The 72,089-nt window shown below is 38.2% G+C and overlaps 3 protein-coding genes and 1 long non-coding RNA gene across 4 annotated transcripts; 2 read left to right on the forward strand and 2 right to left on the reverse strand.

Annotated features, from left to right (window-relative positions):
• Positions 1 to 6,304: 6,304 nt before the first annotated feature.
• LOC139190799 (uncharacterized) lies at positions 6,305 to 7,115 on the reverse strand. The gene is made up of 3 exons (XM_070811276.1): positions 6,758 to 7,115; positions 6,597 to 6,694; positions 6,305 to 6,406 (listed from the first exon to the last, which is right to left on the reverse strand). Exons 1-3 carry the CDS (start codon positions 7,113 to 7,115, stop codon positions 6,305 to 6,307), a joined length of 558 nt encoding a protein of 185 aa, XP_070667377.1.
• A 21,614-nt stretch (positions 7,116 to 28,729) lies between these two features.
• LOC103452977 (monothiol glutaredoxin-S2) lies at positions 28,730 to 29,405 on the reverse strand. The gene has a single exon (XM_008392500.4). It carries the CDS (start codon positions 29,268 to 29,270, stop codon positions 28,962 to 28,964), a length of 309 nt encoding a protein of 102 aa, XP_008390722.1. The 5' UTR covers positions 29,271 to 29,405; the 3' UTR covers positions 28,730 to 28,961.
• Positions 29,406 to 39,255: 9,850 nt separating this feature from the next.
• On the forward strand, positions 39,256 to 40,043 carry LOC103452979 (monothiol glutaredoxin-S10). The gene has a single exon (XM_008392501.4). It carries the CDS (start codon positions 39,515 to 39,517, stop codon positions 39,821 to 39,823), a length of 309 nt encoding a protein of 102 aa, XP_008390723.1. The 5' UTR covers positions 39,256 to 39,514; the 3' UTR covers positions 39,824 to 40,043.
• Positions 40,044 to 47,916: 7,873 nt separating this feature from the next.
• LOC139190695 (uncharacterized) lies at positions 47,917 to 55,661 on the forward strand. The gene is made up of 3 exons (XR_011575040.1): positions 47,917 to 48,241; positions 49,229 to 49,303; positions 54,996 to 55,661. It is a non-coding gene; the product is annotated as an uncharacterized lncRNA (long non-coding RNA).
• The last annotated feature ends 16,428 nt before the right edge of the window (positions 55,662 to 72,089 follow it).

Here is a 72,089-nt window from a genome sequence, read left to right on the forward strand (position 1 = left end):
CAATCTGTTGATGCACAAAACTGGAGGTCTTGGAACAACGTAAATCCGACCGTGAATCTGCAAGAAATGTAAATAACACAAGATGTATCGTGGTTCACCCCAAGGTTTGGGCTATGTCCACATTGATATTGTATTTATCTGAGAGGTGAGGGAGAGAATGTGAGAGCCTCTGTAATGAGAGTGAGGCTTTGAGAGGGGTGAGAGGGCCTAAGAATTAGCCTCCCCTAATTGTGAAGGTGAGGGGTCCTTTTATAGAATAATGACTCCTCACTTATTACATATTTGCCCCTTCCTTTATCACATAATTACATTTAAGTCATCCGAGTATTTATATGAGGTCTAAATACAGAGGCCCTAAGTATGGTATAAACAGTAGTCCCCAAGTCTTCAGTCAAGAGAGTCTTTTGGCTGGAGACTTGAAATTCAGTCCATGTGCGGGCCGAAGTAACTAGATGTTGTCTTAAACTGATGCTCGATATGAGGCAGTGCTCAATTAGAAGTAGCACACGCTGCAAGGCTGCTCGGCTCGTGGCTTATGTTGCCTTGGTAAGCTTGGCTTTGTGGTGTTTAAAGGTGATGGAGTCCATTTTATAGAATAAAGGCTCACTCCTCAATACATGAATAATGAGCTAGAGTTGATGCTCTCTAATGATAGTAAGGGAGTCCCTTTTATAGAATAAGGGCTCGTTCCTCAATACATAAATGATTGGTTAGGAGTGATGCTCGCGGCGAGTCGATTGCTCAACTAACAGCAATGCTGTCTAATGAATGTGAGGGAGTCCCTTTTATAAAATAAGGGCTCGTTCCTCAGTACATGAATAATGGGTTAGGAGTGATACTCGTGGCGAGGCGGTTGCTCAGCTGGCGGCGATGCTCTCTAACGAAGGTGAAAAAGTCCCTTTTATAAAATAAGGGATCGCTCATGAATACATAAGTGATGGGCTAAGTCCCCCAAGTATTTTTCATGAGTGCTCTCTAATGAAAGTGAGGGAGTCCCTTTTATAAAATAAGGGCTCGCTCCTCAGTACATAGATAATGGGCTAAGTCCCCCAAGTATTTTCATGAGGCCTAGTTAAGGCTCAATATATGGTAGATAATGTAGTCCCCCAAGTCTTCGGTCAATAGAATCTATTGGCTGGAGACTTCAAATTGAATCCATGTATAGGCCGAAGTGGCGGTTGTTCGGATGCGGTATTTGTATACCCTGCACTGAAGCTTTGTAGGTGAAGCTTTGAAGCTAGAGCTCTATAAATGAAACTTTCGAAGCTGGAGCTTTTGCAAATGAAGCTTTCGAAGCTGGAGCTTTTGTAAATGAAGCTTTCGAAGTTAGAGCTCTGTAAATGAAGCTTTTGAAGTTAGAGCTCTGTAAATGAAGCTTTTGAAACTGATTGGCATGAGTGATGCTCAATAATGTTTATGTTGATTGACATGAGTGATGCTCATGGATGTTGTCATGAGTGATGCTAATGAATGTTAACATGAGTGATACTCATGAATGTTGACATGAATGATGGTCATGAATGTTTATGTATGATTGTCATGAGTGATGCTCATGAATGTTTATGTATGAATGACATGAGTAATGCTCATGTATAATTTGGAGTACTGGGCGTACTTTTGATCACCTGGTTGGTGGCATGAAGGAGAGTATGGGTTGTACATTTCATCACCTGGTTGGTGGCATGAATAACTAGTTGCCAAATGATATTAGAGTACGGGTTGTACATTTCATCACCTGGTTGGTGGTAATAGCGGCAGGTTGCCGAATAATTTTGGAGTAATGGGCATACTTTTGATCACCTGGTTGGTGGTAATAACGGCAGGTTGCCGAATAATTTTAGAGTACTGGATGTACTTTTGGTCACCTGGTTGGTGATAATAGAGGCAGGTTGCTGAATAATTGAGGAGTACTGAGCGTACTTTTGATGACCTGGTTGGTGCTATTTTGGGCTTATGGGCCTTTGCCCTCCACACAACATTCCAGCCCATTTATTTTGAGCTTTGCCGTTTTTTTTACCCTCTGATGAGGGGTTTATACAGATGTCTCCAAGAGGTAAGAAAAATAAATTACATCATTTAAAGTAAGGAAAGTAAATCACATCATTCTGGTGAGGTGTTTATTCCTTACTTTTGCAGTGTCCCCATGTGCCTCCCTTTTGCTTTCTGGTTTTGCTTTCTATTTTTCTTTCTGCTTTTCTTGATCTCCCCGCTCCAATAGAACTCATTGGTGGCAGCTTTCACCTCCCTCTTTTGCCTTTTATCGATCCCTTTTTCCACCGCACCTTTCTCTTTTACTTTTGCTTTCTGCTTTAATTATTCTGTTTTTTGCTTTTGTTTCCTTTTCTTTTCATATAGTCTGTGCCTTGCTTTAACATAAGTGCAGGTGTCTTGCTTTAACATAAGTGCAGGTGCCTTGCTTTAACATAAGTGCAGCTGCCTTGCTTTAACATAAAGTCTGACCAGAAATAGTCCTAGAGATACCTGCAATAGCATCCTGCAAAGGACTGAGAGTTTGCTGGACGGGCGATAAACCGACTTTATGCCCAAATACATCCACTTCTTGCGGGAGATCAATGCTTGACTTAATCTCTGGAGGCTGAAAGTTGCCTTCCTTGAATTCAATCTGGATTCTTGAAGGACTTCTAACTTCAAAACTTCAAAAAAGGTGTACTACCTGTTGCTAGAAGCGGCAACAGTTAGGAAGATGCAGTGTACAGCAAAACCCAGTTGCCATAAAAAAGGCCCAAATTCTCCGTCGGAGTCGGGTTCGGATTTGCCGCCTCAAACTGACTTATGAACTTCATAACCTAGATGCCACATTATTGTCTATTCCAGTGCCACTCCAGGTGGGGCTTATTCCGAACACTGATGCCGGAGAGCCTGGAGTTGTGATGCCGGTGCCGATGGTTGGTGTGCCCGTGGTTGGAGTTGTGCCCGCGTTGATAGGATTAAAAGCACACCACAAAGTAGCACACAAATGTCCTATTTATTTTCCTTATTAAAACTAAGATTTGTCAATTGTAGCATATGAAAATAAGGGTCTTTCCCGTAGAAGATTGATCTAACTACTTAAAATGTCACAAAAACTGGTTGTTGTCCCTACTGACCAGCCACCGAAAAATAATTATTAGACCGACTTACACTTATCTACATTCTACGAAATTTTATATGAAGATACTAGACACACAGAGCTACAATCCTACAAATTTTTGGGATTTTTGGAGTTGATTTTCTATTTAAAGTAAATTGAACAAAAACAGGACAGAAACAAATTTTAAGTAGTTCACAAATTAAGAAAAACGAGTTAGGGGAATTGCTATCCACCACCAAATAATCATGCAAACATGTTATGTTTCATTCAAATTCCTTTTATTTCTGAATAAAGATGCTCAAGTTGGCTCAATGTTAGAACTCAACCTATTACTCTTTCTTACGTAGTATGTTAAGAGAATGGTGTTTTCAACTTAACTTGGTCCCTAGCATGCAATCTAGAATGGCGTGTTCATAGATTTAACAAGTAGAAATCATTAAGAATGAAAAGAGTTTGAGTCATCACAAGGCATCGTAAGTACTGTCGTTGTCTTACTTATCCTAGAAATTGGTTCACATGTTAATCGCAATTAACAAGTAGTACTCTAGAACATATGTAGGTCCTCATTCGACAAGGGCAGGGACACACATATTCATAACATTAGAATCCTAGATATGCTTACTAAGTATGCATCCATAGAAAACAAATAAAGAATTCATCAATGAGACAAGTGGTGAACCAATTTTCATCCATTCATAGAAGTAATTCAAACGAAATGTCATAACAAACTTGCAATCATATTCGGGGCTTCAAAACAGCCCCTAACTTCTAAAAATTTAGTTACACATAGTTCTCAAATTAAACCAAAAGAAATACATGAGTTTGAGAAGATAAAATCGAAAGAAGAGAATGCCAAGATTTCCTCCTTCCTTTCCTTCCTTTCTCAACGCAGCAGCCTTGCCTTTTTTTTCTTCCTTTCCTTCTTTTTTTTTTCTATCTTTTTTTCCTCAAAAAAAACTCCTCTTTTGCCGCTGCAACCTCAGCCTTTATTCCCATGCTTGCTGCCCCATTTCTGCTCCATAACTCACCCCACTAACAGCCATTTAGCAATGACAATAAGTGAAAGGAAATGGTAAAACAAGTGTAACTCTTTGGGTAGCCTTTATGCCAATTACTCCCACTTAATCCTCATCTTTATTTTCATTTCCTCTGATATTGAATAGGTATCAGCTGGCTTGTTCTTGACTGCATCAGTTTTGGCTGCTAGATTTATTGGGTTTATTGCTTTCATTGCAGTTACAAACTGCTCAATCTCTTGTGAACCTTTCAGTGTTAAAATGGCCATAACTTCTTCTACAAAAATGATATTAACAATCCGCGAAATGCTCCAGAAATTAGACATCCGTAGCTTTCCAAGCATATAAGGCTCATTCTCTAATTCATTTTGATCTGTTCACAACCTGCTTCCAAAGTCAGATGACCTGCACATGCAGTTTTGACGAATTTGTTACTTAATATCCAACTTGTGCTATTTTTCTTTTCTTTGCTTGACAAATTCTAGAAAACACAAAAACAAAGTAAATAGCTCAAAAATATAAGGAACTAACTAAGAAGAGACAAGTGAATATGATGTAAAATATATATAAATATGAGCTTATCAAATACCCCCACACTTAGCTTTTGCTAGTCCTCGAGCAAAACAAAGAAAACATGAAAAATATTAGCTTCCCCCTATGTGACCCTCATAGAATTTCATTCAAGAAAACAAATCATCGAGAACCTTAGCTAGCACCAAACAAGCTAATCGAAGCTCATCTTCCTTATTCAAATGTTAGCAGTAACCTTTTAATCATCCTTAAGTGTAGTGTGTGTAATAACCATGCTAATGCAATTTCAATTTTTTTTTTTTTTAAAAACACCACATGCAAACTAGTGACCTTCTCATGGGATATACACTCAATCACACATATGTTTAGTTTAACATGTTTCGCTCAAAGAATCAAATGTGAAAGATCTACCATAAGCTTGCATAAAGATCTCATCTCCACAATCATAATTGCAAAACTTAAATCAAGAGGACTTTTATTGGAAGTAATGAGGCTTAGGAAGAGGGTTATAGAAATGAAAGGATAGGTAAACACAAGTTCCAAGGTACATTACAAGCAATTCCCTTGTTGAGATTTATAAGAACTCAAGCTCTCTAGCCACTCTACTAATATGTCAACCACACCCCTAAATTGAAACTAAAAAAAAACTTTTTATTTGCTTTGTATACAATTATTTTTTCTTTCTTTTTCTTCTTTTTTTTTGTTTTTTTTTTGTTTTTTTGTTTTGGAACTAATTTTGCACATAACTAAATACAAACATGAAATACCCCCACACTTATTCTTTTTCCAAACTCCTTCAAAGTACTTCACAAACATTTCTCATAAAACAATCTCACATTGCTCACTAGCTAGCTTGGAAAGGGTAAGGAAAAATGTTTAAGGTATAAGGGTAGACATATCTGGTGATAAGAAATAAAAGGCTCAACATATAAGGCTCAAATTGGCAATCTAATGATATCATTTTTCTTTAGGAAATATGCTTATTTGGGCCATGGTGATAAACCTAATGCCTCTATCCTTTTTAAGTTCATGCAATCAAATGACAAACATTTCGAAAAATCGTTACGCAAGTTCTAGAGATGTAAGTCACATAAGTTCATCACACATGAAAGAATATGAGTGTATGAAAAATGCACACACTTTCAATAGGCTCAAAAACTCACATAGGTTGTATATGGTCACTATATTCACATGCGAAGTTTTAAGTCATACTTTAGTTTCACATCAACAAGGCTATGTGCATTTGATTTTTCAAATATGATTAAACATGTACAAGGCTAACAAGAGAATAAGGAATTTCACACAGCACATGCTTACTAAATTCTTGATCCCTGTAGTTCAAATTCAATCTAATTATATCATTGGGTCGGGAAACTAACAAAAATCTAATTCAAAGCGATAAAGAAAATAAGACAATATTTTTTGGATTTTCACATTTTTTGAATTTTTATTTTTGGTTTATTTTTTAGAGTAAACAAAACCAATTAAGAAAACAAAAAGCAACAACAAGGAAACAAATCAAACCAATTCTTAGTCAAAGGGATGAACATTTTCAATTTGGTCATTTTTTTTATCCTTACCCCCAAACCTAAACTGGACATTGTTCTCAATGTCAGAAAATGAAAATAAAAATAAAAATAAAATAAATAATAATAAACAAAATAAATCATTTGGACTGAAAACTTCCCCAATTTGCAGTAAAATCAAGCAGTGACCCCCAAACTCCAATTCTGCAATCAACTCCAATGGTGGGCACGATCAAATTTTCCTACAAAGAAAAGAAATAATTCAGTTTAGCATGCAAGAAAATTCAGAAAACAAACGGAAAATTGAAAATGAAATAAAAAGACAATAAATAGAAATATTGGGTTGCCTTCCAATAAGCGCTTGCTTTTACATCCGCAGCCGGACGGTACCAAGAGTAATCATCCAAGGGGAGATGGTTCTTGGAGGGGTACAACTTCCACATCATGCTCCGCAAAAGACTCATAATATGGCTTGAGTCTATGGCCATTCACTTTGAACATGTTTCCGGTCTTTGCACTTTGGATTTCCACTGCACCATGAGAAAAAATATTAGTTATAACAAATGGACCAACCCATCGAGAACGAAGTTTACCTAGAAATAACCAAAGGCGAGAATTAAATAGAAGAACTTTTTGTCCAATGGAAAAGCTCTTCCTTGATATCATCTTGTCATGAAATGCCTTTGATTTCTCCTTGTATATTCGACTAGACTCGTATGCATCATTCCAGATTTCATCTAACTCATTCAATTGAAGCTTTCTATGCTGTCCGGCAACACTCATGTCCATGTTGTAGGCTTTGATTGCCCAATAAGCTTTGTGTTCTAACTCTACTGGAAGACGGCATGGTTTCCCATAAACTAACCGAAGTGGGGACATTCCAATAGGAGTCTTATAAGCAGTCCTATAAGCCCACAATGCATCGTTTAAGCGCATGCTCAAATCCTTCATACTAGGACTCACGGTTTAATACTTTTGCTTGACCACTAGTTTGCAGATGATAAGGTGTAGACACCTTATGTGTGACATTGTACTTCCTAAGCAACGCTTCAAATGTTCGATTGCAAAAGTGACTCCCTCCATCGCTGATGATTGCTCTAGGTGTTCCAAATCTTGCAAAGATGTTAGTCTTAATAAAATCTAAAACAACTTTTGAATCATTAGTTTTGGTGGCTTTCGCTTCCACCCATTTAGAAACATAATCCACAACCAATAAAATGTAAAGAAAACCATTTGAAGATGGAAAAGGTCCCATGAAATCAATGCCCCACACATCAAAGATCTCAACAACCAAAATAGGGGTTTGTGGCATTTGATTTCTTGGGCCCAAGTTACCTGTTTGTTGACAACGATCACATGTTGCACAAAACTCATACGCATCCTTAAACAAATTAGGCCAATAAAAACCACTCTCTAACACCTTAAGAGTTGTCCTCTTTGCTCCAAAATGGCCGCCACATGCATAAGAATGACAAAAAGTAAGAATAAATTTAAACTCAGATTCGGGGACACACCTTCTAATCAATTGATCAGGGCAATATTTCCACAAATATGGATCATCCCACTCATAGTATTTGGCGATTTTGACAAGCTTATCTTTCTGAGCACATGTAAAATCATCCGGAATCTTTTTGATGACCTTGTAATTGATAATATTTGCATACCAAGGGTCAGTAATCTTTAATGAAAACAATTGCTCATCCGGATAACTCTCACGTAAAGGGATGAGATCTTCCTCTGTGTTTGAATGCACAAGTCGGCTAAGATGATCCGCTACAACATTCTCACTCCCTTTCTTATCCTTGATCTCCAAGTCAAACTCTTGAAGCAGAAGTATCCATCGAATGAGTCGCGGTTTTGCATCTTTTTTTTGTGAGTAGATACTTCAAAGCTGCATGGTCAGAAAATACAATAACTTTAGTCCCAATCAGATAAGATCTAAATTTTTCTAAAGCAAATACAACAGCTAGAAGCTCATTCTCTGTTGTTCAATTGTGCATCATTGAGTGTTCGAGATGCATAATAGGTGACATGTGGCACTTTGTTGACACGCTGCCCTAGAACTGCACCAACAGCATAGTCTGAAGCATTGCACATCAACTCAAAAGGTAAACTCCAATCTGGTGGCATGATCACAGGAGCCGTGGATAACAACTCCTTAAGCTTGTTGAATGCTACCACACACTCTTCATTCATATCAAATGTTACATCCTTTTAAAGCAAACGACACAAGGGTTTAGAAATCATTGAAAAATCCTTCATAAACCTACGGTAGAAACCTGCATATCCAAGAAAAGAACGAACCTCCCTGACAGTAGTAGGGATGGGTAAAGAACTAACAAGTTCTACTTTAGATTTATCAACTTCAATTCCATTTTCAGATACGATATGCCCTAGAACTAATCCATGTGAAACCATGAAATGACATTTTTCCCAATTTAAGACTAGATTAGTTTCTTGGCAACGTTTTAAAACTAGAGACAAATTATGTAAACATGTATCAAAAGAATCACCATAAACTGAAAAATCATCCATGAACACTTCAATTATTTTCTCAATCATATCAAAAAAGATACTTACCATACACCTTTGAAATGTGGCGGGAGCGTTGCAAAGTCCAAACGGTATCATCCGGTATGCAAATATGCCAAATGGACATGTGAAAGTCGTCTTTTCTTGATCCTCCGGAGCAACTGCAATTTGATTATATCCAGAATAGTCATCAAGAAAGCAATAATGAGAATGACCAGTTAACCTTTCTAACATTTGATCAATGAATGGGACTGGAAAGTGATCCTTACGTGTGGTGTTATTTATCTTCCGATAATCTGTACAGACTCTCCAACTATTTTTCACACGTGTAGGCACTAGCTCACTACCTTCATTCTTAACAATTGTGACTCCGGATCGCTTCGGAACTACTTGAACGGGGCTCACCCACTTGCTGTCCGAGATAGGATATGTGATACCAACATCAAGAAGTTTGATAACCTCTTTCTTGACAACCTCCATCATAAGTGGGTTCAAATGACGTTGAGCTTCCCTTGTTGGTTTTGCACCTTGCTCCAACAGAATTCTATGCATACATGTAGCTAGATTTATACCTTTGATATTTGCAATACTCCAAGCTATGGCAGTTTTGTGATCCTTCAGTACCCAAATCAGTTTCTCCCTCTCTTCTGCTGTGAGTTGTGATGATATGATAATCGGTAATGTTTCATCCTCTCCCAAAAATGCATACTTCAAATGTTCAGGAATCGGTTTAAGCTCCAATTTAGGTGCCTGAATCATAGAATGAAGAGTTTTCTCATTATAAGTAGGAAGAGAAATAAAATAGGAAGAACACTTACCATGAATTGGTGAAAGAGACTCAAGAACGGCCACTGTTTGGATTAATTCTTCTTCAATGTGCTCAGAATAATTAAGCTTTTCATGTGTAATGCTATGCACTAATGCCTTCTCTAAATTATCTTGTCCCACTCCTTCATTAAAGCAATCCTGCACAAAATAGTCAAACACATCAATAGAAAAACAAGATTCAAAATCACTAGGGTACCTCATAGCATTGAAGATTTTGAACTTGACTCTTTCCCCATCAATTTCCATGGTTAAGGTACCATCGTAGACATCAATCTTCGTACGTGCCGTTCTAAGGAATGGTCTTCCCAATATAAGAGGAAGTGCAGTAGGCATAGGGTCATGTTCCATCTCAAGAACAAAAAAGTCAGCGGGAAAAATGAGCTTATTTACTTGCACAAGTATATCCTCCAATAGGCCTTTGGGATATCTATTTGAACGATCTGCCAACTGGATTACTACCTTTGTTTCCTTCAAGTCTCCAAGGTTCAATGATTCATACACTGAATATGGCATCAAATTGATGGATGCACCCAAATCACACAATGCTCTCCCAAACTCTTTCCCTCCAATTACACATGGAATGGTAAAGCTACCGGCATCTTTCAACTTCGGTGGTAGCTTCCTCTGCAAAACAGCTGACACTTCCTCGCTTAATGCCATAGTTTCTTGATCATTGAATCTCCTCTTGTTCGTACAAAGCTCTTTAAGGAACTTTGCATACTTGGGCACTTGTTTTATGGCATCTAAAAAAGGTAAGTTCACTTGGACTTTCCGGAAAGTATCCAAGATTTCCTTATCAGTTTGTTCTTTCTTAGACTTCATAAACCTACGAGGAAAAGGAACAGGGACACATGAGTTAAATGAATTTTGAACTTCTTTACTTACCTTATCAGAATCTTTTGTGTTCAATTTTGTAGCTTTAAGAGATTTTTCAGTTTATGTTGAAGCCTCATCTTGCTCAAGATTCTTGGTTTGTAGCTCCCCTTGCTCATTTGTGTCTTTTCTAGTCCTTTTGCATCCTCGGCTGCTCAAAAACTTCATTTCCACTCCTTAAAGTCACAACATTCATCTGCTCCGCATTTGGATTCACCACGGTTTGGCTAGGCAACCTTTCCGGTTGGTGTTGTTGCCTCATCAAACTTGCTAACTAACTCATTTGGCGCTCAAGGTTTTCAATTGCTTTATCTGTTTTCTGTTGATGAGATTGAGTAGAGTTAGCTAAAGAAGCAATTAAATCCTGAAGAGACTTACTTGGAGCCTGTTGTTGTTGAGGCTGAAATGGTGTTTGCGGTCTTGCTTGAAAGAAGCAAGGTGGACGGTTATAGTTGTTGGGAACAGATTGTTGTCCGTTGTCTTGATTGTTCCACTTTAAGTGTGGATGATCGCACCATCCCGCGTTATAGTTGTTGGAGTATGGATCATACTTTTTCCTTTGTTGCCCCTGAAACCCTCATAACGCATTAGCTTGCTCAAGACTACCTTGATCCATTAATGAAGGGCACATGTCCGTGGCATGTCCCATCATTGAACATACACCGCACACCTGTTTTAGAGCCACCATAACCTGTTGCACAAGATTAGTCAAGTTAGCTAATTGTAATTAAATACTAGTGTTTGTACCATACTTGACCAATCCCAAAACTACTGAGCACCGGTCAACGTTATACCGTCAAGAACCCAAAAGAGTTTCCCTACAACCAGGAGGCTAATCACAGCGCGACACATGTTGACATCAGAAGCCAATCATAGCGCGACACATGTCAACATCAGAAGCTAATCACAACACGACACGCGTCAATGTCAGAATGAAACTAGAAACTCTTTTCTATAAATAGAGATCATACTCTCACAATATTTCTTAATGTCATTTGTACTACATCATTCACTAGTACTCACTAAAGGAGAGCTTGAACTTATGTACTTATGTAACCCTTCACAATTAATGAGAACTCTTCTACTCCGTGGACGTAGCCAATCTGGGTGAACCACGTACATCTTGTATTTGCTTCTCTGTCCCTATCCATTTACTTACTTATCCACATTAGTGACCAGAGCAATCTAGCGAAGGTCACAAACTTAACACTTTCTGTTGTACCAAAGTCCTCACTGATTTTGTGCATCAATATTTGGCGCCGTTTGTGGGAACCACACTTATTCCCACTTTCTTCAGCTTTGTCAAGCTGGGTTCCACTATTCGTACACTCTCTTTTGACCAAGCATCCCTCTCCAACATGGGGAGCGAAGGAAGCCACAACACACAGAATGACACCCCTCTTGCACCTAGTGCGAAACAACAAAAGAAGGAAGGAAAGAGGGTTGCTCTTCAAGCTAAAGTCGATGAGCTAGAAGCTCAAAACAACAAAATGGCAATGAAGAATGAGGTCCTCCAGAAGCAATATGAGAAGCATTTTGAGACGCTCCACGAAACTATGCATACTCAAACATGCGAGCTTGTTGCCCCTATGGACATCAACCATCATCTGGGTACCCCGCAACACGGAGGGTCATCTTTCTTCGACATGGGTATCCCTGATGAGGAGCGAGCTAATCATCAAAACATTGATCAACATGATATTTCTCTCAACCCAGCTGCTTCGACCTGAAGCAGGAAAAGTGGAGGAAGACACCTCCTTGCATAAGGGTTGGAAGGATCGAAAGTCGTTTATCGTGACTGCCGAGACTTCCTAAAGCAACGTCGAGAAAATCCCCTCCACATATGCTCGAAGATCAATGACCCAAGGGTTTCTGAAAGACTCGGTCCCCTCCCACGACCCAGGCCAGCTGCCAATCTAGGGAAGGAACGACATGTCCTAGAGGAACATGAAGGTACAGGGGACTCTGAGGTATTCCGACAGACTCACCCTAGAAGTCAATACGGCGAGTCCAAGGAAAAATCACACGCCCTTGCTCAAACTTTCCTACTTCAAAGAGGCGATGGAGACTTACGAAAGAAAATCCTAGTGGTACATGACTCCACTCAAGACCCCCCTTGTCTTACAGCTCCATGATGAAGTAAACAAGTTGAAGACCGAACGTCAGGCCGAGATACTTGACTGGAACCAACCCAGGCCTGGCCCTTTCACAAGAAGGATCCTTAACACCCCCCTTCAAGCGAAGACAAAACAAAAGCTTAGTTTACAACTCTATACTGGAAGGAATGATCCAATTGAACACCTTAACCTCTTTGAGTCCACCATGGTATATCGGATGCACACCGACGAAGAAGGATGTCTTCTCTTCCCCTCCACCCTCTCTGGCAGAGCTCTAAACTAGTATTACCATCTTCCATCTGAGACAGTAGACTCATTTGAGGAACTGAGGAAACTGTTTATCTTTCAACACATCTTTTAGACCAATCGCTTGCATTCTGCAGATGACTTGTACATTATTCGCCAGAAGCCAGACGAGTCATTACAAGAGTATACTAGTCGTTTCAGCCATGAGTATTCTCGCTGCGCTAAGGTAGATGACAAGACCGCCCTCAAGGCCTTCACGGCAGGGCTACGTGATCGTTTCTTCAAGTACATGATAAATGCCAACACTTGGAAGACTTACTCTAAGGTGATGGCACAGGCTTACAACCATGCATCCGCCGAGGTAAGGACATATCAAGGGAAACCCCCCACAACCACCCCTTATTAGCAAGTAGGGAGTGGAAGCTAGATCCAACCAAATGAGAAGACCTCGACCTTCCAAACGGCAGCGGTGCCTCCCCCTACCTTACTTAATACTTCGCCAAGTCAACAAACATATCAATCTCAGGGCAAAAGGAAAGATTTCCATCCTCACTAGTCTCATTTTAGTAAAAATAGTAACGGACACTACCGTGATAACCAAGGGTATCGCCATGATAATCCAGACCCCAGGCAGTCAACACAGTGGGTCAAGCACGTGTCAAGACAGCCCCTACCCCGAGGTATGAGGTATACACACCTTTGAACGCCACATGTGTGACCATTTACCTCAGCATAGCATACTTGATACTAAAGCCAAAGCCGAGGCACCCGAATTACAAGCCCATGAAGAACACGGACACGTTTTGTTGCTACCACGAGCATAACAGCCATGACGGCGAGAAGTGTATCACCCTTCATGATCATATTGAAGCTTTGGCACGTGAAGGAAAAATTGATCAATTCCTTCTTCACCCTCCAAGGGGTAACCGTAACCAACGCCAGGTAAATGTGATATACTCCATAAGTGGTGGCACACCCATATCTAAATCTTCCAACAAGGCCATGAAAAATAGTGAACGAGTTTTAAGATCTGGCCACCAAGTGTTTCATGTGGAAGACATCAGGGGAGGTAAGTATCAAAAGCCTAACTGGGATCCAATATGTTTCTACCCTAAGGAAGAAAGATGTATCATCTACCCTCACAACGACCCACTGATCATGGAAGCTCACATAGCCAACTTTGAAGTACGACGAATCTTGGTAGACACGGGGGCTTCGATCAATATCATGTTTGCTAAAGCTTTTAGGGCACTTAATGTAGCTGAACACTTGCTCGACCGCTCGATTTCCCCTCTGATAAGCTTATCCGGTGATATCGTGCAACCTTTGGGAAGCATACACTTACCTTTCATCATTGGTACACGCCCTTACACAGCTACCATTACCACTAACTTCTTGGTGGTTGATTGCCCAACGGCATACAATGTCATCTTCGGACGCACAGGCATCAATGATCTCAAGGCCATGGTATCCACACATATGTTGTTGATGAAATTTCCAACCCTCTATGGCAATGGTTACATCAGAGGAGATCAACTTAGTGCACGATCATGTTACAACACTTCGGTCAAGCAACAGCACTTGCATGTGCCCAAGGAAACCCTTTCTATACATGACCAAGTCATAATGACCAGCCCAGACGAAGCCAACTTGGATATTCACGGTGGCAACAGTCAACCTGACGATCCTCGAGATGACTCTTTCACCCAGCAAGCACAACCCGCTGAAGAGTTGAAGAAGGTCTCTATCTCAAAAGATTATCCGGATCGTATGGTAAAGATTGGTACCACCTTGTCACCACCGATTCAGTTAGCATTGATCTCTTTTTTGCAAGAGAACACTGAGGTCTTCGTTTGGTCATACGAGGACATGTCAGGCATCTCTACCGATATAATCTGTCATCGCTTAAGTATTGACCCCAAGACTAAGCCAATGAGACAGAAGCGAATATCTTATGATGCTGAACGGTATGAGGCAATGAAGGCAGAAGTTGAAAAACTCAAAAGCATAGGTTTCGTCCGCGAAGTCAATTATCTAACGTGGGTAGCAAATGTTGTCCTTGTTAAGAAGAATCCAACCAAGGAAAGTCTCATGCTCCAAAAGGTCTTGTGGAGAAAGAGAGCAATCAGTCAGCATTTGGAATTAAGCTTCCAGTCAAAAACTGACTGCCTAGAACCCCTTGCCTGATTACTTACCTGGCATTGCTCTCGAGTACTCGTCTTCAACATCTTATACTTCCAGAAAAGATACCACATCTGCCTGAGGAACAGATAGGGCAAGTAAGAAGGATACAAGGAAGCATGTAGAGACAAGCGCAACATAACATATGCCGATTCATCTATTACTTCGTCAATAGCAAAAGTATCTCATATCATCAAGGTCGAACGCACTCTTGATTTGATAGACTTGTTTTGACCCTCAAATTCTTAAGTTAGCCTTATACTCTGGAGGAAACCAGAAAACCCTCCAGCCAAGTTCAAGAATAAGCCTATGGAAAGTTACTTCTCAAAAGCAAAAGTATCTCATATCATCTCTTCTCCATTTGCTTCTCCTTATCCTTGTTGCTGTTTACGACACAATGAGAATGAGAACAATCAACCGGAAGCTGAAGCCGAACCTCCGATCCAGGTTGCTTGCTTGGAAGTCTGATTGCTTACCTTGTCTGTTACCTCTTTCGGCAAATCTCCTAGCTCGGCGACTTGGGGGACTCCTACTATAGGGTTTTGTATCGCACTTGACCAAGCCCGAAACTACAAGTAAGCTTCAAGTGAAATTGATAAATTACCTTGTGCATCTTCATCGGTTAAAGATACCACCCATGGATGGAGGAAAAGTACTTCCAGAGAAGATGCCACATCTATGTATGAGACAGATAAGGCAAGTGAAAATGATACCACACTTCGGTACTTAGAAGTTTCGTGATTACTCAATGGCTTGGATCTTCAAAGTCCCTAACCAATGAGCTTTCCTTACTCGGGAACTTAGGGGAGCACTGTTTGTACCATACTTGACCAATCCCGAAACTACTGAGCACCGGTCAACATTATACCATCAAGGATCCATAAGAGTTTCCCTACAACCAGGAGGCTAATCACAGCGTGACACGTGTCGACATCAGAAGCCAATCATAGCCCGACACATGTCAACATCAGAAGCCAATCACAACACGACACGTGTCAATGTCAGAATGAAACTAGAAACTATCTTCTATAAATAGAGATCATTCTCTCACAATATTTCCTAATGTCATTTGTACTACATCATTCACTAGTACTCACTAAATGAGAGCTTGAACCTTTGTACTTGTGTAACCCTTCACAATTAATGAGAACTCCTCTACTCCGTGGACATAGCCAATCTGGGTGAACCACGTACATCTTGTGTTTGCTTCCCTGTCCCTATCCATTTACTTACTTATCCACACTAGTGACCAGAGCAATCTAGCGAAGGTCACAAACTTAACACTTTCTATTGTACCAAAGTCCTCACTGATTTTGTGTATCAACAACTAGAATTAGCACTTACCTCATTAACTTTCTTAAGAGGTAGCTCATCTCTCCCTCCAAATTGTCGTGTATTGCCAGCTATGTTCTTTAATAATGCCTTAGAATTTGTTGGTGTCTTGTCCATGAATGCTCCTCCACTTGCTGCATCAAGCATTACACGATCAGTACCACACAATCTTTCATAAAAATACTGTATGAAAAGATGCTCTAAAATTTGATGATTAGGACAAGATGCAACCAAATGTGTGAATCGCTCATAGTAATCTCCAAAGGGTTCTCCATGTTGTTGTCGGATTGCACATATGTCTTTCCTTATGCTTGCAGCTTTTGTGGCCGGAAAATATTGCTCTAAGAATGCTTGCTTCACCTGGTTCCATGTGTTCATTGATCCCGGAGGTAAAATGTAAAGCCACTCCTTTGCCTTGGCTTATAATGTAAATGGGAATGCCCTCAACTTGACTTACTCTTCATCAACATTTGCTGGTCCCATTCCCGAGCATACCACGTGAAACTCCATGAGATGCTTGTTGGCATCCTCTGTTGAGAAGCCATGGAACTTAGGCAAGTAGTGAATCATGCCGGACTTGAGCTCAAATCCTCCGTCTGCATTTGGATAGGTGATGCACAATGGTTGTTGATCTGTATTCAGCGTTACCAACTCCCTCAAAGTACGGTTATCAGCCATGCCTTCTTGTGGTTCTTCCTCCTCTTCCGAACTCAAATGTAGTGGAGAAAATGGTGGTAAGGACACCAATGCACATTTCTGCTTGATTTTTCTCTGAAGCTTTCGAAGTGTTCGTTCAAGCTTAGGATCGTACGAAGCTAGATCAATGCTCTTGGACCTTCAAGTATGCATATACTACGAAGAGTACCTGAAATAAAAACAAAAACAAAAACACTAATGAGACAAGAAAAGAAAACAACAGAGAAATAAGTAATTAGAAATAACAATCCCCGACAACGGCGCCAAAAATTTGATAGGATTAAAAGCACACCACAAAGTAGCACACAAATGTCCTATTTATTTTCCTTATTAACACTAAGATTTATCAATTGTAGCATATGAAAATAAGGGTCTTTCCTACAGAAGATTGATTTATCTAACTACTTAAAATGTCACAAAAAATGGTTGCTGTCCCTACTGACCAGCCACCGAAAAATAATTATTAGACCGACTTACACTTATCTAAATTCTACGAAAGTTTATGTGAAGATACTAGACACACAGAGCTACACTCCTACAAATTTTTGGGATTTTTGGAGTTGAATTTATATTTAAATTAAATTGAACAAAAACAGGACAGAAACAACTTTTTAGTAGTTCACAAATTAAGAAAAACGAGTTAGGGGAATTGCTATCCACCACCAAATAATCATGCAAACATGTTATGTTTCATTCAAATTCCTTTTATTTCCGGATGAAGATGCTCAAGTTGGCTCAATGTTAGAACTTAACCTATTACTCTTTCTTACGTAGTATGTTAAGAGAATGGCATTTTCAACTTAACTTAGTCCCTAGCATGCAATCTAGAATGGCGTGTTCATAGATTTAACAAGTAGAAATCATTAAGAACGAAAAGAGTTTGAGTAATCATAAGGCATCGTAAGACCTGGCATTGTCTTACTTATCCTAGAAATTGGTTCACATGTTAATCGCAATTAACAAGTACTACTCTAGAACAAATGTAGGTCCTCATTCGACAAGGGCAGGCATACACATATTCATAGCATTAGAATCCTAGATATGCTTACTAAGTATGCATCCATAGAAAACAAATAAAGAATTCATCAATGAGACAAGTAGTGAACCAATTTTCATCCATTCATAAAAGTAATTCAAATGAAATGTCATAACAAACTTGCAATCATATTCGAGGCTTCAAAACAGCCCCTAACTTCTAAAAATTTAGTTACACATAGTTCTCAAATTAAACCAAAAGAAAGACATGAGTTTGAGAAGATAAAACCGAAAGAAGAGAATGTCAAGATTTCCTCCTTCCTTTCCTTCCTTTCTCAACACAGCAACCTTGCCTTTTTTTTCTTCCTTTCCTTCTTTTTTTTTCTCTTTTTTTTTCCTCAAAAAAAAAACTCCTCTTTTGCCGCTGCAACCTCAGCCTTTATGCCCATGCTTGCTGCCCCATTTCTGCTCCATAACTCACCCCACTAACAGCCATTTAGTGATAACAATAAGTGAGAGGAAATGGTAAAACAATTGTAACTCTTTGGGTAGCCTTTATGCCAATTACTCCCACTTAATCCTCATCTTTATTTTCATTTCCTCTGATATTTGAATAGGTATCAGCTGGCTTGTTCTTGACTGCATCAGTTTTGGATGCTAGATTTATTGGGTTTATTGCTTTCATTGTAGTTACAAACTGCCCAGTCACTTGTGAACCTTTCAGTGTTAAAATGGCCATAATGTCTTCTAAAAAAATGATATTAACAATCTGCGAAATGCTCCAAAAAATAGACATCCGTAGCTTTCCAAGCATATAAGGCTCATTCTCTAATTCATTTTAATTTGTTCACAACTTGCTTCCAAAGTCAGCTGACCTGCACAGGCAGTTTTGACGAATTTGTTACTTAATATCCAACTTGTGCTATTTTTCTTTTCTTTGCTTGACAAATCCTAGAAAACACAAAAACAAAGTAAATAGCTCAAAAATATAAGGAACTAACTAAGAAAAGACAAGTGAATATGATGTAAAATATATATAAATATGAGCTTATCACATGGTTCGGGTGGTGGGTGTGCTGTTGGTGGGTGTACCCGTTGGCGTGCCTGTGGTTGGCGTGTAGTTCCTGCTTGACTGGAACTTGCAGGATAAACACAAGTCGAACTTGCAGTACTAGGAGTAATTTGACTCCTAGGAGTAATTTGACTCTGAGTAGCAACACCTGCAAAATCACAACTCTGCACAGTTTGACCTTTCCTCTGGAATAACTGTTGAGAGCATAGCTGCAGTGATCTTTGACGGTGTTGGGCTAGTAACACGCACCATTTTGGTTGATTGGACTGCAGTTAGCTCTAGCTCCACAGGCATAGTCCAGTGCCTTCTGAAGTGTTGCATCACCGACTTCATCTTTGCATACGCAATAAGTAGCACTCGAGTGGCCAGTGAGGGCTAATAAGGTCACAATATACAGTAAAACAGCCATGATTGATGCAGGATTGTAGAGAGAGCTGGTTGAACAACAGAAGAAATAGAGAGGGTGGGGGAAGAGAGACAGTGTGTCTTTTGGTTTTGCAGATCCACGGTGGACGGTGGTGAGGTTGTCACGGTGGTAAGATGAAAAATTAAGAGAGAACCGACACAGCTTTTCGTGTCAATTCCCACAGACGGCGCTAAATGTTGATGCACAAAATTGGAAGTCTTGGAACAACGTAAATCCGACCGTGAATCTGCAAGAAATGTAAATAACACAAGATGTATCATGGTTCACCCCAAGGTTTGGGCTACGTCCACACTGATATTGTATTTATCTAAGAGGTGAGGGAGAGAATGTGAAAGCCTCTGTAATGAGAGTGAGGCTTTGAGAGGGTGAGAGGGCCTAGGAATTGGCCTTCCCCAATTGTGAGGGTAAGGGGTCCTTTTATAGAATAAGGACTCCTCACTTATTACATATTTTCCCCTTCCTTTATCACATAATTACATTTAAGTCCCCCGAGTATTTATACGAGGTCTAAATACGGAGGCCCTAAGTATGATATAAACACAATCCATTCAAATTCTCAGTTGATCACTAACCAAGCCTCATAATGGCACACAACAGAACATCTAACGATGGCATAATGCTTGAAGAAAGTCCAAGAGAAGCTCGATACACTTCCCATTTACACCCTTACGCAGGTTCCATAAGTAGTTCGAAGTCTCAAGAAGATAGCCAAACAAGACCTCGCACGCTGAGGAATGTTTCAGTTATCCAATAGTCCAGCTTTCCTCAGTTACACTCACGACAACGACTTCCATGCTCTCTAGTGTGAAAGGGTAAACCAATCCCCCAACAACCATCTGGGTAAGCTCTAGAGTGCGAAAGGATAAGGTAATTGCTCTTCAGTGTAAGAGGGTAAAGTAATTTCCCGACACTCATCTAGGTATGCTCTCTAGTGCGAAAGGATAAGGTAATTTCTCTTCAGTGTGAGAGGGTAAACTAATTTCCCGACACTCATCTAGGTATGCTCTCCAGTGCGAGAGGATAAACTAAGTGATCTCTAATGCGATAGGGTAAACTAATTCCCCAACACCAATTTGGGTCTACTTTCTAGTGCGAGAGGATAAACTAATTTCCCGACGTCCATATAGGTCTGCTCTCTAGTGCGAGAGGATAAACCAATTGCTCTTCAATGTGATAAGGCAACACAGCTCAAAAGATTGAATACTCGAAGACTAGCTAAGCAGCAAATGGTCAGTGGGCAATAACCACTTCGCGTTCAATAGTTCGCTCATCCGACACTTCATCTTCAGCAGCTTCATCATTGATTGCTTTATCTACGGTAGCTGAGAAATCAAACTCAAGCAGTTTCCTCATTCTTGGTAAGCAGCCTAGACGTGACAGCCCAAACCGTGGCCCATGCCACACCATTTCCTCGGTCCATGCCTAGCCAGCTCTTGGCTTCAGTCAAGCTGAGCAGCACAAGCTATGGCCCCTGCCACACCAGTTTCTCGGCCTATGCCAAGCTGAATTCTGGCCCCTATCAACTGACGTGTCACACCACCTTTACGGCTGCCCTATGGCAGCACCACTCAAGAAGAAGATAAAGAAAATTAAATTTTTCTTACATTGGTGTGGTGCGTAAAAGACAAAGAAATCAACGGAAGACGATTCTTTGCATAAGCAAGCAAAGAAGAATGCAAAGGGAAGGGGAACAAATATCTTCTAGCTTTCTCTCTTTCTTGTAGGGATAAATAATTGCCCTTCGAAGTTGATTTAATCCCATACTTAAGGTAGGATTAAATAGGCTTTGGAGGCAATATAGTTCCATTTCCTAAAAGAATCTAATTCCAAGTCCAAGTGGGAATCTGTGTCAAAGTTGGAGATCTCACACCTGTTGCCCTTTCCTACAAGTAGCCCAATAGGTGTGGGGACATTTGTGGAGCCAAAAATAATCCAAAAAATTATGGAGGTGACACGTGGATTTTTAGGTAAAAAAAATAAAATTACCCTCGAGGCACACCGGGATTCCCATGCGCAAGCAACAGATAATAACGGCTCAATCAATGAAGAGTCAAAGGTGATCAAAATGGTATTTATTCAAAACCCTCTCATCACTCCTCATCAAATCCCTACTCAAAAGGTAACTCCTAATTTTCCTATTCTAATTGGGATTAATTACCAAATTATATTTAAAAAAAAACCACCATAAGTGGCCGGTCCCTATTTCTCCAAACAGGGCCGGCCACACCCCTATATATAGCCCTATTTTTCTCTAAAAAAACTAAGTTCATTCTCTCCCCAAAAATTCCTAAACACTTTTTTCTCTCAAATCCTAACTTTGACATCAGAGATTCTTCTGCCAAAGCCCCCCCTCCCATCCATCGCGGGTGTGTGTTGCTTTTGGCCTTAATCTTAGGTGTTATTATTTTGCAAGTGCATTTTCGTCAAAGGAAAATATGGTGAAAATTTGCATCCACAGCAATCATCATATATCTCAGCATTTGTACCACTAAACACCATAAAGTAGCCATGTTCCATCATCTGCCCTATATTGAGCAAAATTTCTTTCAATCCTGGAACCAACATTACCTCCTTGATATATCTCATCCCCATCTTGGTTTCAATTACCAAGTTTCCCTTGCCTGTGACATCAATAAGCTGACCAATGGCCATTTTAACTTTAGTAGTCATTGTTCTATCAATGTCAACCAACAAATCCTCCCTTACAGTCATGTGATTGCTACATCCACTATCTACATACCATATGTCTTCACATTTCTTCAAAATGGCATTCTTGGAGGCATAAAACATTGTAAGGGTGTCATTGACTTGATTAACAAAGTTTACATATTGATTAGCCTTTTTCCTTCTTGCCATGACAATCTTCTACAACATGCCCCAACTTATTGCAGTTATGGAATCTAGGCTTATCCTTGAACCAACACTATCCAAAATGCAACTTATCACAATGTATACAAGGATTCTTAGCTCCCTCAGTGGTACCTACAGCTTTACCAACTTGATTTGTAGGTCTATTATCCTTTTTATTTCCTTTTGACTTCTAATTTTTCTGTGGCTTGAACCTTGATTCCCATTATACTTATTTTGTTTTGGAGCAACATTAAAACTAGCAAATGCCTTCTCAGTTTCAGTTTCAGCATGCCTATCAATCCTTTGTTGATACTTCTTTAGGATAGCAACAACATCTTGAGCATCAACAATCTCTATATCCTTAGTGTTTTCTATCATAGAGGCAATATTAGCATAAGATCTAGGTAGTCTTATCAGCAACTTTTGAACAATTCTTTTATTACTAATATCTTCACCATAACTCTTTATTTGACTAATTAAATCAAACAGTCTAACTAGATAAGCAGAGAAAGCTTCATTTTCAACCATTCTAGTATACTCAAAATCTCAGCGTGAACCTTGAAGTTTCACAGCTCTTACCTATTTGTCTCCCACAAATTCTTGCTTCAAGACATTCCAAGCAGAGTTTGCAGTCTCTTAGATGGCGATTCTAAGGAAGATCTGATCGGAAACTGCCCTTGGATGATTCCAAGTGCCTTTGTATCTTTGATGATGTTCTCCTTCAACAGCTTGCTCTCTGTTTCGATGAGTTCTTCCTCCTTCTTCGCAAGAGTAGCAAAGCCATTCTCGACTATATCCCAGAGTTCATGAGACTGGAATATCGTCTTCATTCAAATCTGCCAAAAATCGAAGTTGTCTCCATTGAACAATGGTGCTCAAAGATCAACACCACTTGATCTAGCCATATGAGACTCGATATCAAGGTCACTAAGATTTCTTCTTTGAATTTCCTTCAGCAACAAAGCTCGACGATCAATTTGAGTTCTTTCCTGTCGGAGTCACAGATTCACTCTTCGTTGCAGATGATGCAACCTAGCTTTGATACCATGTTAGAATATGGATTATAGGTTTTGTGATGTGATTCAATGGAGTTTGTATTAATTTCTAGAAGAAGGAAGAATGAAAGTTGCAGAGAGCATTCACAGTGATGAGTGCAAAACTGATTTCATTGCTTCCATTATTCTCTCTACAATGCAATTGGATATTATCGTTGCAACTGAACCATTATCTCTCCTCTAATAGAAAGAAATGATCTCAGCCCTCCATGTCATCTATCCTATGAGATAGTTACATATGGCACACAATATCACTTACTCTAACTTATTCTAGAGCATCCATTTGGAATATGATCCAAAGGCTCTGATTAAAACAAGCAAAATGGCTAAACTTATTTTTGCTAATACATTTACACACTAACATGTCCCCAAAGATCGACAACAACATCCAATTCTCAAAGCTCCTTCTCATTGAATTACTAACCTTCGACACAACAAATGTGTACTAGTGATCAAGCTCATCGGAATTACTCCTTACCCGCACATCACATTCACCCTGAAAAATGTAAACAAGCTTTAGTGTACTGAGGATTCAGTATCCCGAAAACCTAAACGCAAAAACAAAGCTAAAAAAAGGCTTACATTGGAGTTGTTATTTTGTTTCGGTTGTCTTCTAGGCTTCTAGTTCCCTGAGCAGAATTTGAAAGTTGGACTTTCAATTTGAAAACATGGTATCACACGTCTCTGTCTAGCGACTAGATCCTCTCTACCTTCGCTGCTAAGCTTTCTTGCAATTCTTCATCTCTAAGCTTCATCTTTCTTGAAGCTTTTTGCACCTGTAAACCTTAATTTCTTCTACAAATTTCAATGGCGACTTCGGCTTCTCCCTTTTCTAACTCTAGTTCTCACATTCATCCTCATCTGATCATTGATTCAAGCCCTAATTTCTCTAGCATCTCTCAAACTGCTTCAATTATGATTCAGAACATTGGATCTTTGGTGCCGATCAAGCTGACCACGATGAATTACTTGATCTGGAATGCCTTTGCTCTAATTTTTTGTCACTACAACCTTACTAGCATCACTGATGCCTCAGTTACTCCACCGCTTCAATTTCTCACTGATGCAAATGGAAATCGCACTCTGAATCTAGCCTATGTTACCTAGTTTAAGAATGATCAGAACATTCTCATATGGATCAACTCCATACTTTCTGATTCGTTGATTCGTTGATCCATTATATTATTAGAGTCAATTCTTTCAAAGAAATGTGGGCTAAATTGGAATCGAGACTTGTGACTGCCTCTCAATCGCATATTCATGAGTTTCAATCTCATATTCGAAGCCTAACTAAGGGAGATTCCTCTGCTGCATAATTCCTTTAACAAATTGAAAAGATCAATAATGCTTTTGGAACTCCTTCACACAAATGTTTGGGGGCCATCATCTGTTTCTTTTGTACATCACCATAAGTACTATGTCATCTTTGTAAATGATTTTACAAAATATTATTGGTTCCTTCCTATGCAACACAAATTTGATATCTTCAGTACTTTTGTAAAATTCAAAGATCATGTTGAGAATATGCTATGTACCAAAATTATCACCATAACTACTGCAATTTATCTGATCAATAAAATGCATAATACATCCAAGGCTTCTCCATGAGAATTGTTGTTCAACATATCACCTTCTTATTAGACTCTAAAAATATTTTTCTGCAGTTGTTTTCCTTGGTTGCAACCCTATTCTCAATCCAAGTTGGATCCTAAAAGTAAACAGTGTGTTTTTCTGGGTTACAGTCCTAATCACAAGGGTTACAAATGTCTAGATCTCAGCTCACACAAGATATATGTTTCCAAACATGTTATCTTTGATGAATCAAGCTTTCCTTTTCACAAGCAAGTTCCTACATCAAGTTCAGCATCAACATCATCCAATGTCTCTCTGAGTCATTCTATTCTATCTCAATTGACATTTTCTACAAGCAAATTCACACATGTTCATGTATCATCAAGTGTCTTCACTCAAGGGAATACTCAAGTCTCTCCATATGAGCATATTCAAGTATCTCCAGCCCTTCTAACCAGTGGATATCCACCACCTCAAAATCCTACCATCAACATTCATCCAGTGCAAACCATATCAAAATCTGGTATCTACAAGCCTAAAACTTTAACTACAACCAAGCACCATTTACCTTTTCACCTATCCCATGATTATGTTCCCACTACTTATCTTCAAGCCTCCAAATATCCATACTGGGTTAAAGCTATGCAACATGAGTTCCTTTTACTGAAACAAACTGGCACCTGGTCTTTGGTTCCCAAATCTCATTTTACAAATATAGTAGGCTACAAGTGGGTCTTCAGGATCAAGAGGAAACCTGGTGGTACTATTGACAAGTACAAGGCACGTCTAATTACCAAAGGTTTTCACCATTAAGAAGGTTTAGATTACACTGAGACATTTAGTTCAGTTGCTAAACCTATCACAATTCAAATTCTTCTCACTTTGGCAGCATAATATGATTGGTTTCTCAATCAACTAGATGTAAGCAATGCATTTTTGCATGGTAATCTCACTGAACATGTGTTTATGCAATAGCCACCTGGCTTTAAAGATCCTATTCATCCTACTCATATCTGTTATCTCCATAAGTCACTCTATGGCCTAAAACAAGCTCCCAAAGTTTGGTATGAGAAACTTCATAGAGCCTTGACATCTCTGGGTTCACTGGTTCTTAATATGATCATTATTTATTTGTCAAAACAAATCCAATGGTGTTTATCTTGGTTTATGTTGATGACATCATTGTCACTGGACCATCACCTCCAACTTGCAAACAAGTAATAGCTCAGCTCGGTTCTATGTTTCCCATCAAGGATTTAGGTGCTTTACATTACTTTCTTGGTATTGAGGTTAAAAGATTATCCAAGGGCATTTACATTTCTCAAACTAAATACATACTGGATCTGTTAAAGAAAGCACAAATGGATGGAGCAAAACCTTATGTCACTCCTCTGAGTACTTCTAAATTGGACCACACATCTCCCTTATTGGAGAATCCTACATAATATAGATCTCTAGTAAAAGCTCTTCAATACTTAACCTAGACAAGACCCGATCATTCCTTTGTTGTGAATCTTGTTTATCAATTCATGCATAGTCCTCGGCAATCTCACTATCAAGCAGTGAAAAGAATCTTCAAGTATCTTAAGGGCTCTATTGATATGGGATTGTGGTTTTCAAAAAGTTCATCCACTTCATCAATTACAGCATTCTTCGATGCTGATTGGGCAAGCTGCTCAATTGACAGAAAGTCCACTGGAGGTTTCTGCATCTTTCTAGGCTCATCCATTATTAGTTGGAAAGCCAAAAAGAAACCCACTAATGCTCATTCATCCACTGAGGCTGAGTATCAATCACTTGCCAACACAGCTGCATAAATCACTTGGATCTGTAAATTGTTAGTTGATATTGGCTACAAAACTCATTCTATTCCTCAACTCAGGTGTGACAAAGTTTCAGCTATCTCTTTGGCCAATAATCTGTTGTTTCATGCAGCACATTGAGATTGACTACCACAACATTCGAGAAAAGGTTTTGGCTAAAGAAATCTATGTTCATTATGTTTGCACACAGGATCAGCTAGCAGATATTTGTACTAAAGCTCTCTCTAAGGATAGATTTCAACTTCTACGATCCAAACTCTCACTTAGCAGTCCTCGGCTTAGTTTGAGGGGGGGGATATTGAGGGTAATTGTGTAAATGATTAAGTTGGATTATACTTAGAGTTAGTTGGATATTTGTTTGTTTGTTGAGGCGTGTAGTTTGTTAGTTAAAGAGTAATTGGTAGTGGCATGTGTAAATGAGTTGTATATATACAACAATCTTGTAATCTTATCATTCATTGAATGAAAAGATATTCTTACCAAACAGTCATGTTGTGCATATTTCGTCTTGTTTTTCTTTGAAAAATGAAAATCACAGGAAGTATTTAAAGATTGTTGTCACTGTAGAAAAACTTAAAATTAAATTACGAAATTATGCATATTTTTTCTGCTCGTGTGCATGTCCTGGGGGTTGTCGTGGGACTTGCAAACGTCAGCTCGTCAGCTCAAAAGATCAAATCTCTGTTTTACCTCCACGTTTCGATTCGTAGTGTGCTACATCTGTGGTTTGATCAAATATATAATCTCTCAAATTTTTATATTGAGGTATTTGTTGGTTTACTCTGAACTTGTATAGAACTGCTTATTTTCTTTTGAACTTTAATTTTAGTCAATTACTTTCCTGAACTTTTATAATTGGTTAATTTCCTCCCTTAGCTTTAACTTTAGCCAATTATCCCCTTAGACTTTTATAAATAGCCAATTTTCCCTTAGTGACGTGCCCACCTAAGAGAGTGGCACGATAGAAACTGACGCTTGGGGCCCATCACAATGGTCGATTGGGCTTCCAACGGTTACTTCAACGGTCACTAGTAGCATGGCCACATCGCGGACATCCATTTCAAACTCTCACTTTAATCCTATGGTTCTTACTATTTTCCATCATAATAATTTTTAAAAATCCAGAAAAAAATTAGAAAAAATGAGAAAATCAAATAAAAAAATAAAAAGTATTCTAACAGTTACTTGTAAATTTTGTATGTAAATACTAAAAAAAAAAATTTCTCTTCCCACACCAAATTCTATACAATCTTTTATTTTCTACATTCTTATTTCATTGTCTATTCCTATTTTACTTGTGCTTACAAAAATGACATTTCCCGTCGAAGGTGGAGTCGAAGTTGAAATCGCATGGTCACTGCCGAAGATGTTTTCTTGTGTGAGCGTTGGAAATCCGTTACCCATTGTCCAGTTACGGACAATGAGCAGAGGTGTCCTAATATGTGGAAGAAAATTTATGAGATTATGTCGATAAGTAGGACACTAATCACGGGGAACAGTAATAGTCATGTCAGTTACTATTCATAATGAGTGGAAGGGAATAGTAACAACCATGAAAATTTACTATTTAAGTAAATAGTGACTGATATAAGTCTAGTTCTCGATGTAAATCAACTAGATGGAAATGCTTTTAATAGGTAGTATAGATATGTTGTATTGCAAAAATAATTAAAAATAGCATGAGGGCTGAGGGCTGCAGAAGCCCAAATCATATAATCCTCAGTAGAGAGGAGAGTAAAGAGGAACCATGGCGAGTTCCCAGTTCAATTGAGCTGAGAATTCTGCTGTAATTCGCTCCGTCCAAACTTATTTTCTCACCCATATATGATGCATTTCATTCTCCACATATATATCAAATTTACTTACTAATCATCTCTCACGCGTAAAAGTAAAACTTGCATAGATCAGATATTTCTCACATGCTATGCATATATCGAGCATGCATAACTAGGAATCTCAAGTCTTACCAACAGTACGATACGAGGATTAATGAAAGTAAGATTTTATTATTATAATAACCAGAACAAGAAACATAGCGTATTACAAAAAAGCTAGAGTACATCATAAGTTAATAACCTTATTGAAAACTCTTACATGCTCTATATATGCTATATATTTATTATATAATCCGACTCCGATATTTCTTTTTGTTTAGTAATATATCAAGCATGCATAACTAGGAATCTTAAGCTCCTGTTATGTAAGTTAATTAGCTAAATCAAACCCATAATGCTCCGACGCGCTTAAGCATGGGGATTAAGGAGCGCTTAAGATGAAGACTCATGACCTCATTGGCTCCACCCACAAGTTCACCGCCAATGAACACAGCAGGCACAGTAGGGTTGCATCCCAGCCTAGAGAGAGCTTGCTCTATCTCTCTCCCTCTTTGCATCTCATCAAGCTCATACACTGCTGGGTTCACCCCAAAGTCACAAAGCAGGGTTTTGATCGAGTGAGACATGCAGCACGAGCTCTTGCTGAAGATTACCACTGGTCTCTCGGACGCCATCTTTGTTACCGCCTCCATTGCTGATCAAAATGCAGATAGTAGTAGTTTTCAAAAGTATAATTTTGAAGTTGGGAAAAGGGTAAGGAGAGCAATGCGAATAGTTGAGACTCGAGACGATTGAAGTTTGATGTTGTGAGTATTTGGGGAGGGATGGAAGGGTTTATATAGGGTAGGGACATGGGAGACGAGTGGATTGGCATTGTTGGCTTTAGATAGCTAGAAATTAAAGGGCTCTTTCATCTGATAGTGAAGGAAAATAGGAATGTTCCTATAGATATTTAATTAGGCCATGCGATTCAAATGTTGCAAATTATAGCTAAGAGGATGAAAGTTGCATGCACAAAAATTAACCGAATCTTTTTGCATACGGAAATTCTAGAGACGTGTCCTTAATTTGTACGGCTTCACATTCTTAACTTGTTCCATATATATGCCTATTGCCTAAACACGCACCTTTGCTGTATCCATTTTTCATTTCTTTCTCTTGTTCTAGATTGATTATTTACATATTTGTTGTTAGGGTTTTCTTTTTGGGACGGTAACACCATGTGACATGTTAACACGAAGACGCACTCATTTCTGTATGCTCTACTTTTTCTGCCCATAGAAAGGGCTATGGTACTCGGTGAGTTGATGATCAACAGCACACTACAACAAAGGGTTTGTTGTATTTGATCTGCCGTATCTATCCTTGAGAGCATCTGCTGAGTTGGAGAAACGAGTTGGTTTTATCCATTTGGGACCTCCTTTTTTGCATTTGGATTCGCATCCAATTCATGAAAATGACACAGAAAGCCAAGTGAAAGAGAAAATACACGCCGACAAGAATTATACATTTGCAGTGTTCATACATGTCAAAACTACGTACAACTCAAAAAACTTATCAAGTACTAATGCATAATTAGGTCCCCCACAAGAAGCCTAATACATAGTGGCCTCGTTTGGCATCTCGGACTATACTGACTATTTCAGTCGGATAGGATAAATATTCGTCGGATAGTACTGACTAAATTAGTCGGGTGCTTAGTGCAATATTGGACTAATGACCGTATTAATAGGATCGGTCATTTATTTTTTATTACTTGTTAATAATATTTTTGGAATGATAATTCAAATTTAAAAAAAAAAATCACAAAACAAAAGAAACCCAAATAAAGACGAACGGGGAAGACGAAGTGCTCAAGGGTTCGGGATCCTTTTGAAACCCATACCAAAATGATAATCACAAACTGATCCATCAAATAGAAAAAATAACAAATTATCGAGAATCACAGATCCATCAAATAGAAAGAAAAAAATCACAAATTAAAGGATACAAGACATGAAGAGAAAAAGACAGAAAAAAATGGAAAATTGCAGGAAGAGGAAGACAAATGAAGATGAAATGAGAAAACATCCATGAGGAAGATGATGCAATCAGGTGTGAGTGGGAGTGGTTCTGCTGATTTAGGTCTAAATCTCCAGCAACAGAGGTGAGACGACGGAGCAAATGCGAGAGGGGTGCGAAGCGTGTTTTTTAGTTTTGAGACTGACTAATTATACTGAGCTTTTTGAGCTTACTAACTAGCGAGTATGAGGCGTACTAATCAATTTGGACCGTATTCGTTAATCCGGCGACTATTTAGTGTATAAATCTTGCCTCCGTATTATTCATTCTATCCAATACTTAAACCAATGTGCCAAACGAGGCCATTGGGTTTCATTGCATTTTGAAATGTCAAAATAAATTTGCGACGTAAACTAAAATTTTAGTTAACTAATCATTCTCCTCTCTCTTTCGACCGACGATACGGTGGGGCACGTCCTAAATCCAAAAACACGATGCCGTACATGGAAGAAGACAAAGCGATATGCCATTAGGTCCTACCTTGGTCCCAAATGTTATCTTCTATATATATCTTTCCATGTCAAAGTGATGTAGTTAACTGCTTTTTTCTTACCCTATTTGTTATTTTCTTGCCTATGTTCCAAGAAATTAATAATATCCAGTCTGGACCGCCCATGCATAAACAAACGTTTTTGAAAGGTCGATCGACATGATGATATATTGATCAATCATCTCTAGAAGAATGATTCCCATCAATTGGAAAGGTCCGGATCTTTCACTTTCTTTTGATCGACTTTCCATCACTACTTCGAATCTTGATCATGCAAATTGATGGTAACGTCTATTAGCTATACGTGATTTATACTACTCATTTCATATATATGTATATAAATAGGTATTATAATTCTTTATTGCATATGTAGATCATATCTGTCACATATATATAGGTATTATAATTCTTTATGCCATATGTATATCATATCTGTGATTTCAGGTCTCATTTCATATTCTCATGTGTGTGTCGCAACCTGTATAAAGCCTGTGACAGAATACTTTATTAAGGAACAATGGCCTATTTGCCTTATCTACATGGCGCAATATTGGCCAATTGGGAGCTAGCCAAGGGTCATCTTTGCCAAGAGTCATATTGTAGGTTTCCTTGACCGTACTCTCTCGTACTTATTACAGCATGTATATGCAATCATGCATGCATGCATGGCTATTTATGATCTCGTACATATGCATGCATGTCTTTCATATAATCATATACAACATATATCAATCATTCTACTGCGGATAAAATATTGACACGTAAGTTTGCAGTATTCAAACGATATATTAACTTCATGTCAACGATATGTGCACATTTAAATATGTTGTTAACCACAATATAGAAAAACTTTTATATATATATATATATATATATTTAAGCACACGTTAACTGCAATCTAGAGTAAGAGGTCTTATATATACAAAAGTATTCAAAAACTAACTAGTTAGTAACTTAATTCAGCGTTAGTCATGACAAAATAATTAACCTTATTATTCAAGTGTTTGTTCAAATGTTCATGTTCTCATTCATGGATCATTGTTTGACTATTCAATATTATTCATGTATCATGAACCTTCACACTTTAACATATATGATATGTGTACCTTTCTTGAGTATTCTTTTCACGGTAGTTAATATGTGAGAGAATGTGTGTGGGGATAAGGTCATACGTGTGTGGGTGGCGTAAGTTGGAATAAGAATGTCAACTTTTTAAGCGAAAAGTTATTGAAGATAAAGAAGTAATTACGCGAGGACGGATCGTGGCATCACACAAATTAGGGTTTTGGTTGATGAGGTCAGGTACAGTTACATATTCTCTCGATTGTTTTATTCCTTCTCAAAAGAGAGAGAAAGTGGGCTTCATGAGGCCCCCTATTTGGATAGTTTAGTTGTGGTTCCTGGTTCTTAACTGTTATAAACTCAAACTTTATGCATTTTAAGGAAAATATAAAATATCGATGATATCGAAAATATCGGTAGTCCAAAAACATGGAAATTTCGATGGAAATATTGGGATATTATCGATATCGATAAAAATTGAATAAAAACCACGGAAATTGTAAGAAAAACTTGAAAATTTTTATTGAAACTTTGCAAGATGTTTATTTAGTCAATTATCTATTAGTTAATCACAAAAATTGGAAAGAAATGCATTGCATAATAGATATAACTGATTTAAGTTGATTATATAGCGAGCTGGCAAACATTGTGAGTGTAGAAAATATGTAATAATTAATAAAAGAAGTTTAAACACACCATAATCATTTATATATAATGAATTAGTACAATATTTTACACTTTATACATTGCATAGTAAGATACATGAGTGACTTAGCAAGGTCTAAAATATCGATTATATCGGAAATATTGGTAGTCCAAAAACACAGAAATTTTGATGGAAATATCGGGATATTATGGATATTTTAAACCATGATTTTAAGTTTTAGATTGAGGTCCCTCTCTACATAAATAACATAGTAACAAAAGATATGTAATAATATCAATAAAGACTCAAACCGTTATTTTGCTTTTATTTACACCACCAATTAATTATTGAAATTTGCTTATGGGGTTTCAACAACAACAAAATTGCTTATGGGTGCATTTTAGATTTTTATTTTTATAATATGAGTACGTTTATATAATAAAATTTGGGTACATTGCACTTACAAAAAATTGGTACATTTTATATATGCAAAAATATGGGCACGTTGCATATAAATTAAATTGGTACATTTTATATAAAAAAACAAGAGGTATATTTTATATAAAAAAACAATGGGTACATCTTATATTAAAAAATAAATAGATTTTACATTAAAAAAATTGGTACATTTTACATAAAATGAATGGTACTTACAAAACAAAAAATTGGTACATTTTGCATGTAACAAAGTGGTACATTTTTAAATAAAAATGGGTACATTGTAAATAAATTACAGTACAAATAAAAGGTTAAAAAGTTATGATTTTAAATAAAAGTTTTTAAAATATGGGCACAATAAGAAATTAATATATGGGTACAAATTGAAACTGAAAAGAAAATTGGTATAATTTAAAAAAAAAAAAAAAAGCTTGCAAATTAAAAATGGGTACAAACTAAAAATAGAAATATATGATACAAAGTTTAGCCTAAATATAAATGTAGCAAATGTAAAGTTTCTAACGCTAAATGAATATATTTAGAAATACAATTTAATTAAAAATAAATAAATTTAATTATCTTGACATGTAATATTTTATTATTGAAATAATTAATGAGGTTCATAAAACCTAAAGACCTTGATTAAAAATTGAAAATGAATAAGGTCTTAATTAATGAAGTAGAAAAAATAGAGATGATAACCTAATTTTTCCTATATATAATGAATAAATAATATATATATATATATATATATATATTATGTGTGTGTGTGTGTATATATAAGTTAATGAATATCCGGAGACACATTTTTTTGTCATATATTTTGACACATGTTTTTTTAGAGTTTGATCTGTAACGTATTTTAATGATCTAGACCGTCTATCTTTTAGGTTATTCTCAAAGATCATGTCTACAAAAAATCACTAAATTTGAAACAATATGACTGTTGGATTAAATTTGGTGTTTTCTTGTATAACCGTATTCGTCTATTTTCTTAATTACAAATGAATGCCTTAATGATTTTGGATTTATTTGAATTTTTACAAGGATGACCTATGAATGATTACTAAAATATAAATTATTCAGATTGTCAAAATGCATTACGAAGTGATTCTTGCAAAATAAATGTTAAAATATGTGTCAAAACACAAAAGCGTGTGTCCCACATCGTAACTATATATATATTAATGCATGCTTTTGTGGATGCGAAACAGCCAGAATAATACTTCTCCGTCCAAAATCTTAAAGCAGAAATAAAAAAAAGAACAAAATCTCTCTCCAACTCATGTTGTGCATAAACATGTCATTTCCACATATTATCGAACAATATATTCTTTATATGATCTACTTCAATAGCTTGCTAAAGGATCATATTATGATCATCCATTTATTATCCACCCACTTAGAACCTTCATGGTACGTATTATTTGTTCTATAAAATATCAAAATATTGTACCAAAATCTTGTTAAGATTGGCTGCCATTTGTGCTCTGTTGTTGGTGGTGGCATATTCCTAGTTCTGATTAGGGAAGTTGCTAATTTTGACATCGATGTTTTCTTTTGTTCTGTAAATATCAGCGTTAAACACGTTGACAGATTAAGCATGTGTTTGATTTATCTCTATGACCTTGACAAAGGAATTTAAGCTGTATATTGATGATTAAGGGATACCAATATTTTTCAAATAATTATGGGGGTATATATAAAAGAAATTAGATGATATAGTACCACCATGTGACACTGACAACGGGTAGTATCCACCAACAAAAACATGACACGTGGCAAAGTCGTTGCTAAGGGAAAAAACTCATGCCTGGGTATTATTAACTGTTAGGAGTATAAGAATAAGATCAATGGTTGATCTTGGTTTACATTAATTAACATCTCACATCCCTTTCTCCACGCCATCTGAGTACTAACAAAAATCCCATTAGAAGTTGTCTTTCAATCTTGCAATCTCCATCCAATGACATGTTACTGAAAGGATATGTAGCATTTCCTGGAGTTTCATCAGACCTTGATAGACATTCTTCTAGTTCCTGGTACATATCAGAATTGCGCTTAATCAAATGAAACGAACTAGTAAACAATAGAGGCTCACACCAGATTTTGGAACCTGCATAAGAAAAGCCAAACTAGGAAAAAACAAATTCTCAAAAGAAAAAAACAATTAAAACAAATTCAAGTTAAAGATAAGGTCAAAATTAATAAAATGGGAAAAAAAAAAAAAAAAAAAAAGGAGGCAAAGAGAAGAATCCCAATGGGTGCTTGTAAATTGAAACAAAAAAATTTAAAAGAAAAAAATCTCACGACATGAAGGAACGCCCTGATTTCAAACATGGAGAAGAGTTAATTGTATCAGTGGCTTCTTGGAAGAAATTACCCGACCACATTCGTACTCCGAAACGCTCAAAGGCTTCCACAGGAGAAAGATTTGTTCTGCTAGGGTTCTACCAATTAAGAAAAGAGGATTGGGCTATGAAAAGCATGAAACTCCGTTAACTTATGTTTAACACGACGTTAGCTTTTTTGCTCCACCACATGTCATATTTATGTTGATGAGTATTACAAACTGTTAGTGTCACGTGGTAGTACTGTACTATTTAATATTTCTCTGTAGATATATCGAGCTAGCTTTAAAATATCAAGTCTTGAGTGATGTATTTGTGACAAGTTAGTTAGCTTGACTAGCACTTTTATATTTCTGTATGGTAATTCGAGAGAGTTCTGATAAAAACTAACAAAATCTTGTCCAAATTTTCAATCCTGATTTGTACTTACGAATTTTGTAATGGTAAAAGTAACATTTGTATATTATCTAAAAAAATAAAAAGTAACGCTTGTATATACAAAGCTTGAAACCAAATAATATGCAGAGTGCGTACCTCTTAAGACTTAGATGGTGGAGGGAATACGTAAATAAGAATCTTAAGATTTCTTCAAATAAACAATCTTACTAATTGATTTAACAGCATCAGGTTACCTACTTTGTTAAAGAAAATCCTAAATTTAAATCTCATAAACAACAATTTGTTGAATAATATGACAAAAGATATTTCTCCATATCATTGTTCTTCACTTCTTCTACTAGAGTTTTGTAGTTTCGGAAAAGATAAGAGACTGTTGGGGACTCATCTCAAAGGACCATCACTATGCATTTAAAGAGGGCTTGTATCTGCCCGAAGGGCTTTGTTCAACTTAAGGCAACCTTCAAGGTGTTAACAAACCAAAAAGGCGAAAAGAAGAGAGAATTGCAAAATCCTGAATCTTAATTTTAAACACAAAGGAAAAAAAATCAATAAAATTGTCAAAAAGACTACATAACACAAAATGAAACATCTTGCCAGAAACTAATTCTGGAAAAACAGGAAACCAATCCAACATTAATTAGTAGAAAATATAAATTAGAACAATCTTCGTTGAACAAGCAAAACTAAAGTCACAAGGACGTGCTAACTCATAACTTATTACCGCTAAAGGCTAACTTAGAAAAACAAAACACAAACTCCAGACTTATTATTTTTCAACACTTTCCGTCAAACTCACGGTGATGATACACCACATCTTGAGTTTGCTTACAGAAAGCCGATGAGTATGCCCTTCTTGATGCCCATGCATGCCAATGCTGATGTAAAGTTTCATTGCCCGTATCAATTCCAATGCCTAGTGTCAGTGTCAATGAAAGATTCCAATACCAATGCGAACATCCATTGCCAGTACTAATGTTAATACCAAATAACAAAAAATCACAAAGTGGTGCCAAGTGAAGATAAAACGGATCTACATCCATCCTAAACAAGCATAAGCAATAAATGTATGTCCTGTTAAAGGAGTATTTTTAAAGATTAATTTTGTAATCTGATTCTGATTGTATTCCTGATTTTGTAGAGATCCTTCTTTGTATGTCAAGTACACACACTTGTATATATAGGCCTTTGTGCTAGGTTTATATTTTCTATATGTTACTCCTCTTTCTGATCCCACTTCTCCTTGGCTCATTGCAGTATCTCATTATGACTGGTTCTAATATTGCATTTCCGATAAACCAATTGCTCAGCTTATGGCTCGTCCGACTATGACGCATTTAATTGTTGCCAAACGTGTTCTATGTTATGTTAAAGGTTCTTAGGACTTCGGTTTAATTTTTTGGCCTCACCTTGGTCCCCTTACTCTAGAGTTACTCTAATGCCAATTGGGCCGCTTGTTCTGAAACTCGTCGACCGACATCCGACTATCTCTTATTTCTAGGCCTGAATCTCATATCATGGAAAACAGGCTACTGTTTCTCTCTCTAGTGCGGAGTCTGAATATCAGGCTCTTGCTCACACCTGTGCCTGATCTCTTTGGGTGTCCTATTTACTTCATGAACTTCGGTTTCAGGCCTCTTTGCTCACCTATCTGTTTTGTGATAATCTCAGTACTACATAAATGGCAGCCAACCCGGTGTTTATATTAAGTTAGATTATCATTTTGTTCGTGAACATTTAAGCTTGGCACTCATAGAGTTCAGTTCATTCCATCCCCGGATCAACATGCGGATATCTTGACAAGGGGTCTCTATAAAACATTGTTTCTTCTTCTACGGTTCAAACTTGTTGTATCTTGACCGCACGGTTTTTTTTTGTTTTTTTTTTTTGGGGGGGGGGGGGGGGGGGTGGGGTGGTGTGTTAGAGAAAGAGTCTTGAAAATATATCTCCTATGATATAGAATTAATATTGTAATGTGATTCTGATTGTACTCATGATTTGTAGAGATCCTTACTTAATTATATGTCAAGTATACACACTTGTATATAGGCCTTTGTGTTGTGAATATAATTGTCAAAGTATATATTTTTATTGTCCAAATTAAGCACCACCTTCATTTTCGCGATCAACGATCATCCCAGACTAAACATGATCACGTTTCACTTTTATATTTTCCAACAGGACAAACAGAAAAACAATCTTTGTTGAACAAGTAAACCAAATCCACAAGGACAAGCTAGCTAACTTAGAACTTATACCTCTAAATACTAGCTAAGGAAACAAAACACAACCTCCTACTTTCCTAACTTTATATTCCCATACAAGATCCTTGACAAATTAATAACTATCAGGATAAGACGACAGTCAACACCAAATTTCGATGGTAATTTTTTTATGATTATTTTGAGTGTAATAGCTGCATGATCATTGATGTTATAAACTCACATGTTATAATATAAATAGTCGACAAATATGTATTTAAAATTCTTGAAAAAATTGTTCCGACTTAAGACATACACAGAAGTGGCGTGGCCAGTTCCATCTCTCTCACTCTCCTTTTGAAATTCTTGTTTAGTTCGGATTGATATTCTAGCTATGCATGCACACATCATCTGTAAATTTGCCAACTTAAAATTCTTAAAGTCCGATGCATGCATCACAGCATCATCTTCTGTGTGATGCAACTATTCGTGCGCGTCTTCATCTGACACCTAATTATATCTAAAGTTGACATTCGTTATCATGCTCAAGTCCCTCAAAAAAAAAATTGCGAAAGAGACTCTCTTAAGAATGAGACTTTTTATAAGCTCTTTACCATCTCATGTTCTTAGTATAATATTTTATAATATTGGCACGATAATCGACATTAAACTGTAAGATGACGGAGAATCCATAAAGAATCTCACTTTGAAAGAGTCCCTTAGCATTTCTAAAAAGAAAACCATAGTCCCATAACTTCATTTTTATTCCACTTTCGGCCACGTTTGGCTTATCTCTATAGTATCTTATATTCTTGGCACACAAGGTTAGTGTATTAAGCCACACAAGTGCCTTTCATATCAAGGGCAGTTTGGGCATCAATCCAAATATCTGAAGGAACCTTCTGCTTTTGCATTCCCTTTTTCATATTGGATTAAAAAAATGCATATAATATGTAATCCCACCTTGCTAGCTTTCCATTTGGCTAGCCTATATATACATGCTCATAAGATATCCAATTCCATCAACGCCAAACCAATCTTCTACTACTACTTCTTCTAAGTTGCATACCCACAAGCTGATCATTACCTACATTTGCTCCATTTCCACAATTTTTCCTCACCTACCCATCTAGTTTTCTTGGCTTCCACAAAAACTCCATTAAGTCTTTAAACCCTAATCTGATCGTAGTCATCCTTACCAATTAATTTTCATATTAGCCACATACATTTCATTTTTTGTGGTACATTTGAATTTCTTCTTGCTATTTGAGGTTGATAGTATATAAATCAAATGGATCGTGTAGCAAAATTAGCATCACAAAAGGCCGTAGTCATATTCAGCAAGAGCTCGTGCTGCATGTCCCATGCAATCAAGAGATTGTTTTACGAACAAGGAGTGAGTCCTGCAATCTATGAGCTCGATGAGGAGTCAAGAGGGAAGGAGATGGAGTGGGCTTTGATAAGGCTAGGGTGCCAACCCTCAGTTCCTGCTGTCTTCATTGGTGGCAAACTTGTGGGATCAGCCAATACAGTCATGACACTTCATCTCAATGGTTCGCTAAAGAAATTGCTAAAAGATGCAGGAGCATTGTGGCTCTAATTAGCATCATTAACATTAATTGGAGCATATATATTATATGCGCACCAATCTATAACTGTCCCAAATAATTAAGGGTTAACTCAGTTGTATTTTCCTTTTAATCTTCCGGCGGCTTAAAGTACAATGTAACTACACATATCACTTTTGAATGTATTCCTAAATATACTATGTTAATCAAATAGAACATGATGAGTGATCGATTGTCACACTTTCTTTCAAATTATAAGTACATATTTCCTTGATTTAATAATCGAAAGAACATAATTAATGTCCTATCAAAGAAAAAGAACACGATTCAATTTCTTCTGATGTAACCCAAAAAACAATTCTTATTTCAAGTTGATAATAATCTAGTTGGTTTAATTATTTAAGAAAGTGAACAAATGGAAAACGAAAGAAGATAGTTAGCATATATGGTCACCATTACATAAATAATAAGAGTCCGTTGTTGTTCACCCCTTAACCCAAGGTAATTGTTACCTATGAGTAAATTAATTAGCATAGGTCGGTGCCATGCAAAAGCATTAATCGAATGTGATATAGTAGGCTGAAGATTATGAGGTGCGCGAATTTGCGTTATATTCTATGATGCTTAATCTAAATTTTAATTGGATTATCGACTTTATTGCAGCTATATGTAAATATATATTCTTGATAGTGTTGTTCCATCACGCATAAATATATATGGTCTTTCCGGTTCTCGTGGGGTTCATCCAGACAGCCTCAAAGCTTTACATAAACACATTTAGTTAGCAATCAACTAAATGCTTATTCCTATTACACTTTAATTATCATCATGATAGTCATTTGGAATCGGTATGGTGTGTGCTAGTAGAATCTATGAAGTTGAAAAGGAAGGAAGTATCATATTAAGTTATGTTCCTCTTTTGTTGTTCTAGCTCATTGCATGGCGCTTGTTATGCGCTTAGTGATAGATTTAGAAACTTTTCCGTTGACAGAGAATTTAGATTGTTTTGAATTCCTACTTCTCAGTCTCTTTGGGATATTTTGTCAAACGTCTTGCTTAAGTAAAAATCAAGCAATTAAGGAAAACTACAAGTCCATGTACTTAGTTGTCGTTATAATCTTTTGCGTTATAATCTCATTCTTAAGTGGAGGAACTCCCAAGGAATGAGCTAGCTAGGAATTAATGTACATGAGTGAAGCTAAAAGTTTCATTATATTTGTTGTCAAATCTTTGCAAAAGAGAGTTACTTTTGAAGTTAACCATTGCTTTTTTGCTGAATTATTCCAAAATATTGTAGTAAAATACGCTAGCAGCTATTTCCCAATCCCAAATCTCTTTCCTAATTACATCTTCCATCGTACAAAGTTATTATCTTTATTTTATTTTATTTTTGAAAGCAACGGCATAGATTCATTAGATAAAGAGAAGCAGTAGCACTATACAAAAAGAGCTGGAAAAGAAAACCAGCAAATTTAACAGCTACAATCCGATAACAAAACATCAAGATGAATATTAGGAGGTTCCTCGAACCAATAGCACTCATGGAATTTAACTATATATTAGTATATGTAATGTCGCACTTTGTAGGTTCTAATGATAGACTTTTGTGGCGAGAAAAATGATACTTCATCTATATTATATATAATATGGCAATTTGTAATTTGTATTCTCCCATTTTTGAAAAGCGAGCTAGATAGGCAATATATTCACCTTATCTATGTTTTGTGATGGAATTGATTCCTAGTTATCTTATAAAAATATATATGAAAAGAGGCTCAACAATTGCCAAGTTGAAAACGAGAATGATCATGAACAATGTGTACCGCAAATATCAACAATTACGAGTTGCAGTTGTAGAAGTTAGATTAGTTAATTACAACAGTGTATTTGCTTTTAGCACTCAAGTTGAAATCTTCTTTTTACGTATTGGTCAGGAGGTTAAGTAGTATTGTGCTATGCCAGCAAAAACTCAACCACGATAGAAATGTACCTTAGGACAGTATTTTAGGTTTATATAGTACTTTACGTACGGACGGTCAGAATAAAGAAGATTCCAACTCTTGAAGTGATATGGGCTTGTGAAGTATGGGAATGGATCAAATTTTAATAGAATCCATGACATAGAAGCCCATTCAGAGCAACTCCACCTATGGAGTCCTCCCCCATGGCAATTCACTATTGTATCCATCCTATTGAATAGTAATTGCCTTTAATGAATAGTAACTGTCATTAATGAACAGTAATTGTCATTTGCATCTCCACTCTTGGAGCCCTCCCCTGGCAATAGGCAATAAAATATTATTTTTTTTGTTTGTTTAAATAATACAAAATAAAATTATTTATAATTTCGGATAAGATTTTTTAAATTGTTCTCGTTGCGCCACGTGTCATTTTATAAAAAAAAACAATTATTTAGCGATGGAGTTCGATAAGATTTTTATCCAATGTCATCGTGTCACGTGTCATTATCTTTTGAGAATCTTTGACGATAGATTTCGATCAGATTTTAACTCGTTCAAAATTGCGCCACGTGTCATTATCCGAAAATATAATTATTGGAGATCGATTTCGATAAGATTTTTATCCAATACGATCGTGCCACGTGTCATTATCTTTTCAGAATCTTTGCGGATAGATTTCAATCAGATTTTTAACGAATGACGGCATGCCACGTGGCCTCATCTACAATCCGATCCTTTCTGAATCGTCCATATAATCCACCATCCATCCTCACAAATCTCACACCAATTTTCTCAACATCTCTATCTCATTATTCATAGTTTCAGCTTCTTCTTCACCATCCATCCTTACAATGTCTGCTTCTTTATCAAGGATGATGTGGGAAATCGATCAGCAAGAGGAAGAATTGTTTAACCAATCTGAAGGAATGTTCAACCTTCAGATAGCTGAAAATGAGATGGAAGAGGATGAGGAGCGTTGAAGGAGAGATGACGAAACAAGAATAGCCAGAGCCTCACATTCCCGTCGAGTCATCCAGACTGTTGCTCAGATATGCAAGCCCAACTGTTCAAGAAACCTTGATAGAAGCAGGCAACGACGGGGTGAAGAGCTGTTGGACAATTACTTTGTCCATAACAGTGCATTTCCTGATACGTACTTTAGACGCCGTTTTAGAATGGAACGACATTTGTTCAACAGAATCATGACTGATGTTTGCAACCATGATTCTTACTTTGTGCAAAAGAATGATGTTTGTGGTGTTATGGGTCTCCTGCCTCAGCAAAAAATCACTGTTGCGTTGCGGATGCTTACGTATAGAGCATCTACAGACCAAGTGGATGAGATAACGAGGATGGGGAAATCAACCATTCTTGAGGCCCTGATGAGGTTTTGCGGATCAGTCGAATCTTTGTACACAGCAGAGTACCTCCGAAAACCTACTCGCATGGACTTGCAAAGGCTTCTGAAGAAGAGCGAGATGCGAGGTTTTCCTGGGATGATAGGAAGCATCGATTGTATGCACTGAATGTGGAAAAACTATCCAAGTGCATGGCAAGGTGCATATGGGGACAGAAAAGGAGCAAAATCTATCATTTTGGAGGCAGTGGCATCTTTTGATACATGGATATGGCACGCTTTTTTCGGGGTTCCGAGGGCTCAAAATGATCTCAACGTCCTTGCCCAATCCCCAGTGTTCAACGACGTCCTGCAAGGAAAGGCACCAAAAGTCACGTACGTCGTCAACGGACGTAGGTACGACGGGCCATAGTACCTAGCTGACGGCATTTACCCACGGTGGGAAACATTTGTCAAAACAGTGCCACGTCCGTGAAGTGCAAAGGAAAAACACTTTGCAAGTTGTCAAGAGGGGTGCAGGAAAGATGTGGAGCGTTGTTTTGGTATCCTTCAAGCTCGTTGGGCGATCGTCAGGGTGGCTGCCAGAATGTTCGATGTAGAGTCACTTCGATCCATCATGATGACGTGCGTCATTCTTCACAACATGATTGTGGAAGATGAGTTCGATTATGATGCGGTTGATGAATATGAGCCAGAGCCAGACACGATGAACAATTCAAGAACACGGATATATTATGCGCATGATGCCATCGAAGAACCCGTGCAACACGAGCCATTAGAAAGGGATGGACGTTACAATGAAAGGGTCATTCAACGATATACTGCACTTCAAATGTTATCTATGCACAATGATCGGCAATTGACTTGATAGAGTACCAGTGGGTATTGAAACAAGCTGAAGATACTTAAGTTTATTAAGTATGTTTGTTTGTATTTGGTGTGTTTATGTAATTTTATTTGGTGTGTTTTTTGTAGTGAGTTTTTTATTATTTCGTATGTTTATGTAATTTTATTTGGTGTGTTTATGTAATTCCAATTGGTGAGTTTTTTAGTTTTATTTGGTGTGTTTTATAATTTCATTATACGTGAACAATTTGATGAATAAAGATTCTATTATTAGGATAAATATATTACGAAATTAAATACATGTACTCTCACTTTAAATAAAGTACTAACTTCAATAAAATGGAAACAACATAAATAATAAATTACAACCCAAAGTGATTGGACCATCTTGTCTTGTTGTGCTAGGACCATCTTGTCTTGTTGTGGTGCTAGGATCATCACTTAACCAATATGTGGTGCTAGGATCATCTTGTCTTGTTATGCTAGGACCATCTTGTCTTGATCTCGCTTCTCTTGCACGCCTCCTTTGCACCACATCGGCTTTCTCTGACTGCCAAAAATATTTAGAATTTGGAGACATCCCTTCTAAACGCGTGTTCATAATGTCACGATCTCGTTGTGCAATTCTTTCTTCTCTAAGCAACTCCCTTTCTTGCCTAAGTAGCTCTTTTTCCCTCTGTTCAGCTTGAAATGCTTGTTGAATAGCTGCAGCTTTTGCCTCATCTCTAGCCTTTTCAGCTTCATATTTCGCTAATTCCCGCGCCAACGTCAATTCACCTTGACGAACAAGTTCTTGCATGTACTTTCCATAATCATTCTTGGAAGAACTCCATTTCCTCTTTGAAGCCTTCTTACCTTGAGGCCTAATTGGATAACGGGTCGACCCCGACGCTTGTTCAGGAATGGGCGTTTCAGGCACTTCTTCTCCATCTTCTTCATCAACATGGGAGCCATGATCGGGTGTAGAGTGTGGAGGGGTGCTGTGTACAAAGGTGTTGTGTAGAGGGATGCTGCTCATGCATACTTCTGGACCAACAGGCACAACTTTGAATTTAGGACAATCTTTAACAATATTTCAACATTCCCACCGGTTGAATGATTTATTTCTTGATTTGATTTTGGCAGCATACCATGCTTGTGCTTGAAGTTGCTATAAATAATAATAATGAAATTATTAGGTAACAAATAAATAATACAAACAAATAATAATAATGAAATTATTAGGTAACAAATTAATAATTCAAACAAATAATAATAATGAAATTAGGTCACAAATAAATAATACAAACAAATAATAATAATGAAATTAGGTCACATATAAATAATGCAAACAAATAATAATAATGAAATTAGGTCACAAATAATAATAATGAAATTAGGTCACAAATAAATAATGCAAACAAATAATAATAATAATGAAATTAGGTAACAAATAAATAATACAAATAAATAATAATAATGAAATTATTAGGTAACAAATAAATAATACAAACAAATAATAATAATGAAATTAGGTCACAAATAAATAATGCAAACAAATAATAATAATAATGAAATTAGGTAACAAATAAATAATACAAACAAATAATTATAATCAAATTAGGTAACAAAATAATAATACAAACAAATAATTATAATATATTCTTACCTCATCCGCATAATTTGCCCCACTTCGAACATTACTACTAGCTTGTGTCAAGGCATCTCTCCACGTACTAAAGGAATGGCTAAGTATTTTCCAACGACTGGACATCGATTCTTTGGTTATTTTCCCACTCATTTGCTCAAGAAATTTGGTTTGAATTAAACTCCACATTTCTCGCAACTGCATCTCATTACCCGTAAGGGAATTATGAGTAACTTCAACCCAGCTAGTGCACAACGCAACATCTTCAAGAAGCGACCAATTCGTACCTGCATCAATAGTCATTTTGTGGAAAAAAAATTGGATTAAAACTTTGAGAGAAAGATATGAATTTGATTGAAAGTAGTTGAGAAAATATGAATTTGTGGTGTAAGGTAGATGGAGAAGAAGTGGTATTTATAAAAAAGTAAAAACAAATTTTTACAAATTTTTTTCAGATTTTTTACAATTTTTTCGGATTTTTTCCATTTTTATTCAAATAATTAATCTCTGCCGTTGGATTTTAAAAATTTTGAATTCCAACACTTCAGATTATGCCACGTGTCACAACGGTAATTTTTCTTAATTTTAAAACTATTTTTTCTTTATTTCTAAAGCATATTAATATCGACCGTTGATCTCAGATTGAATGGTTGATATTAAATAAGATTTTTTTTTTTTTTTACCGTTGAGATCCAACGGTCCAAATTAAGGAGCCGTTGAAATCGAATGGACCGTGGGAAGCCACGTGGCTTCCCAACGGTAACTGAGACCACTGCAAAAGTGACTGCTTTTCTGAAAAGTTGTCGGGCTACGCGCCCCCACGCGGGAGTGGGGTGCACGCGCTTGACAGAAAAAAATAAAAAAAGGGTTTGGAGCTTGGGCTCACAGGCTGTCAAAAATTGACAGGCCTTCTGCTCAGTCCTTCTCCACCAGCTCGGGCTCTTCAAGGCTAGAGTTGATTCACAGGGCCTCGGGCCCTTTCCTCTCCCCTGTCCCCCAGCCTACATGCATGGCTGGAGCTGCTCTCATAGTGACACATAAGCCCATTCATCAACTCTTGAAGCTTGTAAGTAAAGTATAAACCATCCTATTTGGCTTTTTACCAAAATGAACTTCGTAATCTTAAAACTTGATTAACCAGAAAAGCTTTTTATTTATGCTCAATGTATGTTACTATGTATAGATATAGGGGTTTTTTTTTCTTTCAAACAACTAATTTCACTAAAATTAAAACACATTAATACAAAGTGAGGCAAATTCAAAAATAATTCACAAGACTAAAGTAAAAGTGCAGCCCATTACAAAAAAAAAAAATAATAATAAAACAATCCTAAAAAATGAGCCCATAACAATGCTTAAGCTGACATCTCTAGATCTGGAAACGAGAGCCAGTGTCCTCCACCAAAATAGTAGCACCACCATCACCAAGCCTCCGCCACCGGAAAGAAGAACCAACTAATCGAAAGGATGAACAGAAAATGGGGGTAGGTAAGCCACCCACCCTAAAAGCAATCCCATAATCCTACAAAATAGTGCAAGTTTCACTTTAGAGGCCACCAAAACCCAAAGCACGCGTCCAATTGAAGTCCAAAGAGGAAGAACTCGAGAAGACGAATAGCCGAAATAGGTGGGGCAGTAACTCGTGGCTAGGAACAACAATTTGGAAAGAAAAATGCTTGAAGCTTTAATCCGGGACAAGGTCTTCCATCAATTGAGACAAAGCCCTTGTAAATTGAAAAAAGTTCAAGGAAAATGAGAGAAGCTCAAAGAAAAACTACCAAAAATCAAGGGCCACAGATAAAAAAAAAAAAGAAAAAGAAAGAGATGGAGAATAGGGAAGAAGGAGAAGGGGATTAAGGAAGAGGGAGATGAGGTTGCCACTGACCCCACTCGAAAGGAGAGGTCGACTGCTGAAGGTAAGATTGGGTTTGGGGGTTCTTTACTTTGTGTGAGAGAGAGCGGCACTGTGGTATCAACAAACTTCTGTGCATATAGGGTCTCTATGTTGACAAATTGTTTATCTCAACGACATATATCATACCTGAAAATATTAATTAACATGATATGTCATACTTTGCATGTCTGTTTGCATGTCTGTTAATATTTTAGAGAAAACGATATTTTTGTGTATAATATATGCTCTGAGCCAGACGTGTATATAGTTGTTGATGAGTTTCACGTGCTTTAAACCTAGTAAGTAATTGTTCTATATGTTAAGTAGCAAATCACATAAAGAAAAACAACCACCCATGCGTGCATGTTATCTATAGCTACAGTCAAATTGTTGACACTCGCTTTTGCTTTATTTACACCACTGCTATCATATATGTGGCTGGGTTGGAGGGTAATTACCAAACCCAGCTATGCAGAAATCAAATAGCAGGTCTCCGACACCCTGTCATTCTCTTTTTTAGAACATACGCAGAGGGTTCCATGTCTAATGTCTTTGTGGGTTTTCAGAAGATATTCAAGATGTAGGGATTCACGGATCCCTATATCTTAAATTTGTATAATATGCTCATGGGTGTGCTCTGTTTGTTTTCATGTACAAATTGGTGAATGTTGAACAAAATGCCTGCATGTTCGATCTGTGATATGGGCTTGAACAAAAGTACCTCTGAGCTGCTTGGATCCTCCACCCCCAAACTTAGAATGAAAGGTTAGCAATAGCTTTCTTTTTACTTACTTTCAAAATTATTTTATAAGTAACTTTTGTATCTTTGAATCGCTTGATTCATCGTTGCAATTTTATATATTACATAATCGCAAGGCTTTTGATATCATTAACTGTTGGTTTTGGTACTGGCAATGGAAACCTCATCAGATTTTGTCTGCATTGATTTGGGTATTTTTACAGGAACAAATATTTATTTTTTGTTGTATTTAGATCAGAATTATTAATTTATTTATGACATTCAAACTCTCTGAGATTTCGATCTATATTTGGTGGTTTTGTGATTCATGGTTGTATTCCATTTTTTGGATTGTTGGCATGTGAATCCTAAGTTTAGCAAGCAGTACAATATAGATTAGGCATTAAAACAGATGCAACTACATTCATGTTTTTTTTTTTACCTACTGTTGCCTATATTTTTTTTGTTCTTTTGAGAAGTGCACAGAAAATGTAGTATTAACGAAAAGACGTATGAATATGATAATTGTATAACAAAGGTGTGCATAATGGATAGTACAGACATTGCATAGCTTTAACATGTGTTTGCACTTTCATGATGTGGTTTAGATTTCTGTTCCATATTAATTTCGTATTTCATATCATATTATGCTTAAAGAATGTTGTGTTAATTAAAATAGGAGAAAACATTTAGAGCTCTAGCGGTTCTGATGATATGGTGTTCTGGATGTTCCAGTGGATGTTGAGGAGTTTTAAGTAAAAGAAAAGCCTTATGCAGAAGAGTTAGAATATAATTGCTATATATGGAAGAGTTGGAATATAATTACTAGGACAGAATTACAAACAATTTTGTAGTGCACCTGGAAGACGAGTTTTCATTCCTTTTTGGCTGTTCGTTATTGGTATATAAATTTTAACTACTATTTTTCCCCTTACCCAATATATTATGTTCAATTCTGGCATTCCCCTCAAAACATTGTTTCTGTGTCATTTTTCTCTTTTTTCTGTGTTCAGCTCACACACCTTACGTATATATTGGAGACTATGATACAGTCAGAGAATCGCAACCTACATTGCTTGCTTCCTCAGGTGCGTACTTCCATTTTAAGAGTAAAATCTGTTTGGGTTAAAACTTGAACTTTGGGCTCAAGAAGGAGTTGGCCCAAAAGAAAGAAGTCTAGAAGGAGAAAAGCCCGAAGCCCAGCCAAAGCCCAGAAAGCAGGAGAGGCCCTTTTCTGACTAGGTGCAGACCATTTGAACCACTTACTCACCTATTTAGAGGTCAAGTGGTATAGACCAGCCAGCTAATCAGCCTAAAAGCATTTTACAGTGGCAATACAAGTAAAAAGCTGATGAGTCATTGCCCTTCAAGTTGCATTCGGGCAAGATTACTACTACAGGAGGCCAAGCCAAAATGTCTATAAAAGAAGAAAGAGAAAACAGAGATAAGGACACTCAATCAAACAAACAAATACAAGCACAAACTCTACTCAAACCAAATTTGCTTTCAACGAAGTTGTAGTCAGCCCAAGCCTTCATCCATTTTGGGATCAACCCTCACCCAAAGTCTTTGTAATAGCTCTGCTACCTTGTCTAAAACTTGTTGTAGTATCGATTTCCTTCGGTAAACCCATCTCCCTACCCCTCTTTCTAAAGTTCTCAAACCCCTTGATAAACCACAAAGATAAGAAGTTGCAAGACGATCAACCTTGCCCAACCCTCTTTGTTTTTGTCTTTTCATTCAGTAGTCTAGCAATATGTTGTATACTTCCAGTTGTATCCAAGTTATTTATGGCAAGTTGATGATTAAAAAGGCTCATCAGTTCTTGAATCCGATTTAAATATGTCTTCACATATTAAATCAGATCTAAGTTCTAAGCCTTCGGGCATGTAACATTGATCATTTAAAAGTCCTTGGTCTCAAGGCATAAAAAGAACCTTATGTGGACTTAACCCATCCACGACAGTCTTTGATAAACAAGAAGTCCGAAGTTACTTGGGGCGCAAGTAATCGACCTATCCCTTAGTGTTATTTCTATTATATTATGATTATCGAAGAGCGTTTGAGCATAGAAGGAATTCTGATGGGAAGCCTCAAAGCCTACACCTAAGGCCTTACAAAGGCAATTATTTGGATTCTTTCTGCTTGTCGGGCTCGGGTAATCAGAAGTATAATAGTCATAATACTTATGTAATCAATGCAAGAAAACATTATATATTCAAGTACTGGGTTAGTTCCTGATTGAAAGCCTCAAGGCCTACACCTAAGGCCCCACAAAGGAACCTTTCATAACTAAAACAGCCTCTCGGGTATATATACAACTAAAACTCAACATCCGTTTTACATCTGCCATGCTGAAGATGGCAGTGGCACGCTTGAGCACTTAAAAGTTAATCTTGATTGTGAGCCTCAAAGCCTATACCTAAGGCCCCACAAAAGCACCTTTCAAAGTTAACTTTGTCCTTCTCTTTCAACCTTGCCCGACAAGCCCGCCAGTGAAGCAGAAGCCCGACAAAAAGCATCAACCGGCGCCAACCTCTGGGGGAGCTGTGTGCTCGTCAGCTAGGAAACATCCCCAACGGAAATTCTAGCCACGAACATAGTTTTGGCACGCCCGGTGGGATTCACTTGATCAAAAGAAATATGTCAAAACGACCAGAAGATTTGCAAACTGCTTTGTTACAAATGCTGCAAAGACTGGAGAACACCTCCGCAGGTTTCAGACGGGAAGCCGACCTGGTTATAAGACCGACTATTCCTATATCTTTACCTCAACTTGGGGAAAAAGATGATAGGGAAAAAGAGAGACTTAAAACCAACCAGCCAAACGAAGCAGTGATGAACAAACATGCGGATCCCTTCTCAGAGGCCCCAATAAATATGATCAGTATGGCATGGGCTGAGAAAGGGAAAGAAAAGGTCACAAAGGAAGAAGAAAGAAGATTGGTTGACAACTCCACAAAAGGGGTGATCAAATTGCCCGAACATCCAAGAGCAGCCATAATCAAAAGGATGGTTATGTGCAGTAAATGCCAATGCGAGTGTGAGCTCGAAATACCACCTGCAAGAGTCCTCATGGATCATGAATTGATCAGGAGGAATGAAGAAAAAAAAAAGGCCCATGAGAAAGTTAGGCGGACTACAGGAAGGGATACCTCCCGAAGTGTTTTTCAGCGGTTAGGAGGCGATTCCTAACCTAGAGCTTTATCAGAGATATTTCGCAATCATGAAGTTTCTGAGGAGGCAGAAGATAAAGATGCCAAAAAGCCAAAAGAGAGAGGTGTAGAGCATTCTTACTAGGGCCATATGGGAAGAGAAGTCAAGAGGAATGATAAGATAACAAATCCTGTCAAAAAAGATAACCTTGCCCGCCTCGGGCGAAAATGGTACGTGGTTTAGAAAAATGGACAGCCTGTTAAACAAATGGGAGCCTTCATGGTCAGAAAGGTCTAAAGGCAACACAAAGCCTACATGAACTCCTTAAAAATTCCTGCGACGTTTGAAGCATCCAAGAATCAAAAGTTGGAGAAAACGTCATCTGGGGGGAGTAGTCAGTTCCGCTGGAGAAGTAAAAAAGAGGTGGAAAAGGCTAATAGCAAGACAGAAGGTGAGGGAAACCATGTGCCGCAAAGCCTACACCCTGGGAAATATAGGATCTTGAGGAAAGCTCAAGAAGATATAATCATGGTACTAACTCCCGGATGGAAGACAGAGCCTATTTGTTTTGGAACTGTTTCGCCTGAAAGAAAACCACCTTCTCTATCATTAGTGGATCCTTTCGATAAAGTTCCAAAGCAAACACCGTATTCGGGCATGAATCAACATGAGGGGGCACCAGAACCACTACTTCCAGCAGATGCGATGGCTTGGTTAGATGAGTTCATGGACCAGATCGGGAGCAAGAAAGAAGAACTGCCAGAGCCTAGCAATTTTCATATCAACATGGCGTATGTGTTATCCGCCATGTTTGGTGCCAAACCTAATCAGCCCTCCACTATGGAAGGTGACTATGTGACAACTGAGCCAATGATGGCCCATGTTAGTGTTGAGGTAGCTGAAGAGGGAGAGTCGGGAAGAGCTGAATCATCCGAAGCATCCAATGATGGTCCTTTAAGGATCTACATAGATAAGATGGTGTTCAACCGCCCAAACATTTCGATTGCCAATCATCTTAAGCCAATATACGTTATAGCCCATTTGGAAGGGATGCCTTTCAAAAGAATTTTAATTGATGGAAGATCGGCGGTTAACGTACTACCAGCCAAACAAATGAAAAAGTTGGGGAGAGGCACAAAAGATCTTATTCCTACAGACCTCACGGTTTCAAGCTTCTCGGGCGCTATCACCAAGACTCATGGGATATTGCCTTTAGAAGTGGATTTGGGGTCTAAACAGATCATGCTGGCATTCTTTGTGGTGGATTGCACTTCCACCTATGGAGCCTTACTTGGAAGAGATTGGATCCATCAAACTCTTGCCATACCCTCCACTCTACATCCACAAGTGGCTGTTTATCATGAGGCAGGCACAGAGGAACTAGGTTTTTAGGAGATGATAGAGGCCGAATCACGGCCATTTCTCCCTACAACCAGTGTTGCAGAAGCAAGTTTCTACAATCCCAACGTAGGAATTTTGAAGTGTTCAGAAGCAGATGAAAACGGCCGCCCTACCAAGGTGACGACCCAAAAGCTTCTAGAACAAGGAATGCTCCTTACTAGAGAGGAGTGGGATAGACCTTGTATTATCCCAACGCCCCTACACCATCAATGACAAAACAAAAAAGGAATGATCAGGTAATGGCAGTCAGATCCCTGATTAAAAGGCTGTTGGTGTATGGGAAAGGAATAAGGCAAGAAAGGGAGCTCTTAGACAAAGAAGAGCAGGAATGGCAGGTAGGAGCTTCGACCAGCCAGGATGAAAGCAGGGAGGAATCTTGTAGATAAGAATTGGAAAGGGTCATACAAATGGTCGAGTGCATATATGGCCTAGATGGGCCAGATGACTTGCCCGAGAGCCTAGAGTTAGTCAAATTTTTTTGTGCTGAACCTGATAAGCCACCACTAGAGGTTCAGGATCCTTTGGAAGTTATTGATCTAGGGACAGAGGAAGATCCAAGACCAATACAAATTAGTGGTTTATTGGAGATTGATGATCGGGCAAAGATTATCTCTCTTTTGCAAGAATTTAAAGATTGTTTTGCTTAGCATTATACTGAGATGTCAGGTTTAGAATCAACCTTGGTAGAACACATAATGCCCATCAAGGAGGGATATAAACTTGTTAAGCAAGCACCGCGAATGATGTTAAAGGAGATAGAAGAGAAGGTCAAAGAAGAGATTGAGAGGCTAGTAAAAGCTGGATTCATTAGACCAGCCAAATATGTAGAGTGGTTAGCCAACATTGTACCCGTTTTAAAGGCCATAACAAAAGCAGTACAATGTTGCGTTGATTACAAAAATATCAATGGCGCTACACCAAAAGATGAGTATCTCATGCCCATGGCAGATCTATCCATAGATGCAGTAGTAAAACACAAAGTCTTATCTTTTATGGATGGAAATGCCGGGTATAATCAGATAAAGATGGCCCAGGAAGATATACATAAAACAGCTTTTAGGTGTCCCGGGCATGTGGGGGCATATGAATATCTGGTCATGCCATTCAGGCTCAAGAATGCTGGTGCAACCTACCAAAGGGCAATGAATGCCATCTTTCATGATCTGATTGGCCATAACATAGAGGTGTATATTGATGACATCGTGGTGAAATCCAAGACATAAGAGCAGCATCTGATAGACCTCAAGCAAGCATTGACAAGAATGAGGATCCACAAATTGAAGATGAATCCAAAGAAGCGTGCGTTTGGAGTAAGAGCAGGCAACTTCTTGGGATTCCTGGTTCATCAAAAAGGTGTAGAAGTGGACAAGAACAAATCGCGGGCAATAATGGAGTCGCCTTCACCTACCAACAAAGTGCAACTCTAGAGGTTGCTAGGCAAAATTAATTTCTTGAGAATATTCATTGCCAATTTAGCAGGCAAGATCTAGCCGCTGACTCATTTGCTAAGACTAAAGGATAAAGAGAATTTCGAATGTGGACTACCACACCAAAGGGCTTTCGATAGTATCAAAGCTTATTTGACTTCTCCACCAGTGTTGGTACCACCTCAAAGGGGAAAACCCTTAAAGCTATATATCTCTGCTTCAGAGAAATCAATCGGGAGTTTGCTAGCTCAAAACAATGAAGGCGGGAAAGAGCAGGCAGTGTACTACCTCAGTAGAATTCTGACCAAGGTAGAAACAAGATATTCTCCAGTGGAAAGATTGTGCCTAGCTTTGTATTTTACTGCCAGTAAGCTGAGGCATTACATGTTACCTTGTCACGTGCATATCATTGCCAAGACAGATGTGATAAAGTACATGTTATCAAAACCAATGCTAACAGAAAGGATTGGGAAGTGGATTCTAGCATTATCAGAGTTCAGCTTTCAATATGTACCCCAAAGGGCAGTCAAAGGCCAAGCAATTGCTGACTTCTTGACGAAGCATCAAGAGTCTCCAGATGAGATAATCAATATCCCGGGAACCCTGGAAGTTACTAGTGTTTGGATCCCGCCAAGCAAAGATATTTCGGGCAAAGAGGAGTGGATCCAACAAGAGATAAGAAGAGTGACTGGCTGATAGAAACATATTTATGCGACTGAGTTAGCTTGTTCTCATGCATTTATGTTGTTATTTCTTAGTTAATTATGTATTTTAAGCTATTTTCGTGTGTTTGTAGGTCCAAAGGGTTAATGTGGCAAAGAAGTGCATTTTGGAGCATTTTGGAGCATTTTTGGGCATGGAATGGATAACTTATGCTTGGAGCAAAAGGAATGGATGAAATTTGAAGTTTGTGCATCATCCTCTCCCTATAAATAACCATTTTAGCACACTCATTTTACACAACACATTCACTTACCACTACTTCCACTCATTTCACCCAACACATCCACTCCTTTCAACCACCCAACACATTTACCTACCACTACATCCACTCATTACCACCACCCACTACATCATCTTCCTAGTCTATAAATACATTCATCCACCCTTCATCAAAGAGAGATCAATCAAAACACATCCATTCATCTTCACATCCATTCCTTCATACAAACAAACCTTTAAACACTTACCAACATCTTGTGTCGTAGCAAAAAAAGGGAAGGAAAGTGCTTAAATGTGCTTTCTATCCAACTTAGATCGTTGGAGCGTTTAGGTGTTTTCTTTCTTTTGTTTCCAATGTTTAAATTCATTTTACTTTGTTTTGTTGTGAAGATGAGTGGTTAAACCCCTCTTGGCTATGGGTGATTTCAAAGCCATGATTATGTGTGTAATATGATTTGATAAATTCCAGTTATGAACTCTTGAATCGTAAATGCAATTGGCTTAACTATTTGATTGATAACTTATTTGTATTTGTTGATTAAGGGTCGACACTTAATTGGCATGCATAAATCCGTTGCTAGAATACAAGGAAGTTTCACATAATCGTTACAAACTTATATTCACATGTAGTGAAGGTCGCTTATAAACGATCGCGTTAAGTTCAATTCCTAGTATGAGTGACATGATGTCATAGTTGCAAGTGCTTTGTCAATGCTTATGATTTTCATTAAACGTAATGATCTTAGATTGTATCTCTATTATGATGTCATGTAGGGAACTTTAGAAGAATGTTTTGGGTTGTCGAATGATGTCATCCAATCCAATAAAACAAGGAAAATCTGAGAGTTAATTAGTGATGTCACGGTTAATTTGGAGCATTGTCACTCATAATTCAATGAAGTAGTAACTGGAAATCAAGTTATTTGCATGCATGTCATGTGTGGAGAAAAAGCCTCTAGCTATCCCATCCATCATCTTATTTCTCAAATTTATTTTACAATCTGTCTAATTTTTCATACTTGTTTATTTGTTTCAACTTCATCCAAATCAAAACCCCCCTTTTAGTTTCTTGTTTCAAAGTGTTTCAAATATGTTTTAGTTTGTGTTTTTAAGTGTTTTGATTCAAGTAAAAGTCAATTTTCGTCTAAACTCATTCCCAGTGTCTAGTTTAAGTTTATTTGGTTGTTTTAAGCTGTTTTGAGTATTTTAAGTTTGCTTTGAGTCTTGAGAGTCTTATTAAGTGTTTTTAAGTTTAATTTTATGTTTTTGAGTCAATTTAGAGGTTATTAGCAAGCCCTCCTAATCCCCAGTCCAGAACGATTCCTACTTATACTTGTACTACAATTGTCAAAAGAGGGTTAAATTTATGTGCTTATATATTTCGCATCAAGTTTTTGGCGCCGTTGCCGGGGATTAGCAACTTTGCTAATCCCTTATTATTTCTTTTTATTTATTTTCATGTGTTTTTGTTCCTAGTTGCTGATTTTACTTGTTTTCTTGTTTTAGGTGGTTTATGACTCGAAGTTCTCAACCTGTTCATAAGCACATCTTTGACTTTGACGACGATTTTGAACGAACTTTGAGACGAGCAAGGAATCAACAAGAACCCCAATCATCTCAACTTGCACCAGATCCTAAAGAAAACAAAGTAGAAGAGCAAGAGGAGGCCACAGCAAGGACTTTTGAAGAAGTCCAAGATATGGCAGTAAACAATAGAACAATCAAGGAGCTTTCCGCTTCGGGATTGGACAATGCTCTGCCTTTATGCATTCAATATCCAATGGCGGCCCAAAACAAGACCGACGAGTTCGAATTAAAGTCCAGTTTATTGCACCATATTCCTAAGTTCCATGGGTTGTCCATGGAAGATCCTAATAAACATTTAAAGGAGTTTGAGGTTGTTTGTTTGAGCATGACCCCTGTGAATGTTGATGGGAGCATTATGAAAGTGAAGGCTTTTCCCTTTTCTCTCTTGGAAAAGGCTAAAGATTAGTTGTATGAGCTAGCCCTCGGAACTGTCACATCATGGGAGAGTATGAAACGGGCATTTTTGGAGAAGTTTTTCCCAACTTCTCGAGTCATTCTACTACTCAAAAGGATTAGTGGCATTCAGCAAAACCAAGGTGAATCTTTTCCCATTTACTATGAGCGTTTTAAAACCTTTATTGCTTCATGTCCACAGCACCAAATGAAGGAGGAGCTTCTTCTTCAATATTTCTACGAAGGGCTTCTACCAATTGAACGCCAAATGTTGGACGCCTCAGCGGGAGGAGCTTTGGTGGACAAAACATCTATGGCTGCCAAGACCTTAACTGCTAATCGAGCATTGAATGCTCAACAATATGAAGGCGTTGGTCAAAGAGACAACCCACGGCAGCAACAAGTTAATGAGGTAAGTGCTATTTCTGAACTTCAAAATCAAATGGCTAATCTTACTACTCTTCTTTCACAGGTGGTTGAAAAACCAAAAGAACAAAGTGTAGCTACTTGTGGCGTGTGCTCAATGAATGGACATCTCACAGATAAGTGCCCTCAATTGATCGAGAACGGAGGGTGGGAATCTACCAACGTCGTGGGTTTTGGGAGTCAAAACCAACCAATGAATGATCCGTTCTCGAATACATACAATCCAGGTTGGAGAGATCATCCAAATTTCAAATTGAGGGAGCCCCAACAAACCCAACAACAAAGTGCATTCAGACAGCAACCTCCGGGATTCTATCAAAGGTCGTATGCACCCACACAACCTGCCCAAAATAACTCAGGTTCGTTTTTTGATAATGCTCAAGTTATTCAGTTACTAACTACGTTGGCGAAGGGTCAAGAAAATCAAGCCAAAGATATGCACAATTACGCCAAGGAAGTGCAAAATCAAGCTCGAGAGGTGACTGAATTGAAGAGACAGATGGGACAAATGGCTGAGTTCATAGACCAATTTAGTAGAGAGCCAGGTAAGTTACCTAGTTCGACGGATGTGAATCCAAATGGAGGCTTCGAATCTGCCAAAGCCATCACCTTGCGAAGTGGACAAGAAGTTGGATCTGATCTCAGCCCATCTAAATCCAATCAAACGGAGGACGAAAAGATGCAATCTGAGGAGAAAGAGCAAGGCCTGCCCTCGGCAAGGATTGAGCAATCTTTGCCGTAACCACCTACACACCCTAATTCGACCACCAAAGGTAAGTTGGGTTCAAATTCCATGACTTCTAATTCCATTCCAACCAATGCACCATTTCCTCGCAGGTTTATGCAATCAAAGAAGGATGAGAGTGACAAAGACATCCTTGACACATTCAGAAAGGTGTAAATCAACATTCCACTTCTAGATGCAATTAAACAAGTCCCCAAGTATGCTAAGTTCCTGAATGAGCTGTGCACTACAAGGAAGAGGGCTTCGAACAAATAGGTGGTAAGGGTAAGTGAGAATGTCTCAGCTGTGTTACAACGAAAATTACCTCCTAAGTGCAAAGATCCAGGCAGTTTTACAATTCCTTGTGTTATAGGAAATACTCGCTTTGAATCTGCCATGTTAGATCTAGGTGAATCAATAAATGTCATGCCTTATTCAATATATGCATCTATGAACTTGGGAGAATTAAAAAATGATGGAGTGATCATTCAACTGGCCGATAGATCTAATGCGTATCCAAAAGGTGGTTTGGAGGATGTTTTAGTGCAGGTGAATCACCTAGTCTTTCCGGCGGACTTCTACGTGCTTGAAATGGAAGACTCGAACCATTCCTCTCAATTACCAATATTACTTGGCCGACCATTCATGAAGACTGCCTGTACAAAGATAGATGTATTCAAGGGAACATTGACCATGGAATTTGATAGGGAAGTTATTGATTTCATTATTTCTGATGCTATGAGATATCCTCATGATAGTCACTATTGTTTCTCTATTGATGTGATTGACTTTTGGGTGCAGGAATTCCTTGATGATTTGAGTGAGGATGCACTTGAAAAGACTCTCACATAAAGCATTGGACTCAAAAACGAAGGGTTAGCACTTAGGCATGCACACGGCAACAACAAGGAACATCTTGCCGTGCCTATTCAATAAGAATTGGTGGAGATGGTTGCTACCCTAGAGTCAAATCCAAGGCATATTAGTAAGTTTCCTAACCTAATTTCAATTCCCAATTCGACTAACAAGTTGCTTCCTTCTGTAATCCAGCATCTTCCTTAGAGCTTAAACCATTGCCGAGCCATTTGAAATATGTGTTTTTGAGAGAACAAGAGACGCTGCCCGTCATCATCTCTTCTTCACTCACTGCACAAGAGGATGACAAGTTGGTGAGGGTGCTTCGGGAATACAGAACTGCCATTGGGTGGACATTGGCCGATATCAAGGGAATTAGCCCTACCACTTGCATGCATCGAATACTCTTGGAAGAAGGAGCCAAACCATCTAAAGAAGCACAACGTCGACTCAATCCACCCATGATGGACGTTGTGAAGAAGGAAATCATCAAGCTACTAGATTGTAGAGTGATTTACCCAATTTCTTATAGTCATTGGGTCTCGCCGGTCCAAGTTGTTCCTAAGAAGTCCGGAGTCACTGTGGTAAAAAATGAAGATAATGAGCTTGTTCCCACCCGAATCCAAACCGGATGGAGAGTTTGTATTGACTATCGGAAGCTTAACGCTACGACAAGAAAAGATCACTTCCCGCTGCCCTTTATTGATCAAATGCTGGAAAGGTTAACCGGTCATTCATTTTATTGTTTTCTTGATGGCTATTCGGGTTATAATCAGATTGTGTAGCTCTCGATGACCAAGAAAAGACTACCTTCACATGTCCCTTTGGTACCTTTGCTTATCGACGCATGCCATTTGGGCTATGCAACACACCAGCCATATTCCAAAGGTGTATGGTAAGTATTTTCTCAGATTTTGTGGAAAAGATCATTGAAGTGTTTATGGATGACTTTAGTGTCTTTGGTGACTCATTTGATGCATGCTTGAATAATCTTACTCTGATCTTACAACGATGCATCGAAACTAATCTTGTCTTGAATTGGGAAAAGTGCCATTTTATGGTAAAACAAGGTATAGTTTTGGGGCATATCATATCAGAAAAAGGGATTGAGGTTGATAAATCTAAAATAGATCTTGTACGTCCCTTACCCTCTCCCACTTCGGTGAGGGAGGTTCGTTCTTTTCTTGTCCATGCAGGATTTTATAGGAGATTCATCAAGGATTTCTCAAAAATTGCCCAACCCCTTTGCTGTTTACTCCAAAAGGAAGTTGCATTCGAGTTCAACAAGGAGTGTGAGACCGCTTTCAAAACCCTCAAGAACATGTTGACTTCGGCCCCCATCATCATGCCACCAGATTGGAGTGTGTGATGCATCTGATTATGCCATTGGTGCTGTTTTAGGCCAAAGAATGAACAAACAGCCCCACGTCATCCACTACGCTTCCCAAACCCTAAACGATGCTCAATTGAATTATTCTACCACTGAGAAAGAACTTCTTGCAGTTGTATTTGCTTTAGATAAATTTCGTTCATACTTACTAGGCACTAAAGTGATTGTATATTTTGACCATGCAGCGTTGAAGTATCTTCTCACCAAGAAGGAGGCCAAACCAAGGCTGATTTGTTGGATGCTCCTACTTCAAGAGTTCACATTGAAATAAGAGATAAAAAATTAGTGAAAATGTGGTGGCTGACCACCTCAGCCATTTGGTGCACGAGGAAGACTCCTTACCCATTCTAGAAACCTTCCCTGACGAGCAATTGCTGTCCTTAGAGGTAAGTGAGCCCTGGTATGCTGATTTGGTCAATTATTTGGTCACAAAACAAGTTCCTAGCACTCTAGATAAGTACAAGCGTGATAAACTTAGAAATGATGCACGATTTTATGTGTGGGATGATCCATATTTATGGAAGTATTGGCCTGATCAGATTATTCGTAGATGTGTGCACAATTCTGAGTTTAATTTAATTCTTGCATTTTGCCATAGTTATACATATGGGGGTCATTTTGGCACCCAAAGGACAGCCTTTAAGGTTTTAGATAGTGGTTTCTATTGGCCTAGATTATTTAAGGATGCTAAAACATTTTGTATAACTTGTGATAGATGCCAAAAAACAGGTACAATAGGTGCTAAGGACCAAATGCCGCAAACACCCATCTTTAATGTGGAGATCTTTGATGTATGGGGTATGGATTTCATGGGACCTTTTTCGCCCTCATATGGTTTTACTTATGTTCTGCTAGCCGTTGATTATGTGTCGAAATGGGTGGAAGCCAAAGCCACTCGTACTAACGATTCTAAAGTGGTGGCAGATTTTATCAAGGCTAACATCTTTTCCAGATTTGGCATGCCAAGGGTGTTCATAAGCGATGGAGCCTCCCACTTTTGCAATTGCACCATTGAGGGGCTGTTTAAAAAGTACAATGTGAAGCATCGGGTTTCCACGCCATACCACCCTCAAACAAGTGGCCAAGCCGAAGTCTCAAATAGAGAAATCAAGCAAATCTTGGAGAAGATTGTTGGGCCAAACAGGAAGGATTAGAGCTTACGTTTAGAAGATGCACTGTGGGCATATCGCACTGCCTACAAAAAACCTCTAGAGATGTCTCCATTTCGACTAATCTACGGCAAGCCGTGTCACCTACCTGTGGAACTGGAGCACAAAGCGCACTGGGTTGTGAAAACATTCAATTTGGACTTAAATGCTGCTGGAATGAATATGAAGTTCCAACTGAATGAACTTGAGGAGATACGAAACGAAGCCTATGAGAATGCGTGAATTTACAAGGAGAAAACAAAGGCGTTTTAAGACAAAATGATTCGGGGAAAAACATTCTCAATTGGACAGAAAGTGCTACTATTCAATTCCCGTCTACAATTGTTCCCTGGTAAGTTACGGTCTAAGTGGATTGGGCCATTTGTTGTCACTAATGTTTTTCCCCATGGTGCAGTCCAAGTTAAAAGCTTAAGGAACGGCGATGAATTCAAAGTGAACGGGCATCGTCTGAAGCTATACTATGAGAGTGATTTGGGGCAGATTGTGGAAGAAATCCCACTCAGTGTCGTGGGCCTTATCCAAGCTTGGAAGGAAGTTTCGTCCGGCTGCAAGACGTTAAAGCAAGCGCTTCTTGGGAGGCAACCCATGTTTGGCATTCCGAAAAACCTTCCCTTTTCTGCAATTTTATTTTGCCATAATTGTCATTTTTATTTATTGCTTGTTTAATTGTTTTTTGTGTGAGTTTATTTTTGAAACATTGACAGATATGCAAGGTATTTTACATTAAAATTCGTTGAAAATGAACAGGAGGCAGAAAAATACAAGAGGGAGCCTTCACAAAGGCTGCTTGGGAGAAGTCTCAGTAGTCGGCGGAGCATCAGCAGTCGGCAGAGCCATAGAAAGAGGAGGTATCAGAGGTTGATCATTTGGAGCTTCACTACGTGGTACAGCCCCAGAAGACGAAGGTAAATGCTATTGGAATAAACCCACAAACCTCTGATGATCAAGTAAAATCTGACCATCAGATTCTTGCATCTGGTCAATCTTCCGTTTCATATTTGTAGCATAGTTATGTGCAACTGTTTATTCTTATGCTTGAGCCCTCTAATCTCCTGTTTGAGACTCATCACTTCAGCGGCCAATAATTCAACTTGACGGGTTCGAGCAAATAGACGTTGGGCCATATTGGACACAGAACCTGCACACTGCACACTAAGAGCCAGCGAATCCTTAACAGCCAATTCATCAGATCGTTTGGAAAGAAGTCTGTTATCTTTGGGAGTGACAAGGTTCCGGACGACCACCGCGGCGGTCATATCATTTTTTATCACCAAATTCCCAACGGTAAGAGAACCAGTAGGGGATATGAAGGATGGGCGCCATATGTTGTCTGGAGAAGGCGGGACTGCCTCTTCACCAAGGTTCAAGTCAAAACGACGATCGGAGGGGCGAGACATTTTTAGAGGTGTTAAAGAAATAAGAGGTCGGACAAGTCAAGATCGTAGAAGTGCAAGAAGGGAGTTTCTACAGGCAGAAATTCAAGTGTGCTTTGAACGTCCTGCATACCTCTATAAAAATCAGCACTCGACGGGATTTTAGAGATCGAAAAGGCGAGCTCAGAAATCGAAGAGGTGCTAGCTTTCTTAAAAACTGGGCTTGCTCAGAAACCACGGCCAATCTTCTTTTCCATATTTGTCCGCACTTGTCACATGCACCCTCTGCACTCGACGAGATTTCAGAGATCGAAAAGGCAAGCTCAGATATCGGAGAGGCATCTGCTTTTCCAGACGTGTCAGCATCTGTCACATGCAGAGTTAGCTTTGCGGAAATCACGGGCAGTTTGTCGAAGCGTTAATTCCAAATATCGAAAAGGCACTTGCTTTTCCAGACATGTCAGCGCCTGTCACATGCACACTCAGCCTTGCAAAAATTACGGGCAATCTGTTGAAGATTTCTGGTGACGTAGAAAGCACGTGAAGAATTACTATTCAATCATCCAACAGTTGCCGACAAGAGTGAAAGAATAATACCGGTTATTAATTCATATAAATGTCGAGCTTCACCCTCCCTTGCAATGCAGACATACATAACCCTTCTTCTCCGAGAATGCCTTCCCAACAAAGCCTCTCGAGTCACTCAGTGTTCCTTATTCCCTAGGATACCTCTGCAAACAACTCATCCAAAGCAAAAGTATTTCATATCATGAAGGTTGAAAGCAAGAGTATCTCATATCATGCTTTCTCCATGTCCTTCTCCTTGTCGTTGTTTTGGGACAAGGAGAAAGAGATCAATCAGCCAGCACTTGGTATCAATCTTCCGATCTGGAACCGACTGCCTGGAACCCCTTCCTGATTGCTTACCTAGCCTTGCTCTCGAGTACTCATCTTCATCATTTTATGCTTCCTCTTCATCTACCGCATCTGCCTGGGGAACAGATAAGGGAAGTCAAAATGATACCTCGAAGCATGTGGAGACAATTTGCCAATTCATCCTCAGCTAGGGACAAGGAGAAAGAAAGCAAGAGGTGGGCACTTGGAAAGATTGAAGAAAGAAACAGACCATCACCTCTACCTCGTGCCTACCTGTCGTGCAGAAGAAACAGCAGAGAAGAATGCAGACTGCACAACCAAGGAACTCTAATATTCCTCGCTCAGAATTCCAAACCAGTTCAAGATCAACGCTGTGGAGAGTCAACAAGATCATCTATCTCCAAAACCAGATTTGCGTTCTTAAACTCTACTCTGTTTGGTTTTTACTTTGCTATACTTGTCATGTTTATTCGTTGTTTGTTTGTTTGCTTGTTTTTGTGTGAGTTTATGCTTAAAACATTGAGGACAATGTTTGATTTAAGTGTGGGGGGTAACTATTGTTTTGCATGAAATTCGTAGGAGTTTATCACCCATTACTTCTAGTGTTGTTCCTTGCTATTTTTAAAGTGTTTTTAAGCTGTTTTGGAGTGTTTTAGTGTGTTTTAACATAAAAATCCGAAAATCTCATAAAAATTTGAAAAATTGTTTTGAAAAACCCAAAAAGAGTTGTTTTTGTGTGTCTATTTGTGTCTTAGGGTACCTTCCAACACAATAATGATGATTTGGTTTTTAATTACATGACTGTTAAAGAGAATTATAAACATGGATAAAAATTTGATTTACTCTTTGGTGTATGCTTGGTTGTGATTATAATTTATGAATTCACATGCAATCATAAAGGAAAATCAATTTTTGTAACATGCTTGAAGGAAGGAACTCAAATGAACGTTACAACCTTGTGAGACTTAAGCCTAAACGTTTATTTGGAGAGTTAATAATCTGTGCATCATTGTTTTCTAAAGTCATTGCATGATCTCATTATTCTTTGCTTGGTTGCTACTTAGAAGGTGATTCATCATTTAGTTACAAATGCTAGAACTCATGCCTATTTCATTCAAAGCATGCTATTGATTTGCATAACACATATTCAAGATGAAGTTGTGTAGTGACCACCAAAGCCAAATTACCGTGCCCTTATTTCTTTATGTGTTTAAGTTTAACCCCGTTGAGCCTTGTTAAGCCTATGTTCTTTGTTAATCCACACTATCCTTACCTAGCCTAGTTTTAGGACCATCCATACCCTTGTTCTTGAAGCATAGTAAAGCATGACTTAAAATGAACTCTTTTTTTTAATCAATGTATTGCAGAAAGCAAGTATGGGGGAAGTTATTCTTGTGTGTGTGTGTGCCAAAGTCCTTAATAAGGCACGGGTAAATAAAAAAAATAAAAAAAAATAAAAAAAGAGTGAAAAGAAAGAAAAAAAGTTTGTTAAAAAAAAAAGGGTCCAAAACATTGAATTCGGCCCTAAGTGTTGCATGAATCTTCCCTTTGCATTTAAAAGTTGATTTCTGCATTCTAAAGTGAATTCTAAGTTTCAATTTCATTACTTTGCTTGCTATTGCTCTAAGAACGTTTGTTATCCCTATCTTTTCTTTGTTAGCCATTACTTTTAGCCCCGTTACAACCTTTGACTTCTATCTTGAGTGTTATGTGTTTTAATTTGTGGAGTTTGAAGTTGGTATGAGCATATGGTGTCACTGGTTCTCGCATCTAAGTAGTAGCATTCCATTCATGAGATCATTACTAAACATGCTTAATAACTCCAGAAAATTGCTTTCTTTGTTATGACACATGTGAGTCCTAGTCTTTCATGTTTACATTAATCTTCTCACATATACTAGTGTAGGGTGTGTAGTCAAAAAATGTGTGTGAAAATAGAGAGTATCTTGTAAGAAATTGAGCAAATTCTCTAAGGCATGTTACTACATTCAAAATCTGTGGGAATGATGATTTTTAACATGTCATGTTTCATTAAAAATCCCTGAGGCAAATGTTGGAAAGTCTAGGTTGTGTTTTGTTTGTTTCGTTTGTTTTGTTTTGCTCGAGGACTAGCAAAAGCTAAGTGTGGGGGAATTTGATAGAAGCATATTTATGCGACTGAGTTAGCTTGTTCTCATGCATTTATGTTGTTATTTCTTAGTTAATTATGTATTTTAAGCTATTTTCATGTGTTTGTAGGTCCAAAGGGTTAATGTGGCAAAGAAGTGCATTTTGGAGCATTTTGGAGCATTTTTGGGCATGGAATGGATAACTTATGCTTGGAGCAAAAGGAATGGATGAAATTTGAAGTTTGTGCATCATCCTCTCCCTATAAATAACCATTTTAGCACACTCATTTCACCCAACACATTCACCTACCACTACATCCACTTATTTCACCCAACACATCCACTCCTTTCAACCACCCAACACATTCACCTACCACTACATCCACTCCTTTCAACAACCCAACACATTCACCTACCACTACATCCACTCATTACCACCACCCACTACATCCTCTTCCTAATCTATAAATACATTCATCCACCCTTCATCAAAGAGAGATCAATCAAAACATATCCATTCATCTTCACATCCATTCCTTCATACAAACAAACCTTCAAACACTTGCCAGCACCTTGTGCCGTAGCAAAAGAAGGGAAGGAAAGTGCTTGGATGTGCTTGCTATCCAACTTGGATCGTTGGAGCGTTTAGGTGTTTTCTTTCTTTTGTTTCCAATGTTTAAATTCATTTTACTTTGTTTTGTTGTGAAGATGAGTGGTTAAACCCCTCTTGGCTATGGGTGATTTCAAAGCCATGATTATGTGTGTAATATGATTTGATAAATTCCAATTATGAACTCTTGAATCGTAAATGCAATTGGCTTAACTATTTGATTGATAACTTATTTGTATTTGTTGATTAAGGATCGACACTTAATTGGCATGCATAAATCCGTTGCTAGAATATAAAGAAGTTTCACATAATCGTTACAAACTTATATTCACATAAGGTCGCTTATAAACGATCGCGTTAAGTTCAATTCCTAGCATGAGTGACATGATGTCATAGTTGCAAGTGCTTTGTCAATGCTTATGATTTTCATTAAACGTAATGATCTTTGATTGTATCTCTATTATGATGTCATGTAGGGAACTTTAGAAGAATGTTTTGGGTTGTCGAATGATGTCATCCAATCCAATAAAATAAGGAAAATCTGAGAGTTAATTAGTGATGTCACGGTTAATTTGGAGCATTGTCCTTCATAATTCAATGAAGTAGTAATTGGAAATCAAGTTATTTGCATGCATATCATGTGTGGAGAAAAAGCCTCTAGCTATCCCATCCATCATCTTATTTCTCAAATTTATTTTACAATCTGTCTAATTTTTCATACTTGTTTGTTTGTTTCAACTTCATCAAAATCAAAACCCCCCTTTTAGTTTCTTGTTTCAAAGTGTTTCAAATATGTTTTAGTTTGTGTTTTTAAGTGTTTTGATTCAAGTAAAAGTCAATTTTTGTCCAAAGTCATTCCTAGTGTTTAGTTTAAGTTTATTTGGTTATTTTAAGCTGTTTTGAGTATTTTAAGTTTGCTTTGAGTCTTGAGAGTCTTATTAAGTGTTTTTAAGTTTAATTTTATGTTTTTGAGTCAGTTTAGAGGTTATTAGCAAGCCCTCCTAATCCCCGGTCCAGAACGATCCCTACTAATACTTGTACTACAATTGTCAAAAGAGGGTTAAATTTGTGTGCTTATATATTTCGCATCACTGGCCTCTGGGTTACTCCTTAGAAGTTGTATTTTGATGGTTCCTACACTCAGAAGGCTTCAGAAGCTGGGATTGTAATTATCAACCCTCAAGGGGTTTATCATTATTACTCATTTCTCCTAGATTACCAAGGGAACACCAATAATCGGGCAGGGTATGAGGCCTTAATAATTGGTTTGGAAATCTTGATGGATCTGGGGGCAGTGGAGGTAGAGGTGTTTGGTGATTCAGAGTTGGTAATAAACCAGCTAAATAGGGAGTTCAAGTGCAGACATATCACCATGGCAAGGTATTACTTGGTAGCCACGCAATTGCTGAGTTATTGGGATTCTGAGATATCGGTTAATCATGTTCCCAAAGAATCCAACCTAGCGGCCAACGAGATAGCGCAAATAGCCTCAGGCATGCCAATACAGGAAAGGAAATATGGGGTAGATGTCGAGATTCAAATAAGAAACCTTCATTCTATCCTGGAAAGAGGATTTAGTCTGGATGTAATGGTTCTAGAAACGGAGATGGAAGATTGGAGGTCGCCCATCATTCAGCATTTAAAGGATCCCTCTTCACCCATAAGCAAGAAGAATAGACAGCAAGCAACCAAGTATGTTTTATGGGCGAAGAACCTGTTAAGGAAAACTCCAGACAGGTTACTATTGAAATGCTTAGGCCAAGAGGAATCCATGAGAATGATGGCTGAAGTACATGAAGGAATATGCGGAGCACACTAGGCTAGAACGAAGAGAGATGGTTGCTTAGAAGGTATGGGTATTTCTGGCCTGACATGGAAAAAGATTGCAAGTCTTATGCTCGAGGCTGTGAAGAATGTTAAAGGCACGGACCCTTCCAACATGTGCCCTCAGTGCCTTTAAATCCAATGGTCAAGCCTTGGCCCTTCAAATGATGGGTAATGGACTTCATCGGGCAGATCTATCCAACTTCTAGCAAGGGGCACACTTTCATAATTGTAGCAACGGATTACTTCACCAAATGGGTAAAAGCCTCGGCCGTAAAATCCATAACCTCAACTACAGTCAAGAATTTTATTAAGACCAAGATTCTGTGCAGATTTGGTGTGCCCGAAACCATAATAACGGATCGTGGGCCATCTTTTATTTCAAAAGAAGTTGAAGAGTTTGCAAGCAAATACAAAATAAAGATGATCCAGTCCAGTCCTTACTATCCACAGTCAAATGGCTAGGCAGAATCCAGCAACAAGATTTTGGTAAACATTATCAAAAGAATGGTGACAGATAGTCCGGAAAAGTGGCATGAAAAGCTGGGAAATACTCTGTGGGCATACAGAACTTCTAAGAGGGCAGGAACAGGGACAACTCCTTATGCTTTAACTTTCGGGCAAGATGCAGTGCTTCCCATGGAGATCAATGTAAGTTCTGTCAGAATTCAAAATCAGTTTGGGTTACACAATGAAGAGTACATCGAAGCCATGTGTCAAGGGATTGAAGACTTAGATGTAGCCCGAATTGAAGCCTTGAAACCAGATTCAGGATGGAAAGAAAGCTGTTGCCCGAGCTTATAACAAAAGGGTAAAGATAAAGTCTTTCAAGGAAGGAGATTTAGTGTGGAATATAGTCCTTCCTCTAGGAGCTCAGCTCAGGGGCTTTGGAAAATGGAGCCCGACATGGGAAGGTCCTTTCATGATTAGTCGAGTATTAGACAAAGGAGTATTACTTGGTGGACATCGAAGGAAATTGGCAGAAACATCTCATTAATGTTAAATTCTTGAAAAAGTATTGTCCTACATTATGGGATGTTAGAGATTGTTATATTGAAGAGGATGCAAGGTAAAGTAGGCTTCGGGATACAAAAGTGCAGTGTATGTTCATCAATCACTCAAGAAGACAGAAAGACACAAAGCTGCTAAAATAATGTTTATTTCATTTCGAAAAATTGGTGAAATTTACAACCAGATTCAATTCCGATGTACTACGTTCTGGATGCAATGGTGTCTCAGCTGGTTTTCCAATGTCTTCATGGATAGAATCCGATCAGGTGATCGGATTGTGCAGCCAAGATGAGCTTGGTAGAGGATCCTCAGACAGAGCCATTACCATACATGATGGTGAAGCCTGACTTATCATGGCAACGAGCAGGAAGGCAAGCCTTCATGAGGAAACCACCTGACCAAAGGTGTTGGGGATAGCGGGGTGTTTGACCAAAGGTGTTGGAGATAGTAGTTATCTGATGAAAACTCTTTTTCTCACTAAAATGAAGTTTTAAGAAACCCCACTTGAATCCTGAAGAACTTATTTCACAGTTTTGGGAAGAAAACTAAGGAGGCAGAAACGCTCAAGGTTGATAACAGAGAAGGTTGAAGATGATTTGAGCAGGAATTTATAGGAATATCATAAGGTAGTTCAAGAGTCATGAGAAGATCAAGAGACTCCGGGTTGTGTTGATCTCAACCAGAAGATACAAGTTCCAAGAACAAGGGTACAGACGCATGCAGCTATTCAATCAATATTGGTGCCTGGAGTTCCAGTCTAAATATTAATTGAATGGGGCACTATTTAGGTTAAAACTTGAACTTTGGGCTCAAGAAGGAGTTGGCCCAAAAGAAAGATGTCTAGAAGGAGAAAAGCCCAAAGCCCAGCCAAAGCACAGAAAGCAGGAGAGGTCATTTTCTAACTAGGTGTAGACCATTTGAACCACTTGCTCACCTACTTAGAGGTCAAGTGGTGTAGACCAGCCAACTAATCAGCCCAAAAGCACTTTACAGTGGCAGTACAAGTAAAAAACTGATGAGTCATTACCCTTCAAGTTGCATTCAGGCAAGATTACTGCTACAGGAGGCCAAGCCAAAGTGTTTATAAAAGAAGAAAGAGAAATCAGAGATAAGGACACTCAATCAAACAAACAAATACCAGCACAAACTCTGCTCAAACCAGATTTGCTTTCAACGAAGCTGTAGTCAGCCCAAGCCTTCATCCCTTTCGGGATCAACCCTCACCCAAAGCCTTTGTAATAGCTCTGCTACCTTGTCTAAAACTTGTTGTAGTATCGATTTCCTTCGGTAAACCCATCTCCCTACCTCTCTTTCTAAAGCTCTCAAACCCCTTGATAAACCACAAAGATAGGAAGTTGCAAGACGATCAACCTTGCCCGACCCTCTTTGTTTTTGTCTTTTCATTCAGTAGTCTAGCAATATGTTGTATACTTCCAGTTGTATCCAAGTTATTTCTGGCAAGTTGATGATTAAAAAGGCTCCTCAGTTCTTGAATCCGATTTAAATATGTCTTCATAGATTAAATCAGATCTAAGTTCTAAGCCCTCGGGCATGTAAGATTGATCATTTAAAAGTCTTTGGTCTCAAGGCATAAAAAGAACCTTATGTGGACTTAACCCATCCACGACAGTCTTTGATAAACAAGAAGTCCGAAGTTACTTGGGGCGCAGTAATCGACCTATCCCTTAGTGTTATTTCTATTATATTATGATTATCGAAGAGCGTTTGAGCATAGAAGGAATTCTGATGGGAAGCCTCAAGGCCTACACCTAAGGCCCTACAAAGGCACCTATTTGGATTCTTTCTGCTTGTCGGGCTCGGGTAATCAGAATTATAATAGTTATAATACTTCTGTAATCAATGAAAGAAAACATTATATATTCAAGTACTGGGTTAGTTCCTGATTGGAAGCCTCAAGGTCTACACCTAAGGCCCCACAAAGGCACATTTCATAACTAAAACAGCCATCGGGTATATATACAACTAAAACTCAACATCCGTTTTACATCTGCCATGCTAAAGATGGCAGTGGCACACCTGAGCACTTAAAAGTTAATCTTGATTGTGAGCCTCAAGGCCTATACCTAAGGCCCCACAAAGGCATCTTTCAAAGTTAACTTTGTCCTTCTCTTTCAGCCTTGCCCGATAAGCCTTGCCCAACAAGCTTTGCCCGACAAGCCCGCCAGTGAAGCAGAAGCCCGACAGAAAGCATCAACTGGCGCCAACCTCTCGGGGAGCTGTGTGCTCGTCGGCTAGGAAACATCCCCAACGGAAATTCTAGCCACGAACAAAATCAAAACTCTTATTTGCTTTCAATAAGTAATAGTTATCACTAACTTTTCTTTTTCTGTCTTATTGTATTTCCCATGTAGAGAGCTAGAACTAGAAGGACGGTAAAATGCTCGAATAATGGAACAGAACTGAGATTATGCCCGAGATATGGTAATCTTTCTGCTTTACCAAAGCCAAATCACAATTTGTTTTAACACAAAGAAAGATGCTCTGTAAATCCAGGGATATGGCACCCTTCTTTGTTTTTTGGATTGGATTTGGTGCATTATCGAGTAAGTGTTTTTTTTTTTTTGGGAGAATTATCAAATAA

This window comes from Malus domestica, chromosome 13 (genome assembly GCF_042453785.1).
Source record: "Malus domestica chromosome 13, GDT2T_hap1".
In the NCBI taxonomy this organism is placed as follows: Eukaryota; Viridiplantae; Streptophyta; class Magnoliopsida; order Rosales; family Rosaceae; genus Malus; species Malus domestica.

Bases quoted from the DNA above. Each gene is read 5' to 3' on its own strand.
- LOC139190799 (XM_070811276.1), bottom strand. From the start codon at position 7,115: ATGAAGGATTTGAGCATGCGCTTAAACGATGCATTGTGGGCTTATAGG. The intron at 6,695-6,757 runs GTAAACTTCGTT...CTCATGGTGCAG, and splicing joins TCGCCTTTGGTTATTTCTAG to TGGAAATCCAAAGTGCAAAG. The intron at 6,407-6,596 runs GTACCCCTCCAA...TTTTCTTTGTAG, and splicing joins CGGAGCATGATGTGGAAGTT to GAAAATTTGATCGTGCCCAC.
- LOC103452977 (XM_008392500.4), bottom strand. From the start codon at position 29,270: ATGGAGGCGGTAACAAAGATGGCGTCCGAGAGACCAGTGGTAATCTTC.
- LOC103452979 (XM_008392501.4), top strand. From the start codon at position 39,515: ATGGATCGTGTAGCAAAATTAGCATCACAAAAGGCCGTAGTCATATTC.